Here is a 72,089-nt window from a genome sequence, read left to right on the forward strand (position 1 = left end):
TCAGCTAGAGAACAGCGATAGTAAATCAGAACTACTTGCAGAATTGAGTGATAATGATTCGTGGAGAAATTCGTCATCAGACACTGAAAACAATTTTGCGACTTTGCTCAGTGATGTGCGAACTTGGCGTTATATTTCCAATTTCAGTGTTTTTGGTTTGATTATATTATTGAATTAAATGTATTATTATTATATTATTATTTTTTATGATTATTTATTAAATTATAATTTATGATTTTGTGTTTCAAATTTTATCATACCCGGGATGTTTAATAGACTCTTGTTCGAACAGATTTCAGTGAGTTATTCCTAAATATTACAGCCTACAATAAAAAAAACTACATATTTCCATACAAAATAATGGTACCGCTTTCAGCACCACAAATCTGAAATAATCATACCGCCAGGGAGGTTAATAAACACAGAGAACTGCTAGAAATGTTTGATCACAAAGACAAAAAGGCGAAAACATATTGGGGCATGGAAGTGCATGGTATTGAAGTATCACTACATTATGATCATGATGGGGAAATCACAAATAAAAGCAAGCAGGAAAAATTAACATGAATGATTATATTATATTGAAAAAAGCAATACCAGCCTTGATAGATGTACACTAGGTATTATTGTATAGAATGTCACTTGTGAGTTACACATTGGTTTGCTACTATGGCAACTTGAATTGAAAGAGCTTCTGTTTTGATAAAGTTTACATAGTTATCCATAAATATTATTTATGTTTTCCTTATAAATTATATAATATATCTTGATATTGATGCTTGGCCAGATTTTCATATTTTATCTAAAAAAAAAATGTTGTTCTTTTACTGCTATGCCTACAGATAAAAAGCAGTCTGACCACACACGATCCATGTAAATTCCCATGTCTGAGAAGTGAAATTACACTGTCTAACTTGTTTTCTTGTGCATTGTGACTGTTACACACAGGCTAGCCATCAGCCCACACACCTCATCAAGTACTTAAAATGTCTGACTTCACTTGACGTATCATGTTGGTATTATCATATAAACATCAAAGCACGCCCGTGTCTTGTTATTAAATATGCAGACATCACTTTAGAGCAACTGCTGTTGGCTGCAAAAAAAAGGAAAAAAAACAGAGGTAAAATCATTGCAGGGAAATATTCAAAACATGTTTGCTTCTTAGCCTTAGATCACACACAGTAACTTGACAATCTGACAATTTGTTTATGGTTTTGTTTTTATTTGAAACCACAAAATACTTAAAGCAGACTGTCAGCAAAAAAAAAAAAAACCTTGTTAAAAATATATATTAATAGCCTATTTAAAAATAAAGTAAAAAGCAGTCTTTATTGCTCACCCATTGTATTATGTTTCTTCTGCTACTAGATGGCCTTCGTGTGCCAGGTTTATTGACGACTGTCATCTATCAACCCACTTCCTCTGAGCCCAGGCCACCACGGGACCCTTGGCCCCCTGCCTGTGACCGGACAGTGAAAGGGAAGCTGCACAGTGATGAGTTCATCTCTTTTCTTACTCTGCTTCCTCCTTCCATCAGCTTCTTGTGAGTATGTGTTACTTCTTCTAACAAAGGAGCACTTGTATGCAGTGGCATACCTAGCACATCTGGCTCTCAGTGCTTCTCAATTGTGCATCCCCCCCCCAAAAATGTGAAGAATGTTATAGTAGCATGTGCACCATGCTGTGCCACATGATGGGCATGTTCAAATTATGGCAGTGGGAGGGGCTTAAAGGGTTGATGCTTGAATGACTGTGCCACAAGCAAGTGTGTGACAAACACCTACAAACCTACAAATTTGTAATAAAATGAAACTGTTCCATTACATATGTGTAGCCCTCTTTTTTTTGGGGGGGGGGTAATGAGAAATGTTCCTCCCCAAACTGGGCATTATGCTAAGCCTGCAGGTAAATAAGAGAACCATTTGCTAAGTGGAGGTATGAGTTTGATTATAAAGTTGGCAGTGCCACCCCCAGGACAGGGCCTTTATGAACAGAGGGGGTTCTCTTCCTGGGAAATTAACCAGTAATCTAGTCATAGTAATTGGGAAAAGAATAAATACTTTAACCAGCATATAACATTGAACATAAGTATATAGATGTACACCAGTATGGAAATAATACAAGCTTTATATAAAAAAAGATTAATAATAGTACAAAGAGGTATTATCAGCACAGGGCCCAGTAAGAGTCCGGGCGGAATTGTGCAAATTCCCTCCTGATCCCCTAAGAGGCAATTGGATATTCCCTGGATCAACTTTACCTATACATATTAGTATCCAGTTATATTCTGTGTAGCAGTTATACAGTTATTGTGTCAGGATCCAGGTCTAAACCTGCGAACTATCTTGTGTCTGTCAATGTCTCATCCTGCTGAGCCTCCTGGGATGCTGGACAGCTTCCTGGACAATTCCTTGAATGATCTTGCTTTGAACCCTGTTTTTCTACCTTGAACTCTTTGCTCCTCCTATGAACTTCCTGGTTTACGCCATACGGACCTGATAGGAAACTAGGTTCAGTGAAGGGGATAATGGACCTGATGAGGAACTAGGTTCGGTGAAGGGGAGAATGTACCTGATGGGGAACTAGGTTCGGTGAAGGGGAGAGCAGACCTGATGGGGAACGAGGTTTGGTGTAGGGGAGAGCGGACCTGATGGGGAACTAGGTTCGGTGAAGGGGAGTGCAGACCTGATGGGGAACTAGGTTCGGTGAAGGAGAGCGCAGACCTGATGGGGAACTAGGTTCGGTGAAGGAGAGCGCAGACCCAGAGGGGAACTAGGTTTGGTGAAGGGGAGAGCGGACCCAATGGGGAACTAGGTTTGGTGAAGGGGAGAGTGCACTTGATGGGGAGCTAGGTTTGGTGGAGGGGAGAGCAGACCTGATGGGAAACTAGGGTTGGTGAAGGGAAGAGCGGACCTAATAAGGAACTAGGTTCAGTGAAGGTAGGAGTGGACCTAATTGGGAACTAGGTTAAGCAAAAGGGAGAGCGGACCTGATAGGAAACTAGGTTTGGTGAACGGCAAAGTGGACCTAATGGAGAACTAGGTTCGGTGAAGGGGAAAGCGGAACTGAGGGGGAACTAAGTTTGGTGAAGGGAAGGGAAGAGAAGAGCGGACCTGATGGGGAACTAGGTTTAGTGAAGGGGAGAGCGGACCTGATAGGAAACTAGGCTTGGTGAAGGGGGGAATGGACCTGATGGGGAACTAGGTTCGGTGAAGGGGAGAACAGACCTGATGGGAAACTAGGTTCCGTGAAGGGGAGTGCAGACCTGATGGGAAACTAGGTCCGGAGAAGGGGAGAGCAGACCTGATGGGAAATTAGGTTCGGTGAGGGGGACAGCAGACTTGATGGGGAACAAGGTTTGGTAAAGGGGATAACGGACCTGATGGGAAACTAGGTTTGGTGAAGGAAGCACATATCAAATGCAGAACTAGGTTTGTTGAAGTGGAGAGCACACTTGATGGGGAGCTAGGTTCGGTGAAGGGGAGAGGAAACCTGATGGGGAACTAGGTTTAGTGGAGAGTGGAGGTTATAGGAAACTAGGGAGAGCAGATCTGATGGGGTACTAGGTTCAGGGAAGGGGAGAGCGGACCTGCTGGGGAACTATATGTTTGGTGAATGGAAGAGCGGGCCTGATGGGGAACGAAGTTCAGTGAAGAGGAGAGCAGACCCGATGTGGAACTAGGTTCAGTGAAAGGGAGAGGGGACCTGATAGGGAACTAGGTTCGGTGACAGGAACAGTGGAACTGATGGGGATCTAAGTTCTGTGAAGGGAAGAGCAGACCTGATGGGGAACTAGGTTCAATAAAGGGGAAAGCGGACCTGATAGGAAACTAGGTTTAGTGAAGGGGATAGCGGACTTGATGAGGAACTAGGTTTGGTGAAGGGGACAGGGAACCTGATGGGAACTAGGATCAGTGGAGAGTGGAAGTTATAGGAAACTAGATTTAATGAAAGGGAGAGCAAAACTGATGGGGTACTAGGTTCGGTGACGGAGAGAGCAGACCTGATGGGGAACTACATTTGGTGAAGGGAAGAGCAGGCCTGATGGGGAACTAAGTTAATTGAAAGGGAGAGCAGTCCTGATGGGGAACTAGGTTTGGTGAAGTAAACAGTGGACCTGATGGGGAACTAGGTTCAGTGATAGGAAGAGCGGACCCAATGGGGAACTAGGTGAAGGGGAGAATGGACCTGATAGGAAACTAGGTTCAGTAACAGGGAGAGCGGAACTGATAGGGATCTAAGTTCGGTGAAGGGGAGGGTGAACCTCATGGGGAACTTGGGTTGGTGAAGGGGAGAGCAGACCTGATGGGGAACTAAGTTCATTGAAGGGGAGAGTGGACTTAATAGGGGACTAGATCTAGTGAAGGGGAGAGGGAACCTGATGGGGAACTACTGTAAGTTCAGTGAAGGAGATAGCGAACCTGATGAAAAACTAGATTTGGTGAAGGGGAAGAGCGTACCTGATGGGGAACTAGGTTTGGTGAAGGGGAGAGCGGACCTGATGGAGAACTAAGTTCGCTGAAGGGGAAAGCAGATCTGATGGGGTAATAGGTTCAGTAAAGGGGAGAGTGGACCTGATGAAAAACTAAATTCAGTGAAGGGCAGAGTGGACCTGATGTGGAGCTAGGTTCAGTGAAGGGGAGAGGGAACCTGATGGGGAACTAGGTTCAGCCAAGGGGAGAGTGGACCTCATGCGGAAATAGGTTTGGTGAAGAGAAGAGAGGACCTGATGGGGAACTAAGTTCAGTTGAAGGGGAGAGCAATCCTGATGGGGAACTAGGTTCGGTGAAGGGGAGAGCAGACCTGATAGGGAACTAGGTTCGTTGGTGGGCAGAGTGGACCTGATGGGGAACTAGGTTTGGTAAAGGGGAGAGCGGATCTGATGGGGAACTAGGTTCAGTGAAGGGGAGAGTGAATTTGATAGGGAACAAGGTTCGATGAAGGGTAGAGTGGACCTGATGAGGAACTAGGTTCGGTGAAGGGGAGAGAGAACCTGATGGGGAACTAGGTTCAGTGAAGGGAAGAGCAGATCTGATGGGGAAGTAGGTTCGGTGAAGGGGAGAGGGAACTTGATGGGGAACTAGGTTTAGTGGAGAGTGGAGGTTATAGGAAACTAGGTTTGATGAAAGGAAGAGCAGATCTGATGGGGAACTAGGTTCGGTGAAGGGGAGAGTGAACCTGATGGGGGACTAGGTTCAGTGAAGGAAAGAGCAGACCTGATGGAGAACTAGGTTTGGTAAAGGGGAGACTGAACCTGATGGGGAACTAGGTGTGGTGAAGGACACAGTGGACCTGATGGGGCTCTATTGTCAGTGAATCCCCATCAGGCTCGGTGAAGGGGAGAGCGAACCTGATGGGGAACTAGGTTTGTTGTAGGGATGAGCGGACCTGAAGGAGAACTAGGTTCAGTGAAGGGGAGAGGGAACCTGATGGGTAACTAGGTTTAGTTGAGAGTGGAGGTTATAGGAAACTAGGTTTGGTGAAAGGGAGAGCAGAACTGATGAGGAACTATATTTGGTGAAGGGAAGAGCGGGACTGATGGGGAACTAAGTTCAATGAAGAGGAGAGTGAACTTTATGGGGAACTAGGTGTGGTGAAGGGCAGAGTGGATCTAATGGGGCTTTATTGTCAGTGAATCTCCATCAGGCTCGATGAAGGGGAGAGCAGACCTGATAGGGAACTAGGTTTGTTGAAGGGAAGAGCAGACCTGATGGGGAACTAGGTTCAGTGAAGGGGAGAGGGAATCTGATGGGGAACTATGTTTGGTGAAGGGCAGAGCGGGCCTGATGGGGAACTAGGTTCGGTGAAGGGGAGAGTGAACCTGATGGGGAACTAGGTGCGGTGAAGGGCAGAGTTGACCTAATGGGGCTCTATTGTCAGTGAATCTCCATCAGGCTCGGTGAAGGGGAGTGCGGACCTGATGGGGAACTAGATTTGTTGAAGGGATGAGCAGACCTGATAGGGAACTAGGTTCAGTGAAAGGGAGAGCGTACCTAATAGGGAACTAGGTTTAGTGGAGGGTGTAGGTTATAGGAAACTAGGTTTGGTGAAAGGGAAAGCAGAACTGATGGGGAAGTAGGTTCGGTGAAGGAGAGAGTGAATTTGATGGGGAACTATGTTCAGTGAAGGAAAGAGCGAATCTGATAGGGAACTAGGTTCGGTGAAGGGGAGAGTGAACCTGATGGGGAACTAGGTGTGGTGAAGGGCAGAGCGGTCCTGATGGGGCTCTATTGTCAGTAAATCCCCATCAAGCTTGGTGAAGGGATGAGCGTACCTGATGGGGAACTAGGTTCAGTGAGGGGAGAGGGAACCTGATGGAGAACTAGGCTTAGTGGAGAGTGGAGATTATAGGAAACTAGGTTTAATGAAAGAGAGAGCAGAACTAATGTTGTACTAGATTCAGTGAAGGGGAGATCAGACCTGATGGGGAACTATGTTTGGTGAAGGGAAGAGAGTGCCTGATGGGGAACTAGGTTCATTGAAGAGGAGAGTGAACCTGATGGGGAACTAGGTTTGGTGTAGGGGAGAGCAGACCCAATGGGGAACTAGATTCGGTGGAGAGTGGACCTGATAGGTAACTAGATTTGGTGACAGGGAGAGTGGAACTGATGGGGATCTAAGTTCTGCAAACCTTATGGGGAACTAGGTTCAGTGAAGGGGAGAGCGTACCTGATGTGGAACTAAGTTCAGTAAAGGGGAGAGAGTACCTGATGGGGAACTAGGTTCAGTGAAGAGGAGAGCATATCTGATGGAGAAATAGGTTCAGTAAAGGGGAGAGTGGACCTGATGGGGAGCTAAGTTCAGTGAAGCGAAGAAAGAACCTGAAGGGGAACAAGGTTCAGTGAACGGGAGAGTGGAGCTTATAGGAAACTAGATTTGGTGAAGGGGCGAGCAGACCTGATGGGGAACTAGGGTCAGTGAAGGGGAGAGTGGACCTGATGGGGAACTAGGTTTGCTGAAGGGAAGAGCGGACATGATGGGGAACTAGGTTCAGTGAAGGGAAGAGCGGACCCAATGGGGAACTAGGTTTGGTGAAGGGGAGAGCGGACCTGATAGGAAACTAGGTTCAGTGACAGGGAGAGCAGAACTGATGAGGATCTAAGTTCGGGGAAGGGGAGAGCAGGCCTCACGGGGAACTAGGTTCAGTGAAGGCAAGAGCAGACCTGATGGGGAACTAGGTTCGGTGAAGGGGAGAGTGGATCTGATGGGGAATTAGGTTCGGTGAAGGGGAGAGTGATCTGATGGGGAACTAGGTTCAGTGAAGGGGAGAGTGAACCTGATGGGGAACTAGGTTCAGTGAAGGGAAGAGCGGACCTGATTATTATTATTATTATTATACAGTATTTATAAAGCGCCAATAGTTCGCTCAGCGCTGTACATTACAAAAGGGAGACAGAACATGTGACAGAACAATACCAATACAATGCAAAACATGAGGGGATCAAGGGCCCTGCTCTTTCGAGCTTACAATCTAGGAGGGAGGGGGTGGTGGCACAGGAGGAGATAGCTGTGGGGGATGGAGTGGTAGGAAGAGTGGAGGAGGTCAGCAAGTTAGCAGGGGGTGGGGTAGGCTTCCCTGAAGAGATGGGTTTTCAGGGTGCGCCTAAAGGAGAGGAGAGTAGGTGATAATCTGATGGGTTGGGGCAGGGAGTTCCAGAGGATGGGTGACACCCTGGAGAAGTCCTGGAGGCGGGCATGGGAGGAGGAGACCAGGGAACTAGAGAGAAGGAGGTCTTGTGAGGAGCGGAGTGTGCTTGCTGGGCGGTACTTGGATATTAGGTCAGTGATGTAGTTCGGGGCAGTATGGTGGACAGCTTTGTACGTCAGCGTTAGGATTTTGAATTTGATCCGTTGCGCAATCGGAAGCCAGTGGAGGGATTGGCAGAGGGGGGTGGCGGAGACAGTGCGGTTGGAAAGGTGAATGAGTCTGGCAGCCGTGTTCAGGATGGACTGAAGAGGGGATAGCCAGCGGCGAGGCAGGCCAGTGAGGAGGGAGTTGCAGTAGTCGAGTCGTGATATGATGAGGGAGTGGATGAGCTGTTTAGTGGTTTCTGGGGTTAGGAACGTGCGGATTTTGGCGATGTTGCGGAGGTGGAGTCTGCACGAGTTTGTTAAAGATTGGACTTGGGGCTGGAAGGATAGGTTGGAGTCCAGAATGACACCCAGTACTCTGGCCTGCAGGGCGGGTTTGATGGTAGCGTTGTTGGATGTGATGGAGAAATCAATAAGGGGTGGTGTCCGGGCTGGGGGGAAGACAAGAAACTCGGTTTTGGAGAGGTTCAATTTAAGGAAGTGGAGCGACATCCAGTCTGATATGTCGCTCAGTAGGTGTGTGATTCGGGCTGAGACCAAGGGGGTGAGGTGGGGGGTTGAGAGATAGATTTGTGTGTCGTCGGCATAGAGGTGGTAGTTGAAGCCGTGAGAGTGTATGAGTTGGCCAAGGGAGGAGGTATAGATGGAGAAGAGAAGGGGCCCGAGGACAGAGCCTTGAGGGACCCCAACAGAGAGGGGGAGTGAGGGGGAGGTGGTAGCATTATAGGTAACGCTGAAGGAGCGTTGTGACAGGTAGGATGAGAGCCAGGAGAGAGCAGAATCTCTGAGGCCGAGGGAGTGTAGTTTTTTGAGGAGAAGGGGGTGGTCGACTGTGTCGAAGGCCGCAGAGAGGTCAGGGAGTAGGAGCACTGAATAGTGGCCATTAGCTTTGGCGGTTAGCAGGTCGTTGGAGAGTTTGAGTAGGTTCGGTTAAGGGAAGAGGGAACCTGATGGGAAACTAATTGTGGTGAAGGGCAGAGTGGTCCTGATGGGGCTCTATTGTCAGTATATCCCCATTAAGCTCAATGAAGGGGAGAGTGGACCTGATGGGGAACTAGGTTTATTGAAGGGATGACCTGATGGGGAATTAGGTTCAGTGAAGGGGAGAGGGAACCTGATGGGGAACTAGGTTTAATGGAGAGTGGAGGTTATAGGAAACTAGATTTGGTGAAAGGGAGAGCAGAACTGATGGGGTACTAGGTTCAGTGAAGGGGAAAGTGGACCTGATGGGGAACTAGGTTTGGTGTAGGGGAGAGCGGACCCGATGGGGAACTAGATTCGGTGACAGGGAGAGTGGAACTGATGGGGATCTAAGTTCTGTGAAGGGGAGAGCAAACCTTATGGGGAACTAGGTTCAGCGAAGGTGAGAGCGTACCTGATGTGGAACTACATTTGGTGAAGGGGAGAGCATACCTGATAGGGAACTAGGTTCAGTGAAGGGTAGAGCGGACCTGATGGGGAACTAGGTTCAGTGAAGCGGAGAGTGGACCTGATGGGGAAATAGGTTCAGTAAAGGGGAGAGTGGACCTGATGAAGAACTATGTTCAGTGAAGGGTAGAGTGGACCTGATGGGGAGTTAGGTTCGGTGAAGGGGAGAGCAAACCTGATGGGGAACTAGGTTCAGTGAAGCGAAGAATGAACCTGATGGGGAACTAGGTTCAGTGAACGGGAGAGTGGAGCTTATAGGAAACTAAATTTGGTGAAGGGGTGAGCAGACCTGATGGGGAACTAGTTTTGCTGAAGGGAAGAGCGGACATGATGGGGAACTAAGTTCAGTGAAGGGTAGAGCAGTCCTGATGGGAAACTAGGTTTAGTGAAGGGAACAGTCAAACTGATGGGAAACTAGGCTCAGTGAAGGGAAGAGTGGATCCAATGGGGAACTAAATTCAGTGAAGGGGAGAATGGACTTGATGGGGAACTAGATTCAGTGACAGGGAGAGAGGAAGTGATGAGGATCTAAGTTCGGGGAAGGGGAGAGCAGGCCTCACAGGGAACTAGGTTCGATGAAGGGGAGAGCAGACCTGATGGGGAACTAGGTTCGGTGAAGGGGAGAGTGGATCTGATGGGGAACTAGGTTCAGTGAAGGGGAGAGTGAACTTGATGGGGAACTAGGTTCAGTGAACAGGAGAGTGGAGCTTATAGAAAACTAAATTTGGTGAAGGGGCGAGCAGACCTGATGGGGAACTAGTTTTGCTGAAGGGAAGAGCGGACATGATGGGGAACTAAGTTCAGTGAAGGGTAGAGCAGTCCTGATGGGAAACTAGGTTTAGTGAAGGGAACAGTCAAACTGATGGGAAACTAGGCTCAGTGAAGGGAAGAGTGGATCCAATGGGGAACTAAGTTCAGTGAAGGGGAGAATGGACTTGATGGGGAACTAGATTCAGTGACAGGGAGAGAGGAAGTGATGAGGATCTAAGTTCGGGGAAGGGGAGAGCAGGCCTCACAGGGAACTAGGTTCGATGAAGGGGAGAGCAGACCTGATGGGGAACTAGTTTTGCTGAAGGGAAGAGTGAATCCAATGGGGAACTAAGTTCAGTGAAGGGGAGAATGGACCTGATGGGGAAGTAGGTTCGGTGAAGGGGAGAGTGATCTGATGGGGAACTATGTTCAGTGAAGGGGAGAGTGAACCTGATGGGGAACTAGGTTCAGTGAAGGGGAGAGCAGGCCTCACGGGGAACTAGGCCCGGTGAAGGGGAGAGCAGACCTTATGGGGAACTAGGTTTGGTGAAGGGGAGAGTGGATCTGATGGGGAATTAGGTTCGGTGAAGGGGAGAGTGATCTGATGGGGAACTATGTTCGGTGAAGGGGAGAGTGAACCTGATGGGGAACTAGGTTCAGTGGAGAGCAGGCCTCACGGGGAACTGGCCCGGTGAAGGGGAGAGCAGACCTGATGGGGAACTAGGTTTGGAGAAGGGAGAGCAGATCTGATGGGGAGATAGGTTTGGTGAAGGGGAGAGTGGATCTGGTGAGGAACTAAGTTTGGTGAAGTGGAGAGTAAACTTGATGGGGAACTAGGTTCAGTGAAGGAAAGAGCAGACCTGATGGGGAACTAGGTTCGGTGAAGGGGAGAGTGCATTTAATGGGAAACTAGGTTTGGTGAAGGGCAGAGTGGACCTGATGTGGCACTATTGTCAGTGAATCCCCATAAGGTTCATTGTGACAGTTGCATTGGAGAGAGCACATGCATGCATGAGCAACTGCACTGAGGGCTGGTTCACATCGGAATGCAGCCCTAGGGTTGCCACCTCATTAGTTACACAGGTTAATAAATAAAACACATTAATTACACAGGTCCTGAGGCTAATTTAATTCAGATAAGGCACTAGGTCTAATCACCGCCTTAATCAGCCACAGAACCTGTGTAATTAATGTCTTTGATTTTAAAGAGAAGAGGTGGCAACTCTATGCAGCACTGTTCCTGTGCGATTCTTGCGCGATGTTATTTTGCAGCCGTTTCCTTTGAGTGGGCTCAAATCACGCTGAACCAGAGAAAGTAGTGTATGCACTACTTTTAAAATAGGTGCTGCACCAAATCACAATGTACTGCAATACCATGTGATTTGGTGCCCACAAGTGCACTGAAAACCAGCCCTGAAGACGCAGTGACCACATGGACACTTTGGTCTAAGCCTCTGTATGCGATGTGTGCCCCAAAATCAGGGAGCTGTTTACAATAGGTACCTGAACCTGTCGCCCTCATTACTGTAGAATTTATCCTGGAATTCTGAAGAATGTTAGTGCTCATGTACACTGCAGAGGATAAACTGACGTTCAGGAGCTGTTCTGTGTTTTTTTCAGCAACCCCTGAACTCTCCCTAATGTTTTCCTATGTGTCCATGTACACATCGTCGTTTACAGTCATTTACAGGCAGTTGAGTTTACAGTCGTTTTTTTGAACGCAACAAACTTGCGTTCAGGAGTAATTTTACCGGCATTTGAAATGCCAAACGCTTGTAAATGCGGTTATAAGCATTTGCATTTAGAAGTGTTTTTTAACTGTTCCATGTCCAGATGCTGTCCAGAGCCTTTTTTCATCATCAGAAATGCATGCAAAGCATTTTCCATGTATTCAAATGGATCAAGTACACCAGCGCAGTCAGTTCCAGGTTTTGTGTGAAGGAATTATGCTCATGATGGGATCCAGTGAATACAACCAGAAAAGATAGGTAATCTCAACCAGAGGCATCCCTAGGGTTGGTGTCACCCGGAGCGGTAACACCTATTGACACCCCCTCCGACGATCCCCACAGAATGGATTGGATCTGCGGATTGAGCATAATGGATTGGACTCCGATCCATTATGCTCAATCTGCAGATCCGATCCAGCTTGCGGGGATCGTCGGCTTGCTTTACAACTTACCTTCTCTTGGAGCGGGTCCAGTGTCACCCCGTATAGGTTGCATGCTGATGATCCCCACAGGATCGTCGGCACGTTACGGGGTGACACCGGACCCGCTCCAAGAAAAGGTAAGTTGTAAAGCAAGCCGACGATCCCCACAGGATGGATCAACTTACCTTTTTGTTGAGCGGGTCCAGTGTCACCACATGCGGCCGGTGTCACCCCGTGCGGTCGGTGTCACCCCATGCGGACCGCACCCCCGCACCTGCCTCGGGACGCCACTGATCTCAACACATACTGCTCTCTCTGCTTCTGCTCTATTTATCTCAAAATGTCTGAAATATTGTTTACAAGTTTTCAGTGTATTCTGGGCATTTGGGAAGGTCTCCTGAGGTAATCTTTTAAAAACGCTTCTAAATGCAAACGCACATAAACACGGTATGCAAATGCGGCTAAACTGATGTTTTTTAACCTACATTTTCCAGCATTCAGAGGAGTTTTCCCTATGTACAAGCCCTTACAGACACTGACGGGCGGACTGACCATTTGGAAACTCGGGCACTGCCCGAAGGCCCGGGGTCAGTAGGGGGCCCCATGAAATGCCCGATACCTTTTTCATAGGCTTTTTTGAGCTTGGGCAAGGACACAGGGGCCCCATGATCCCCTATTACCCAGGGGCCCCATGAGTTGTCAGTCCGCCCCTGGACACTGTTTATGAATTCTCTGATACCTGTCGCACAGTGCTGGCTAAAGTCAGTTCTCACTCAGCTCTACTGAAGTAAAAAGAACACATTGCCTGCCACTAACCACGATGTTCAGCAGAGGGCGCTGGTTGCACGTGGAAGCCCAAGCATGCGCAGATGGAGTCTCCCGCCTTGCCTGGACTGCTGTTCACGTAGAGCTGACGGCGCCGAGTCTCCTTCCTATGACGTCCTAACTGCGGAGGAAGAGGGGCGGCTTCGCGAAAATATGGCGGCGTGTGTCAGGCAAGATCTCACCCAGCTGATGAGCTCGAGTGGCTCTCACAAGGATCTGGCTGGGAAGTGAGTGGTGGCGTTGTGTGCATGGGGCAGTGTGGAGGATCGGGGGGTGCTCTCTCGATGATGAGTGCACTGTGGATGTGGGTGAATGCATCGAAAGCCGCCGAACACTGTGACTTTAGAGCAGTCATGGTGGATCTGTTATGTTATAGTAGATCTGTTTCTAGGCTTTCATACGCTGGATCACCTACAGTGGCTCAGCTACACATGGTGGTCCCAGGCCATCAGATCCAGCCTGTGAGTGATGGTAGCAGCTATGGACAAACCCTTATTATTATTGTTCTTTTGTGTTTTGATGTTTCACTTCCTGTTCCAAAGACACAACCAGAAGATAGAAGAAATCTCCCAAAGTGAGGGACGTATGTTGGTAGGCTTCATTCCCACACGGGCGTTTTAAATCTTGGGGAGAATCGCCGCAATTTTGCCAGAGATTTCCAAACTCGTTGCTAAAATGACTAATTGCAGATCCGTGTGTTCAGGTGCCATTCGTTTTAATAGCACCTGAAAGTGCGGTTCTGCCGCAATTGTCCTGCTGCAAACGAGGCAAACTGCAACAGCCAAAGACATTCTTGAACTCCTATGGGCGACGCTCTTTGTGCAATGCGGGACAATCTTGGGCAGAACCGCGCTGTGTTTTCATGTGCCATTAAAATGAATGGCATCTGAGCACGCCGTTCTGTGATTTGTCATTGTAGCAAAGTGTTTTAAAATCCTGCCCGCAATTAAAAATGCTCGCGTGTGAATGCAGCCTTAGGGCCCAATCACCCTTCTGTAGTTTAATGCCCCGAAGTATGAGTACAGCCTCCCCATAATAAACGTAGTGGGGGGAATATATTCATGCAGTATTAAACTGAAATGCAAACATTTAATATATTGCAGTTTACTATGTCTTAAATCTGGTGGTCTGCATTAGTTTTTTTTGGCTTTTTGTCTTCTGTTTTCACCTGGTATCCTGCCAGTAAGCCTGATCTTTTTTTAGAAAAAGTACAAGCTCTCCAGCAGAATGGATCAGTTACAGAGATGAGACAAGGCATTTAACACTGGCAGGGGTGCTTATAATGATCAGCTTTTATTTATGGAAAACCTTTATCCCTAAAGGAAGAAATGGAATACTGTAACTGCTTAAAATGGTTTATGCACACTGGTTTATTGTGAACACTGTTCCTCCTGACTGGAAAACACAACACATAAGCCATGTTCTTTAAATTGTTACAAAACCCAGGACCCTGCATTCACTACATCTGTTCTCCCACAGTACACACAACATGGAAGTGCAATTATTTTAGTAAGTATAAACTGCTAAATACTTTTTATCAGCAGCAGTTAGAGCAGTCTTGTGACTTCTATCGGTGTTCAGCAGAGCACTAGTTAAATCTTGTAGGAGTTTTCATTTTGCTCTAGGAGGATGCAGAACCCCTGACTTCTGTCCAAACAGTGCTGATTGGCCTTGTGCTGATCACATGCACTCTCCCAAGAAAAAACTCTAGCAATACACAGCAAATTGAGCATGTGTAGAGTGACTCCACAGGATATGTCTTACCAGAAGATAAAAGGGGGACACTAAGAAGGGGAGGATCAGAGAAGTCAGTTACGTTTTTACACATTGTGGAGGATTAACCCCTTAGGTTCCACAGTGAGTATAACGAGCATGCTTTACTGCATATACAGACTGATTTTACTGTTGTGAGTTTAGTAACACTTTAATCATGCCCTTATTACAGTAGCTAGGATTTTAATTTATTCTTTTCTGGACATTGAAACAAATAAATGCTCAAACACTGAACATAACATGTTTGATGTTTTTTATGTCTGAAAGGTCTTCTCCTGAATGCGATTCTTCTGCATTCAGGACAGGAGCTTTGAGCGCCTCTAAACTCTGCTCCTAAACTCCTCTAAAAGTCTGTAGGTACATGGACACTTGGGGGTTGGTTTACTAAAACCAGAGAATGCTAAACCTGGTGCAGCTCTGCACAGAAACCAATCAGCTTCTATTATTATTATTATTATACAGTATTTATAAAGCGCCAATAGTTCGCTCAGCGCTGTACATTACAAAAGGGAGACAGAACATGTGACAGAACAATACCAATACAATGCAAAACATGAGGGGATCAAGGGCCCTGCTCTTTCGAGCTTACAATCTAGGAAGCTTCTAGGTTTTGTTTCCACAGCTTAACCTCCCGAGTGTAGCTCGGGGTAAAGTTTCAGCACCACAAGCGGTAACCCGGAGCTACACTCGGGAATACCTTGCAGTGCTGCTTTGGGATCTCTTCTTTACTCACCTTGTCCTTAGCTCCCGCGATGTCCCTCCTGCAGTGTCCCCGGCCATGTCCTCCAGCCAATGCCAGCATCTGTCGTCTGGGTTCCGTCCTCTGCGAGCGTCAGGACGTATGGGGAAGGAACGGCGGGCAATTTAAAAATGTGAAAAAGTGACATTTACTAAATACACTAAAATCACATAGTAAAACATTACTGTATCAAAGCATTTCACATACATTTTGTCCCTAGTGCTTTGTCCTGTGCCCTGTCTGCATTTTTACTGTTCTTTCTGCCTGGAAACTGAGAAACGTCCATGGCGTCCAAAAAGCGTCCCTTTAGGTCAAAAGCGGTTTTAGACCAGCTAGAGAACAGCGATAGTAAATTAGAACTACTTGTAGAATTGAGTGATGATTCGTGGGGAAATTCGTCATCAGACACTGAAAACGATTTTGCGACTTTGCTCAGCGATGTGCGAACTTGGCGCTATATTTCAAATTTCAGTGTTTTTGGTTTGATTATTTTATTTAATTAAATTTATTGTTATATTATTATTTTTATGATTATTTATTAAATTATAATTTATGATTTTGTGTTTCAAATTTTAACATACCCGGGATGTTTACTAGACTCTTGTTCGGACAGATTTCAGTGAGTTATTCCTAAAAATTACAGGCCTACAATAAAAAAACTACATTTTTCCATGCAAAAAATATGTACCGCTTTGAGCACAGAAATATGGACATAATCAGACCACTAGGGAGGTTAAAGGATAAGTTCACTTACAAATAATGTTAACTGTGTGCTGTTTTACACTGTGCTTTGTCCGTGTGCTTCACTGTAATCGCACTGCTTTGGATGGCTGTGCTGTACTTTACCCACTTGAAATCTTTTCTGACACTTTTTGTTTACATGTAAAAATCAATCAAAATTTAAAAGATAATGTTATGTCAAGTAAATAGATACCAAACACGTCACACTTAAAAAATGCGCACGTCCCTGCAACAGTGACAAACAATGTAAACGTTATTATCCATCTGCGACGCTTTAAAAGCCTTTACATGTTACCACTTTAGATTTACACAGGAGGTCTAGTGCTAGAATTATTGCCCTCGATCTGATGTACAGGGTGATATCCCACATGTGTGAGACAGTCACTGTTTGCGCTTATGCAGTACCGATGTGGGCCTTTGCGTGTGATCACAGTTGTATTTTAAACATTTTTTAATTTTATTTTTGTTACACTGTCACTTTAAAAAAAAATTTTCATCTTTTTTATTGTCATCATAGGGCAGCGCTCGAAATTTCCACTCGCCCTCTCGCATTGGGCGAGTGGAAATAAGGTGGGGGCAGGCAGCACCAGGACTAGAGGTGTGTGGGAGGACGGCAGTGACAAGCAGCGAACTCCTGTATGGATTTCAATGAAGCAGCTGAAAGCTGCAGGAGGGAGAGGAGGAGAATTGGCTTCCAGCTGCTTCATTGAAAGCCACACAGGAGATCGCTGCTTGTCACCGCTGCACAGATCATACCTGATTGTTCCGTTTCTTTCCTGCCCCCGTTCGCCCCCCCCCCCTTCCTCCCCTGCAGTGTACTCCTCAGTGCCCAGCCCCTCCCCCTATCCACCACACCAATAGGAGACTGAACACACAGAGGGGGACAGGAAAGAAACGGATCGATCAGGCATGATCTATGCAGCGGTAACGAGCAGTGATCTCCTGTATGGCTTTCAATGGAGCAGCTGGAAGCCACATCTCCCCCCCCCCCCCCCCCTCCTCCTCCGGCTTTCAGCCAGCTGCTTCATTGAAGGAGAGAGAGGCTGGATTTGCTTTACCTCCCCCTATGCCCGCCCACACTCCAGTCCGTGCAGCTTCAGAGGTAGTGTAGGCGGGAAATTGAACACAGAGCAGCCAACAGATCTGCTTCTGAATGAGCATGAGTCCGACTTACCTTCCTTCCACCCACCCACCCCTCCCTTCCTTCCTTGCACCCACCCACCCACCCCTCCCTTCCTTCCTTGCACCCACCCACCCACCCCTCCCTTCCTTCCTTGCACCCACCCACCCACCCCTCCCTTCCTTCCTTGCACCCACCCACCCACCCCTCCCTTCCTTCCTTGCACCCACCCACCCACCCCTCCCTTCCTTCCTTGCACCCACCCACCCACCCCTCCCTTCCTTCCTTGCACCCACCCACCCACCCCTCCCTTCCTTCCTTGCACCCACCCACCCACCCCTCCCTTCCTTCCTTGCACCCACCCACCCACCCCTCCCTTCCTTCCTTGCACCCACCCACCCACCCCTCCCTTCCTTCCTTGCACCCACCCACCCACCCCTCCCTTCCTTCCTTGCACCCACCCACCCACCCCTCCCTTCCTTCCTTGCACCCACCCACCCACCCCTCCCTTCCTTCCTTGCACCCACCCACCCACCCCTCCCTTCCTTCCTTGCACCCACCCACCCACCCCTCCCTTCCTTCCTTGCACCCACCCACCCCTCCCTTCCTTCCTTGCACCCACCCACCCCTCCCTTCCTTCCTTGCACCCACCCACCCACCCCTCCCTTCCTTCCTTCCTTGCACCCACCCACCCACCCCTCCCTTCCTTCCTTCCTTGCACCCACCCACCCACCCCTCCCTTCCTTCCTTCCTTGCACCCACCCACCCACCCCTCCCTTCCTTCCTTCCTTGCACCCACCCACCCACCCCTCCCTTCCTTCCTTCCTTGCACCCACCCACCCACCCCTCCCTTCCTTCCTTCCTTGCACCCACCCACCCACCCCTCCCTTCCTTCCTTCCTTGCACCCACCCACCCACCCCTCCCTTCCTTCCTTCCTTGCACCCACCCACCCACCCCTCCCTTCCTTCCTTCCTTGCACCCACCCACCCACCCCTCCCTTCCTTCCTTCCTTGCACCCACCCACCCACCCACCCCTTCCTTCCTTCCTTGCACCCACCCACCCCTCCCTTCCTTCCTTCCTTGCACCCACCCACCCCTCCCTTCCTTCCTTCCTTGCACCCACCCACCCCTCCCTTCCTTCCTTCCTTGCACCCACCCACCCCTCCCTTCCTTCCTTGCACCCACCCACCCACCCCTCCCTTCCTTCCTTGCACCCACCCACCCACCCCTCCCTTCCTTCCTTGCACCCACCCACCCACCCCTCCCTTCCTTCCTTGCACCCACCCACCCACCCCTCCCTTCCTTCCTTGCACCCACCCACCCACCCCTCCCTTCCTTCCTTGCACCCACCCACCCACCCCTCCCTTCCTTCCTTGCACCCACCCACCCACCCCTCCCTTCCTTCCTTGCACCCACCCACCCACCCCTCCCTTCCTTCCTTGCACCCACCCACCCACCCCTCCCTTCCTTCCTTGCACCCACCCACCCACCCCTCCCTTCCTTCCTTGCACCCACCCACCCCTCCCTTCCTTCCTTGCACCCACCCACCCCTCCCTTCCTTCCTTGCACCCACCCACCCCTCCCTTCCTTCCTTGCACCCACCCACCCCTCCCTTCCTTCCTTGCACCCACCCACCCCTCCCTTCCTTCCTTGCACCCACCCACCCCTCCCTTCCTTCCTTGCACCCACCCACCCACCCACCCCTCCCTTCCTTCCTTCCACCCACCCACCCACCCCTCCCTTCCTTGCACCCACCCACCCACCCCTCCCTTCCTTCCTTGCACCCACCCACCCCTCCCTTCCTTCCTTGCACCCACCCACCCACCCCTCCCTTCCTTCCTTGCACCCACCCACCCACCCCTCCCTTCCTTCCTTGCACCCACCCACCCACCCCTCCCTTCCTTCCTTGCACCCACCCACCCACCCCTCCCTTCCTTCCTTGCACCCACCCACCCACCCCTCCCTTCCTTCCTTGCACCCACCCACCCACCCCTCCCTTCCTTCCTTGCACCCACCCACCCACCCCTCCCTTCCTTCCTTGCACCCACCCACCCACCCCTCCCTTCCTTCCTTGCACCCACCCACCCACCCCTCCCTTCCTTCCTTGCACCCACCCACCCACCCCTCCCTTCCTTCCTTGCACCCACCCACCCACCCCTCCCTTCCTTCCTTGCACCCACCCACCCACCCCTCCCTTCCTTCCTTGCACCCACCCACCCACCCCTCCCTTCCTTCCTTGCACCCACCCACCCACCCCTCCCTTCCTTCCTTGCACCCACCCACCCACCCCTCCCTTCCTTCCTTGCACCCACCCACCCACCCCTCCCTTCCTTCCTTGCACCCACCCACCCCTCCCTTCCTTCCTTGCACCCACCCACCCACCCCTCCCTTCCTTCCTTGCACCCAACCACCCCTCCCTTCCTTCCTTGCACCCACCCACCCCTCCTTCCTTCCTTGCACCCACCCACCCACCCCTCCCTTCCTTCCTTGCACCCACCCACCCACCCCTCCCTTCCTTCCTTGCACCCACCCACCCACCCCTCCCTTCCTTCCTTGCACCCACCCACCCACCCCTCCCTTCCTTCCTTGCACCCACCCACCCACCCCTCCCTTCCTTCCTTGCACCCACCCACCCACCCCTCCCTTCCTTCCTTCCTTCCACCCACCCCTCCCTTCCTTCCTTCCTTCCACCCACCCACCCCTCCCTTCCTTCCTTCCTTCCACCCACCCACCCACCCCTCCCTTCCTTCCTTCCACCCACCCCTCCCTTCCTTCCTTCCACCCACCCACCCCTCCCTTCCTTCCTTCCTTCCACCCACCCACCCCTCCCTTCCTTCCTTCCACCCACCCACCCACCCACCCCTCCCTTCCTTCCTTCCACCCACCCACCCACCCCTCCCTTCCTTCCTTCCACCCACCCACCCACCCCTCCCTTCCTTCCACCCACCCACCCACCCCTCCCTTCCTTCCACCCACCCACCCACCCCTCCCTTCCACCCACCCACCCACCCCTCCCTTCCTTCCTTCCACCCACCCCTCCCTTCCTTCCTTCCACCCACCCCTCCCTTCCTTCCTTCCACCCACCCCTCCCTTCCTTCCTTCCACCCACCCCTCCCTTCCTTCCTTCCACCCACCCACCCACCCCTCCCTTCCTTCCACCCACCCACCCCTCCCTTCCTTCCTTCCACCCACCCACCCCTCCCTTCCTTCCACCCACCCACCCCTCCCTTCCTTCCTTCCACCCACCCACCCCTCCCTTCCTTCCTTCCACCCACCCACCCCTCCCTTCCTTCCTTCCACCCACCCACCCCTCCCTTCCTTCCTTCCACCCACCCACCCCTCCCTTCCTTCCTTCCACCCACCCCTCCCTTCCTTCCACCCACCCACCCCTCCCTTCCTTCCTTCCTTCCTTCCACCCACCCACCCCTCCCTTCCTTCCTTCCACCCACCCCTCCCTTCCTTCCTTCCACCCACCCCTCCCTTCCTTCCTTCCACCCACCCACCCCTCCCTTCCTTCCTTCCACCCACCCACCCCTTCCTTCCTTCCACCCACCCACCCACCCCTCCCTCCTTCCTTCCACCCACCCACCCACCCACCCCTTCCTTCCTTCCTTCATTCCACCCACCCCTCCCTTCCTTCCTTCCTTCCACCCACCCACCCACCCACCCCTCCCTTCCTTCCACCCACCCACCCCTCCCTTCCTTCCACCCACCCACCCACCCCTCCCTTCCTTCCTTCCACCCACCCCTCCCTCCCTTCCTTCCACCCACCCACCCCTCCCTTCCTTCCTTCCACCCACCCCTCCCTTCCTTCCACCCACCCACCCCTCCCTTCCTTCCTTCCACCCACCCCTCCCTTCCTTCCTTCCACCCACCCACCCACCCCTCCCTTCCTTCCTTCCACCCACCCACCCACCCCTCCTTTCCTTCCTTCCACCCACCCCTCCTTTCCTTCCTTCCACCCACCCACCCACCCCTCCTTTCCTTCCTTCCACCCACCCACCCACCCACCCCTCCTTTCCTTCCTTCCACCCACCCCTCCTTTCCTTCCTTCCACCCACCCACCCACCCACCCCTCCTTTCCTTCCTTCCACCCACCCACCCACCCACCCCTCCTTTCCTTCCTTCCACCCACCCACCCACCCACCCCTCCTTTCCTTCCTTCCACCCACCCCTCCCTTCCTAAAAACCCACCCACCCACCCCTCCCTTCCTTCCACCCACCCACCCCTCCCTTCCTTCCACCCACCCACCCCTCCCTTCCACCCACCCAGCCACCCCTCCCTCCCTTCCTTCCTTCCACCCACCCACCCACCCACCCCTCCCTTCCTTCCTTCCTTCCACCCACCCACCCACCCCTCCCTTCCTTCCTTCCACCCCTCCCTTCCTTCCTTCCTTCCACCCCTCCCTTCCTTCCTTCCTTCCACCCCTCCCTTCCTTCCTTCCACCCACCCACCCACCCCTCCCTTCCTTCCTTCCTTCCACCCACCCACCCACCCCTCCCTTCCTTCCTTCCACCCACCCACCCCTCCCTTCCTTCCACCCACCCCTCCCTTCCTTCCACCCACCCACCCCTCCCTTCCTTCCTTCCACCCACCCACCCACCCACCCCTCCCTTCCTTCCTTCCACCCACCCACCCACCCCTCCCTTCCTTCCTTCCACCCACCCCTCCCTTCCTTCCTTCCACCCACCCACCCACCCACCCACCCCTCCCTTCCTTCCACCCACCCACCCACCCACCCACCCACCCACCCCTCCCTTCCTTCCACCCACCCACCCACCCACCCCTCCCTTCCTTCCTTCCACCCACCCCTCCTCCTTCCTGCAGGCTTTCTTGTGCATCATCTTTAGAAGTGGCTTCCTTCTGGGACGACAGCCATGCAGACCAATTTGATGCAGTGTGCGCCGTATGGTCTGAATACTGACAGGCTGACCCCTCACCCCTTCATCCTCTGCAGCAATGCTGGCAGCACTCATATGTCTATTTCCCAAAGACAACCTCTGGATATGATGCTGAGCACGTGCACTCAACTGCTTTGGTCGTCCATGGCGAGGCCTGTTCTGAGTGGAACCTGCCCTGTTAAACCGCTGTATGGTCTTGGCCACCGTGCTGCAGCTCAGTTTCAGGGTCTTGCAATCTTCTTATAGCCTAGGACATCTTTATGTAGAACAACAACTCTTTTTTTTTTTTTTGCCCAGATCCTCAGAGAGTTCTTTGCCATGAGGTGCCATGTTGAACTTCCAGTGACCAGTATGAGAGAGAGAGAGCGATAACACCAAATTTAACACACCTGCTCCCCATTCACACCTGAGACCTTGTAACACTAACGAGTCACATGACACCGTGGAGGGAAAATGGCTAATTGGGCCCAATGTGGACATTTTCACTTAGGGGTATACTCACTTTTGTTGCAAGCGGTTTAGACATTAATGGCTGTGTGTTGAGTTATTTTGAGGGGACAGCAAATTTACACTGTTATACAAGCTGTACACTCACTACTTTACATTGTAGCAAAGTGTCATTTCTTCAGTGTTGTCACATGAAAAGATAAAATATTTACAAAAATGTGAGGGGTGTACTCACTTTCGTGAGATACTGTATATTTGCACAAAATGTGTACCATAAGCTATTATAAGGCCCCTTTCACTCGGGCAATCAGATCTGCCTGTCAGGTTTTTTAACTAACTTAATCGGAAGGTCCATTTATCCCTATAGACAGGCGAATGTGAACGGACTTGTGTCCATTTACACCCACCTACCATCGGGTGCATTATAAAACCAGAAGGGTATCTGTGCTCTTTCGTTTAGGTGGCGTCGATCAGACGTAGTCGGGTGTAAATGGACAGTGGAGTCCGCTTACACCCAGCCACCCATAGAGCAGAGCAGACTCTGTTCATGTCCGCTCTATATAAACTGTGCAGACATGGATGATTCTTCTCCCAGCTCTGCTCCGACCACCATGGGGTCTGTGAGCTGATCCCCCTGCTGATTGGAACAGAATCCGCCCCGTGTGAACAGGGCCTAAATTGAAGCAAAATACAGATATATTTTTTTTATAATGCTAAAAGGGTTTCAGAGAAACTGTTAAATGTTGACTAGAGGGGGGAGTGTTTTTAGAATTAATTTATGATCTAAAATGAAGCAATGCTCGTGTTTAAAATGGTATTAAACCCAAAAGTAACCTTTTTTTCTTTTTTTTTTTTTATATTGCAGCTTACCAATTCTTAGTTTAGATGGCTGCATTCATTTTCAATTTTAAGGCTCTTTTATTTTCACCTGGTGATCCTGCCAGGAAGTCTGTTGTTTTTCAACAGAACAAGCTTTCCTGCAGATATAGAAGTTAGAGGAATGAGACCCTTTACCACTGATATGAGTGCTTACAGCTTTTATTCATTCTAAATCTTCTAGTCCATCTAACACTCCCTACCTTCTGCATTAATGGTCAGCTGGGCCCCTGTGCTCATTCATCCAGAGTGGAGGCACGCTTATACAAGAGGTGTGTTACTGGCCAGATCATCAGGTGAAAACAGGGGAAAAGGCTAAGAAAAGAAAACTGATGCAGCCACCATATCTAAGGCATATTTGGTTTTGGGTTTAATACCGCTTTAGATCTTCTGGAATCCCCTATTGGCCATCAATCCTGGAGCCCCTCATCATTTTGTAGGTGAAAATCCTAGGTGAGACATATACACCATCCACATCCTGCCAACCAGTGCCTCACAATGAACACATTCTTTAACCTTCTCTGAATTCTGGATGTAATGTCAGTATAGTGCATCTAGCAATATGTATTTTATTGATAGGTATGCAATATCTACATTTAGCTGCAGTATGTTTTCATATTTGTCATAGTAATAAAGGTTAAACTTTTTTCTTGTAGGTACCGCCAAATATTGGAGAAGGCCCTTCAGCTTCCTGGACCAGAACAGCTTGAGGCACTTAAAGCATTTGTTGAAGCAAGTAAGATTTATAGTGTCTATTTACATATCTGCCTATTTCCTATCAATATACAGTATTTATTGCAGGTTTAGGTAAATATTTAATATGTTTAGCCCATTAAATATGTCATTTTATTTTCTCTAATTTTCCTGTGTGCATACTTTTTCATCTCCAGTGGTGAATGAGAATGTCAGCCTAGTGATTTCCCGACAGTTGCTCACTGACTTCTGCACACATCTTCCAAGTCTACCTGATGGTATTGCCAAGGAGATTTATCACTTCACCCTGGAAAAGATCCAGCCACGTGTCATCTCTTTTGAAGAACAGGTAGAAGAACAATTGCTATACACTCCCCTATTTTTTTCAAATACATGCAATTCTGTTTAGCCTACTTTTTTGGATGCAGTGGGCACTCTCTATACAATGTCTCAGATTTTTACTTTTTCCATTTCAATGGAAGCAGTACAGTTTGGTCAGTACTATGAGTACACATTAATGCAACATTCTTCAAGAAAACATCTCTAGGATGGAGGATTTTATACACTTACCTTTCCCCTGGCTTCTGTAGGGGCTGATGCCATCTAGTTGGCGAGATCAAGGGGAAAGCTTTATACTCGAAATCTCTTGAGAAGGTGCTGCAGCACAGTACAGGATCATCTTCTCGTAAGATTTGGCCTATTCAGCATTCTCTGCAATCTTCTTGGAAGGAGGATGATGTCGCTGTTGCCTAGGCACCATGTGCGGACAATATGGGGGGGCGGCACATACTAAATAGAGTATTTTGGTGCAAAGTTCACATTACGTCCGGTTGGTGCAGTGTTGGCCTTTTCTCTCCCAGTCTGGATACTAATATGCAAGAGATTAAAAGAGGCGGGTGCAAAGACAGATTGAGGTACTATGAAAAACACATCTATAACTGTTTTATTCAGTACTTATTTTGTCCAAGTAGGCTTCATTACATTCATGATTTAAAACTGGAATGGGAATTCTATTGATTACTTCAAGGGCTTGTGATTGTTTCCTCTTTGTTACACCAGTGAGGGTTCTGCTTTCCTCTAAATGTTCAAATGCTCTGCCCAGGGCAAAATGCTTTGGCACCCTGCATCTAAATGTATGTTGTAATAGAAGAATTTAATTGCAGTGTTTAATTCATCATATCTTGCCTGCAGGTTGCATCAATTAGGCAGCACTTAGCAACCATCTATGAAAAAGAAGAAGACTGGAGGAATGCAGCTCAGGTGCTGGTTGGGATACCTTTGGAAACAGGACAGAAGTAAGAATTGGGGAAGAGGGTGTTGTTAATTAAAAAGAAAAAAATCTATAGAGAAACAAAGTTGTTGGCATTGGAGGTCAATCAGTTTGTTTAGTTTGCCCAGACAACAGATGGATAACATACAACACTACGGTCACATTTATCCTCTTTAATTAATACATTATAAAAATTATGGCTGAATTTGTTTATTTCCAGCTAAATTTATTCCTTAGTTTTCTTTTAGGTATTGACTGTGTATATGTTTTATATTTTCTTGCTGCCCAACAGACAGTATAATGTGGACTATAAATTGGAAACCTATCTGAAAATTGCCCGGCTCTACCTGGAAGATGATGATCCTGTGCAAGCAGAAGCATACATAAACAGAGCCTCTCTGTTGCAAAACGAGTCCACCAATGAGCAGCTACAAATCCACTACAAGGTGCTTATTCCTTTCAAATAACCTTCTTTTTTTTTTTTTTTTTTTTTTTTTTTAATATTTTACGGCGTAGCTAACCCAGAAACAAATATAATGTATTGCTTACCAATCCTTAAATTTGGCATCTGTATTAGTTTTTTTTTTTTTCCTTTGTTTTCACCTAGTGATCTTGCCATTAACACACTTCTGTTTTTGGGGTGTCTCCACTTTAGATGGAGGAGCAACTCTGGACAGCAGTATTGTCAGCCTGGGGAGAGTGTAGTGCTAGATACAGTAGCAGATTTCGATGGACTCCAGCTAACATGTTATGTAGTTACAGCAACAGGTTTTTGTTTTTTTCCTTTTCTTCCTTTTGGAATAATGGTTTTACATAAATGAATAAAAGCTGACCATTGTAAACACACCTTTCTTGTGTGAAATGGTTGGTCCCAACCCTCCAATTGCCACTTTTGCTGAACAGCTTGGTCTGTTAAAGGAAGTTGAAAAATAACAAATACACTGTCAGGATCTGTTGGTGGAAAAATAAGGGGGAAAAGCTGAAAAAAAAACCCAATGCATATACCACATCTACAATATTGGTAAGCTGCAGTATAAGACATTTTTGTTAGTAGCTTATAGCCGTGAGTAATGTAAAATTGGTCATCACAGTGGAGAGATTACCATGTGCTGTTCACATAATTAGTTGTCTATTTACCGTCTGATAGATTACCTGTATTAACAGTGTGACTCTTTTAGGGCCCATTCACTTACCTGCAGGTTAAGATGCACAGTTTTGGCAAGCAGGTTGCGGGTTTTTCACTTTGAAAGTCTACAAATAAACACTTTATTCATGTCTCTGCTTTGCATTGCACATTTGCATGTCTGCATTTTTCTGCACCACAGATAACTCCACCTGTTGAACCTGTGGCTATGCACAATAAAGTATTTCCATATTCTAAACAAGCAGTAAAAACACTCTACATCAGCACTCATTCACCTACAGTATGTTTCGTTGTGAGGAAAATACATTTTAGATGACACGTGGAATGTTTATCTGCTAAAAAACAGTAATTTGACTTGAGAGTCTTTGTTGGGATCTTTGAGGATGCATTACTGCACATTACAAGCAGCAGGGGTCTAGGATGGTTTGTTTTAAAGAGTAACTCCACTTTTGTTGAGAAAAGACATCTGTGATGAGAAATCTTAAAATGCAGTTTCTTAACCTGTTCCCGCTGGCCGTGCTCATATATGCAATGACTGGGTGGGTAGGCTTTAATGCAGAGCAGCTGCACATATACGTCTCTGGGGAGCCGCATTTCTGTGCAGAGCGTACACTCACTGCACGCTCTCAACACAGTAACCGAGCTGTCATGGGCAACTAGCAATGCATAGTTGCGACCAATAGTTTCCAGTAATGTGACAGGCAGTCACTGCGGTCACGCAATCAAAATGCCCCGCCTCCAGGCATTTAGAACCTCTTAAAAGGATGGGGGGTTTTAATTGACCAAATATACAGAAATCATTACAGAATCCTAAAGCTCTAACATGCCCAATGCCTCCCTAACTGCAATGCAGTGGAAAATACGAAACGCCTAAAATCAAATCGTGTCTAATTAATCCTATCACAAAACACACACACACTTGTGTGAAATAATACAATTTTCTCTATTTAAAAATAGAACAATAATTCATAGGAAAAACAGTCTCTCAGTCCAATTTTTCATACAGGTATTTTTCATTCTTGAATATCCATATAACTCTTCTTGTTACTATACAAGTGATTCACATGTAAGAGTGCCAAGATCAATCAAAAATTGTCTTGTGCCAATCACCTCTGCAAAGCTCACTCGCCAGTTCCAAACTGACCTGTTTGCAAGGATAGCTCAATAAATGTTTGTTTATTAACACCCTGGTCACACTGATTCCAGTGAAGTCGCACGATTTCAAAGTGGGATGGTATTTCAACTTAATGTGTGACTTGCAAGACATCTAGATTGTAAGCTCCAAGGAACAGGGCCCTCCTTTCCCTCTTGTATTGAACTGTATTGTTGCTGTATTGTCTCCCGTTATATTGTAAAGCGCTGTGCAAACTGGCGCTATATAAATCCTGTATAGTAATAATAATCTGTGGCTTGCAAAACAGATATTTATGCAACTCCTGAAGTAGTGCATGCTCTACATTAGAAACTATAGAGACTAAGTCAGACTCCCACTGATATGACCGCTTTAATTGTGGACAATAGGGTGCGACTTGCCATGCGATTTGCAACTTGCATGGCACGTTGCACCCTGTGTAAATCTCTGTTTCGAGGTCTCTGACAATACACCCATTTTTTTTTTCCACCTTCACATTATCTAGTGCTACATACCACAAAAAAAAACAAGGCGAAAAAGGAGAACCCACACAGTATAAAAATCCTTTACCAGTTTATTTGAACAAACAAACAATAGACACTCACATCATTTGTTATTCCAGAATTAGTGTATGCACATGTCTCACTTGCTTTACAGATCTCCTTATGGCAAATACACGATTTCATCTTGGCGCATACTGACATTACTAGCTCTGGTTGACACATTTCTCCACTACTAATTTGTTACACTCCCACAGTGAGTATAACAAGCATGCTTTACTGCATATACAGACTGATTTTACTGTTGTGGGTTTATTAACACTTTATAACATTATAAAGATAAAAAATACAGAGGTTATATGTAATTTAGAACACAGGCTTGTTAGAGCGGAGTATTAGGCTGGCCATACATGGGTCGAAATTTGACCGATTTTTTTTCATCAGAAAAATCAGACCTAAGAATTGGCCGATTTTCGCTCTGTTAGTAGGTCAATGGCACCGGGCGATTTTCGTGGTTCCTCCCCTTTTCGGTGATTGGGCATGTTGGAAAATTCGCGAAAAACTACCGATTTTCAACTCAATGGTCAAATCGTACGATCATTTTTCAGAAAAGAAGATGTGCATGAGCCGTGACCTGGAAGGGACATAAGTTGCGCCTGTTGTACGGGGTGAACTTTATGACTTGGTCGGCCGATTTTCGAAATCATTGATGGCACCATCAGATTACCGAGCGAATGACGTTTTAGATTTTTGGACGAAAAATCGTTCGGAATTCGAACCATGTATGGCCTGTATTAGTACTATATTTAATTACAGAATCACAGTAAGTGGACTATACCCATTTTAAATACAGATAGAGATGTGGATGGTAAATGCTCATTTTGAAGACATGTACATTGTCTCTTAATCTGTTGATGGGACTATGTTAAAACAGATTTTTGAGCTTAAAGCTGAATATTGAATCTGTCCTTTCCAGGTTTGCTATGCACGTGTTTTAGACTACAGACGGAAGTTTATTGAAGCTGCTCAGAGGTACAATGAGCTTTCATACAAAACTATAGTACATGAATCTGAGAGAATGGAAGCACTTAAACATGCACTTCACTGCACCATCTTGGCATCTGCAGGTATGTTGTAATATTATTCACATATACTAAAAGATGAGCTTGTCTGTTTTCCTAACATAAATCTGTTATTTTAACCATTTCCATACCGGGCACTTTTACCCCCTTCCTGCCCAGGCCAATATTAAGGTTTCAGCGCTCTCACACTTTGAATGACAATTACGCGGTCATACAACATTGTACACAAACTAAAATTTTATCCTTTTCTTCTCGCAACTAGAGCTTTCTTTTGGTGGTATTTAATCACCACCGGGGGTTTTATTTTTTGCTAAATTAACAAAAAAAGACCAAAAAGTTTGAAAAAAAAAACGTTTTTCTTTGTTTCTGTTATAAAAGTTTGCAAATAAATAATTGTTCTTCATAAATTTAGGCCGAGATGTATTCTGCTACGTCTTTGGTGAAAATAACCCAAATTAGGATGTATTATTTAGTTTGTAGCAAAGTGATAGAGTTCACAAACTATGGCATATCTATTGATCAATCCTGAAGTACTGACAGCCAGTCTAATTTCTTGAGGTCCAAGAATGTCAGAACAGTACAGATATCCCCCAAATGACCCCTTTTTGTAAAGTAGACAGTCCGACGTACTTCATAAGAGGCATGGCGAGTTTTTTGAAGTTGTAATTTTTTGTTATAATTTTTCGGAAATGAAGAAATAAAAAAAATGATTTTCACTTTTTTTTTTTTACATACAGTCACCAGTGCAGTACAGCGTCATCATATAACTGGCATGGTGGTGATCAGGGACACTGACTGGTGACAGTATGAAAAACATTTTTTTGATAATTTTAAAAAAAATATTTAATTTTTTTTTTTTTAAGATTTTTTTTTCTTCATATTTCACTGTGACCAAAGTAGTATAATGTTACCATAGTAACATTGTACTACTTTAAGGAAGTGATCAGAATTTTTTTTTTTTTTTTACACAATTTGCTTATAGCAAAGAATTACTTTGCTCTAAGCAAGCATTTACCTGAATGAAATCGATTCATATGATCACTGTGACCATTCACAGCTAGCCACACTTGTATACAATGGATGGCATGAAAGGAAGCCATCCATTGTATACAACTGTCATGTGACCTGCTGTGATTGGTCACAGCAGGTCACATGGTACTGGCAACGGGGCCGGTACACAGATCTGTCATTGGCCGTGTCCAAGGTACACGGCCAGTGACAGATCGCGCCTGTGCGTGGCTCTGCGGGTCGCAAACTGGGCATGCCTGAAAGGACACCATACAGCGTCCACCCGGAGGGACAAGCTGCTCGCCTGGCCGCCATCTGGCTATAGGCCGGGCGGGAAGTGGTTAAAGTATATATCTTGTCCACCAGATATGTACAATATGAGTATTTGTAGCTTATATACTTACAGCTCACTGTCTCTGTTTTTTTTTTTTTTGTATATATGTAGGACAACAACGTTCCCGTATGTTGGCTACACTATTTAAAGATGAACGGTGCCAGCAGCTTTCAGCTTATGGTATTCTGGAAAAGATGTACCTAGACAGAATCATCAGAGGAAACCAGCTGCAGGAGTTTGCTGCTATGCTCATGCCTCATCAGAAGGCAACTACTGGAGATGGTAGGCCTATAGTGAAAGTTTTTTTTTTCCCTCCTCCTAGCCAATTACAGTGCGATCATTATCGACTTACAGGGGGGGACCTTGCACCAGATATATTTCTTCATGTTAATTGCATGCATGTTACACTTACAGGTGTTTATTATTTCCCTCAGAGACCACAGTGCTCCCTATGCCAGTCTTTGTTCAGGCATCATCGAGGGACAGAATACAGTGAAGGAAATTAAGTATTTGATCCCTTGCTGATTTTGAATGTTTGCCCACTCACAAAGAAATGATCGGTCTAAAAATCGAATGGTAGGTGTATTGTAACACTGAGAGACAGAATAGCAACAAAAAATTCAAAAGAAATGCATGCCTAACAAATTATGCACTGATTTGCATGTTCATGAGGGAAATAAGTATTTGATGCCCTATCATTCAGCAGGATTTCTGGCTACCAGGTGTCTTTCATACAGGTAACAAGCTGAGATTAGAAGCAGTCTATTAAAGGGAGTGCTGCTAATCTCATTTTGTTACCTTTATAAAAGACACCTGTCCACAGGAGCAATGAAACAATCAGATTCCAAACTCTCCACCATGGCAAAGGCCAAAGAGCTGTCCAAGGATGTCAGGGACAAGATTGTCGACCTACACAAGGCTGGACTGGGCTACCAAAATATCACCAAGCAGCTTTGTGAGAAGGTGACAACAGTTGGTGCAATCATTCGGAAGAAACACAAAACAACTGTCAGTCTCCCTAGGTCTGGTGCACCATGCAAGATCTCACCTCGTGGAGTGTCAATGATCATGTGAACAGTGAGAAATCATCCCAGAACTACACGTGAGGATCTTGTCAATGATCTCCAGGCAGCTGGGACCAAAGTCACCAAGAAAACAATAGATAACACACTACGCCAACAAGGATTGAAATCCTGCAGTGGCCGCAAGATCCCTCTGTTCAAGAAAGCACATGTCCAGGCCCGTCTGAAGTTTACCACTGAGCATCTGAATGATGCAGAGGGGAACTGGTTGAAAGTGTTGTGGTCAGATGAGACCAAAATCGAGCTCTTTGGCATCAACTCAACTCGCCGTGTTTGGAGGAGGAGGAATGCTGCCTATGACCCCAAGAACACCATCTCAACTGTCAAACGTGGTGGAAACATTCTGCTTTGGGGGTGTTTTTCTGCTAAGGGGACAGGGCAACTGCACCGCATCAAAGGGACGATGGACAGGGCAATGCACTGTCAAATCTTGGGTGAGAACCTTCTTCCCTTAGCCAGGGCATTGAAAATGGGTCGTGGATGGGTGTTCCAGCATGACAATGACCCAAAACACACGGCCAAGGCAGCAAAGGAGTGGCTCAAGAAGAAGCACCTTAAGGTCCTGGAGTGGCCTAGCCAGTCTCCAGACCTTAATCCAATTGAAAATCTGTGGAGGGAGCTGAAAGTTCAAGTTGCCAAATGTCAGCCACCAAACCTTAATGACTTGGAGAGGATCTGCCAAGAGGAGTGGGCCAAAATCCCTCCTGAGATGTGTGCAAACCTGGTGGCCAACTACAGGAAACGTCTGACCTCTGTGACTGCCAACAAGGGATTTACCACCAAGTACTAAGTCATGTTTTGTGAAGGGGATCAAATACTTATTTCCCTCATGAACATGCAAATCAGTGCATCATTTGTTAGACATGCATTTGTTTTGAATTTTTTGTTGCTATCCTGTCTCTCTGTGTTACAATACACCTACCATTCGATTTTTAGACTGATCATTTCTTTGTGAGTGGGCAAACATTCAAAATCAGCAGGGGATCAAATACTTATTTCCTTCACTGTATACATTTATGGACTAAGACAATCAAATTCTGGTGCCTTTGCAGTTCTTGGATATGTTTATGAACTCCCAACAGAGATAAGCCCTAGGCAGCACCATTTGAATCATGAGTTTTTTTAATTATAAAAGTGAAGCTTTTTGAAAAACAATAAGGTGTCTGTATATTGTGACATGTCAGTAATTCATAGAAACTTGTAAAGTTACTGAAGGGTCTACTTTTAAAGCTTGTTTAGAGTTACAGCTAATTAAGATCAGAACTGAACACGTGGTGCCTTAGGTATTTCCAGAAATCTACTCCTGCAAAAACTGACCTAAAAATAACATTACATGCTTGCGCGTCACAATATTCAGCAACAATATCATGTTAAAACCTTTATTTTTATTAACCAAAGCAGTCCTTTTAGCTTCATTCAGTCAAGTGACAATTTCTAGGGACAATCTTTCAAGGCCTGCCTGAGAGATGTGTTTATGGGGAATGTGTCCTAAATTTATGCTGACAGTGTCCAGTGTGCTCAGTGTAGTGTATGTTACAGGACAAGGTGTAACAGGATAGTGAATCTTTGTAAAACTAGAGTAGCAATTTATGCTCTCTTGTCATAGAATGAAGAGTAACTGGCCTGTGTGAGCAATAACACAGCCAAGCACCAGAATTTATATACTTGTATCATGCATGGGTTAATCCAGGAAGCAGATTGTGATCCTGAATGAATATAGATGGTGCTGACCTTGTCGGTAAAGGAAGATCAAATTCATTTTGTAACCCTAGGACAGGACGTGTGTTCCTTGCAGGATCACCAGGTGAAAATAAAGGGGGATAAAAGCCTGAAAATAAAAAGTCACCACAACGAAGGGCTAATGAGATTCATTTTATTCTATAATTAGGATATAATATTCTTTTCAGGTTCCAGTATTTTGGACAGAGCTGTGATAGAGCACAACCTGTTGTCAGCTAGCAAACTTTACAACAATATCACTTTTGAGGAACTCGGAGCTTTGCTAGAAATCCCTGCTGCCAAGGTACCAGTTAATCCTCTTTCTTTGTTTTCAGGGTTTTTTTTTTTCTTCTGGATTTAACATTCCATGATGTGACATGTAAATATATTTCTCTCTTTATTTCTTTTTTTCATGTACAGGCTGAGAAGATAGCTTCTCAGATGATTACAGAGGGCCGTATGAATGGCTTCATTGACCAAATCGATGGCATTGTCCATTTTGAAAGTGAGTTAAATAATTATGATAGATGTTTATTACTACAGGTTTAAAAAACATTACAAAGAGTGATATTTGTTCTGTAATCTTTGCTAAGTGCATTAAGGGGTAGGAGTGTCTGGCAGTGTTTTTTCAGATTATTGCATGACTTTGGTGTTCTTGAGCATATATAGATCTTGGCAAAGGAGAGGGATCAGCAAATGCCTGCAGCTGATCTGTCTGATTTTCTGTTGGTTAATATCCCATTCCACCTTCTTCAGCCTAGGCTAGAATCCTATGCTACATGGCTTTGAGCATGTGGGTTTCCTGCAGTGCTGACACTTGCCCTTAGAGCGACTGTGTTAGGGGATGGAAAAAATTGAACCAGCATTAGCCTGTGAAAGAAAGTTTATACTTACCTGGACGGAGTGCTGAAACTCTGCTCATATGAAAATCACCCAGCATCAGTACTATCCGAAATCTCCGGTATGTCTAATAGTATATTCTCTGCTGGCTTCTGAGGTTCCTCTCTTAATTCTATACATCACTGCAGAATGCAGTAGTGATGGAGTCAGCAGCAGGATGAGAGTGGCCAGAAGCAGACTTGCAATATCACACCATCCATCACCACAGTGTGATATAGCAATAGTGGACTGAACTCTGCAAGTAAATTATCCACTGGGCAGCTAAGTATAACGCTTCTCTCACAGACTATTGCTGAACTAATTTTATTAACCCCCAGACAGGGATACATTAAGCAGTTGATGGTTGTTTCAGAAGTGGTTCCCAAAATGGAGATCCTCTAAAGACACTTGGCCCCTCATCAGCTTTTTAGCACTGCTTGTACCCCAGGAGTTGTGGGGTTATGCTCTCAAATTTTGTGAAAATGGATTAATCTGGTAAGTTTACAAATGTCTTTCGTATCACTGACCTCTGTAGCTGCAGGCACCATAGAGCAGTTCATCTTCAAATTTCACATTAGAAGCAGTGAAGTCTTTTTCAGCAGCTGTGCTCCTCTCTCCCAGCAGTGATCTAGAAGCCGATTTATAATGTAAACACAGAGTGGGTGCTCTGTAACGGGGGCTGGGTTGCTAAAAGAATTTTAGTGCTGCTGCTGTGAACTTTGAGTGAACGTGTGTATTTATTGCCTAAGCATATGTAAAAAATTGAATGTCCATAGCTACAGGTTTGCTTTAACCATTTCACTGTCAGAACTGTTTATATTTTTTACACACTTTAAAACATTCTAGGCTTGAAGATTAGTTAAAACCCCAAAACAGTATTTTTTCTGAAAGCTGTGATTCTGGAGAGTAAAATGGTGATAGGTCCAATTTTCCAACTCGCACAATATTAACACAACGGTTTATGAACAAGATATCAGATTTTTAGTTAAAAAAATTTCATGTTCATTTTAGTGCACACAAATGCACCATATTGCACATTTTTGGTAAGAGATAAAAGATTAGATGTAAATGGATACCCAGCATGTCAAGCCTTAAAATTGCGTGCGCCTGTAAAATGACAAAATTCGGTACCCAACGTTTTCCATAGATGGTGCTTTAAAAGCCCCTACAGGTCATCAGTTTAAAGTCAACCGTGAATAATGGCCCTCGAATTATAGCCCACACACCTGCGTGCGCGATTACAGTGAAGGAAATAAATATTTGATCCCCTGCTGATTTTGAATGTTCGCCTACTCGCAAAGAAATCCGTCTAAAAATTGAATGGTAGGTGTATTGTAACACTGAGAGACAAAATTCAAAAGAAATGCATGTCTAACAAAGTATGCACTGATTTGCATGTTCATGAGGGAAATAAGTATTTGATCCCCTTCACAAAACATGACTTAGTACTTGGTGGCAAATCCCTTGTCGGCAGTCACAGAGGTCAGACGTTTCCTGTAGTTGGCCACCTGGTTTACACACATCTCAGGAGGGATTTTGGCCCACTCCTCTTGGCAGATCCTCTCCAACTCATTAAGGTTTGGTGGCTGACGTTTGGCAACTCCAAATTTCAGCTCCCTCCACAGATTTTCAATCTGATTAAGGTCTGGAGACCAGCTAGGCCACTCCAGTACCTTAATGTGCTTCTTCTTGAGCCACTCCTTTTGTCCAGCCTTGTGTAGGTCTACAGTCTTGTCCCTGACATCCTTGGACAGCTCTTTGGTCTTGGTCCTTGCCATGGTGGAGAGTTTGGAATCTGATTGTTTGATTGCTCCTGTGGACAGGTGTCTTTTATACAGGTAACAAAATGAGATTAGCAGCACTCCCTTTAAGAGACTGCTTCTAATCTCAGCTTGTTACCTGTATGAAAGACACCTGGTAGCCAGAAATCCTGCTGAATGATAGGGGATCAAATACTCATTTCCCTCATGAACATGCAAATCAGTGCATAATTTGTTAGACATGCATTTCTTTTTAATTTTTTGTTGCTATTGTTTCTCTGTGTTACAAGACACCTACCATTCGATTTTTAGACTGACCATTTCTTTGTGAGTGGGCAAACATTCAAAATTAGCAGGGGATCAAATACTTATTTCCTTCACTGTATATGCAATATGTAGCACAATCAATGTTTTTGTACATAGGCACCCCCAGACGTGTGCATTTACATACTAATGTATAACAGCAGAGCAGTTTCAACATTTTTTGGAGTGCTTGGGTGTAACTTTTTTAATTTTTTACACATTTTTTTTTCTTTCAGCCGCTCGCAATAAAGTTATCAGATGGGTGACCAATAGCCCCCTATATGATACATTTTTTTTTTCTTTAATTAGACATTAGGGGGTTTATTTACTAAAGCTGGAGAGTCCAAAATCAGACTCACTTCTGCATAGAAACCAGTCAGCTTCCAGGTTTCATTGCCAAAGCTTCATTGAACAAGCTGAGGTTAGAAGCTGATTGGTTTCTATGCAGAAGGGAGTCTGATTTTGGACTCTCCAGCTTTAGTAAATAAACCCCTAGGGGTCTGTTGAGTTAACATACCAAAGTTCCGTAGAAGCAATCTGGGTGGCTGTGCAGCCGCTGAATCAATACCATCTGAAAGTTGATAGTCAGCTTTCAGATTTATAGGCTCTCCTGACTGCTTTTAAGGGTTTAATGAAGTTTTAAGAACATTTATACTGTACATTAAATTAGGTTTTTTTTTATTTTGACACAATAAATTGTCCACATATTCCATTTCAGACACCAAAATTTAAGTAAAGATGAGCAAGTGGGTGGTTTAGGAATGTTTTGTGGACTCCCCATTGTTCTCTTTTGGGAATGCATGTATGAACTAGTGGTGCTTTAATAACCAAAGGAAGGACAAGTGTACCTGTGTGTTAAGTAAAACAGATGAGTGTCCATGAACCCATGTTTATGGGTATGTTTTAAAGTAAATTACATGATATGTTAAAGTGAGACCAGTTTGTAAAAGAAGACCTTTTCAAACTCTTTTCTTCAGCTCGGGAAGCTTTGCCTACATGGGATAAACAGATTCAGTCTTTGTGCTTCCAAGTCAACAACCTCCTGGAAAAGATCAGTCAGACTGCACCAGAATGGACAGCACAGGCCATGGAGGCTCAGATGGCTCAGTAACATGCCTGCTACTGTTACAAAATCTTTCTTCATGCTTCAATTTTTTTGGGACATTTTACTGCACTCTCCACACGTCTGTGAACTTTGCTGTGTACATATGATGTAGTGCTTGTATAATACACAACTTAAATATATTTCTAGTTCCAGCCATTCTTAGTTTGCAGTGGGATTTATAGCTGTTTGCTTTTGTAAATTATTTCCATCCTGCAGTCCACTCCTTTTTGCTTTGCCCTGCCCATGAAATACTTGTGGTAGGCACGTGTGGTTGCAGTTCTCGCTTTTTCTTTTTTTTGTTTTTGTTTTTTTTTTAAATTCTCATGGCCTTTTCAGCTCATGGTGAAAACTTAGGAATGCTTACATGTTTTTTTTCATAACGATGACCTGGATCCCTGAAAGTGTACATATAAGTAAGAGCCCCCAATACAAGCCGAACCATGTATAGCATATATAAGTATGCTTAATGGAAAGAAATAAAAGAACAGCTTCTAAAGGTATTGTGTGCTGGTTATGTCTGTCTTCCACCACTGTTTGGGTGAATCGTTATGGCATTGATACTACTATGTATCAGTGTTGTAAGAAAAGTTGAAGCACAACACCACTGTTAAGAGGTCCAGATACAACTTTATTCCATTAAAGGTCAAGTATAATTTGAGAAGTAGCCAATGCATTTCGGGGGTCCAAGTGCCCCCTTCATAAGGGCTAAAAAAAAACAAACACCCAGAAACCAGATAATTTACACAATAATACCTTATGATAACAATACCAGTGGAATGTACCTGTGGGCCCAGGTCTGTCTTTCCACTTTTCTCAAATGTATCAATATTGGTCAGCCATGGAGCGGCTTTCCTTTTTTATAGTAAATCTACTGTTTTATGCATTCTTTATTTATGGTTTTTATCATATTCAAAAGTAAGGAGAAAAAAAATTGAAGAGAACAGTGTAGGGCTCCTTGGTCATCACACCCAGTAGTAATAACAGTATATAGTCCATTCACATGAAAAATTCACATTCTGTGGTGGAAATACGAGAACCCGAGAACAGGATATTTTTGGAGGTCACATATCTAGCAGAGGAGAGGTCTCAAGGCCTTCCAAAGTAATAGGCCTAGAGTGAGTCACTATATCCAGATGCAAGTGGTTGATGGTTTATATTTATGTGTGCCTGAATTTAGTGCCCTATGAAAAACCAGATGGAATAATGGTAGAGGAAAAAAAAAAGGGGTAGGAAGATCATGCCGGGTACAAGGAATGGGAGGGGGAAAGTTGTTACACTTTGAATAGAAGGTGAGAAAATAAATTGAGAGCAGGGCACGGGACATGGAACATTCCAGGGATTGGGGGCTCCGTGTCACACAAGCAGGACAAAATTTTAGCTGAGCTATTTGGGCTTTTTCTGAGTCCAGTGTCCTTTTACTCATCAGATCCATTGCTGTAAAGTTGAAGGTGAAGAGGATTTTCACTAAAATGGAATACACGAGTGAGCCACAGTTACTAAATGTCTGACCGTGGAGTTCTTGTAATCTCTCATGGCCACTGAGTTATAGTGAAGGAGAGAACACTAGCACTTTCGATACCTTCTAGTCAGTAATTTCTTGAACTATGTCTTGAACTTGTCACTAGGCTTCCTGTAAGGCTGTACAGGACCAGAAAATATGTAGCATGTCATCTGTCGCCTGCCCTCATCTCTCTGGAAAGGTGTGAGAGACAGTAGTGATGCACAGATATATCGGGCAAAAATAGGGTTATCGGCGTTTTGCCAATAACAAAAAAAAGTGTCAATAATGCCAATATTTTGGTTAAGTTCACCCTTCATAACATGTTAAACCCATATTCAGGGTGTAACATGTTATGGAAGGACTGGCCCCTCTTTCTCCCCGCTCCCCCACTTTGACAGCTCCTCCCGTTAGCTGTCAAATTTGTAAAAGACGTGTCTGTGCATGGCTCTGCCCACCCAGCCGCATCACTTATTCACAATATTCTGTGAATGGAAAAATATAAGTCCCAACAACCTTTGTGGTTCTCAATGAACTGTGATTCTTCCTGTCAGTGTGTATTGGCTTGTTTGTACGGGATGTACAGGCAAGCAGATACAATGACAGGTCTTCAGGAGTCCTGCATGGCACCAATGATGCAATGCTTTCCAGGCTCATGCAACAAAAAATAATAAATGCACTTTTTTTTTTCCCTGCAAACATAATGCATGTATTATTGTTTGTCAAAAGGTGAACTCATCCTTTTTTTACATTACTGGAGATAGATAGAGATATATATTTCTTTTAAACTGTCCATTTTGGTTTAGGTTTTTGACCAAGTGCATCCTGAATTTTCGGTTTCAGTCCAGATTTTTAATTTTGGTGCACCACTAATAGGTAGTGTGGAGAGTTTTCAGGATGGAGTACCAGCAGGAAACTATTTTGTAGCCTGGTTTTCAGTATTTGTTACTCATGGAAAATTTAAAAGACAGAGTTAATGTTTTCATTTTTATTCTTGAGTGAGAGGGTGATATGGAGGTCCTTCTCCCAGGAAGAAAGATGGGGTTTGTTAAATCTCCATAAAACCTACTTGTAGAAGAGTGCATGCTCTTCTTGCCTGACATTCACTGTCAAATTGGGTGAGACCGTGTGAAAACAATGTTGCCACTAGTAAAGATTGATAAAGTGGGTAACCTGCAAAATATGTAAACATCTGAGAGGTGAAGATCATGTGATAACTGAGATGACAACCAGGATAAATGTTTGAGAAAATGGCTTGCACAATGTGTTTCCCTAGTGAAGTGCTTTGTCTTGGAGGTTTAGATCCATGTTGAGGAGTGAGATTGGGTTATACTTAAGGCAATGTTGTGGGTCCTTCCACACTTTAGTGATGACCAAGATATGTGCTGCAAGAGCCGTTGGGTGCAGGACTGGTGTTGGAGTGAGATAAAAGCTGATATAGAGATCAATAGGAAGAAGGGTCAGCACACCGGAGGATAGATGAATATAGTGTGTATTTATTGATCCATAGGACACACAAAACACCAGAACATGAATACAGGACCTGTCAACGCGTTTCACACGATCTCGTGCTTAATCATAACCAAATATAGAGATCAGGGATAGGAGGGATTGGAACAACTTTGTAAAAAGTTAAGGAGAGCCCAACTGGCCCGAGGGTCTTGCTGATCTTTGTGAACTTAAAGTTGATCTTCATGTTTCAATGAATATTAAATAGTTTGTCAGGACCAAGCTGGTCGAAACAAACTATTTACTTCACTAACAGATTCATCAGCTGTGTACGCTGTATAAACTGTCTATACTATCAGCTACATAGAGTAAACAGCGCTGTGTTCTGGTAGCGAGATTGGAGACTTCTTTCCCGCTCCCTAAGCAATATCTGTCAGACTGAACACTGCACTGCTTTGTATTCTATGATTGAGTACAGGGCTTCCTCTGACTGGCTGAGGCAGAGGGACAAGCAGATGACATGATCTCCACCTTAATAAATTAATTCAAAGCCTAGTCTGATTGGCTGAGTACAAATCTTTTTGTCAATGGCTGAGCAATGCTCGTTCTGACTTGATTTTGTTCTAGGAGCGGGACAGGAAGTTCCACTGGAACACAGTGCTGTATACTGTATGTAGCTGAGTCTACAAAAGGTTTATCGGGCACACACAGATGCTACATCTGTTAGTGAAGTAAATAGTTAATTTGTACCAGCTTGGTCCAAGAAAACTAAAGTTCACGAAAACATGGAGATCATCTTTAATGGCTAAGATAAATTCTGATGGATCAATACGTTTCTCCAGCAGTTGTATGAGCTCTGTGTATCCAGGGACATTAAGTCTGATCTCATAAGGTAGCCTCTGACTGCACCACCTGGTGAGGGAGTGTGGTCAGTCAAGGTGGAGATTGTAGAGTTTAGTGTGTGTACAATTCCATTAATGAGGTTGTAATCTCCTGCGGGATTTAGGTTTTGGAGTTGTTAGAGTGAATAGTGCTAACAAAAGTTTTTGTTCTCTGCTGGTGGAAGATGTTGTCCAGGGACCTACAACACTGATTTCCTTGTAGAAGTTACATCAACACTTAGGATTGCCTTAGCACTCTCAAGACAGTTTAGGTTGAAGTCTGCAGCTGGGCAATTTTGTGCAAGTGTCTGCAGTTTGATTTTTTTTTTAAGTCTCTAGATGGTTCATCTGTGTTAGCAGTTCAGTAATGCTCTGTCCCCATTGTTTTTTGAGGTGGTGATGTTTGTTTAGTATGCCTCCCAAGTAAAGTTTGTGGGCCCCTTATATGAAGGAGGGTATGTTAGGGGTGACATCAGTGAAGAAGTACATCTCCAGTTCCCTCTAGAGGTTCATCTCAAATGTGGGGTCTATGTTTCTAATGTCTGAATTAGAGGCGAGTCGCAGATAACAATGTTTATTCAGGTTCATATCAATACAGGAATGAGACGTACTGGGGAGTGATAGGGTGTAGGCTTTGACAGTGGGGTGATGGATTTACCAGATGTCTATAAATTGGTGAAAACTTTTTAATACATTTACGTGGTGGCCATTGAAGATATGTGGGAGGTTCAACCCGTGGCATCGATATGTGGATCCAACACCAAGTTAAAGTACCTGCCCAGAATCGCAATCCCCTCTGAAATGGCTGCTATGGCTTCCAATAATCAAATTCCAAAGAAATGGAATTTGATTATAATTTGGCATATAGACTGTAGCAATTTATTTTTTTGTTTGAACGGAGCCTTTTATGAAAAGATAGCAGCCCTCATTGTCTTTGTGCTCAGCCAAGTTAGTCCATTGAATTGTGCATGAGATGTAAGCTACCAACCCCCAACCCCCCCCCCCCCTGGAAATTCCTATCTGTGGAGCAGGAATTAACTGATTTTGCCATTGGGGAAAGGCTAGGCGGGCTTTATGCTTATGGAGGTCAGTTAATATCCTACATTTTTCCAGGGTATTAAAGCCTTGGACAGTTAGTGCTCAGATATAGGTAGAGGTTAGACATAGTCTCTCACAGAAGTGAGAACCCCCCTCACATTTTTGTAAATATTTTATTCTATCTTTTCATGTGACAACACTGAAGAAATGACACTTTACATTGTAGCAAAGTAGTGAGTGTACAGCTTGTATAACAGTGTAAATTTGCTGTCAGCACAACACACAGCCATTAATGTCTAAACCGCTGGCAACAAAAGTGAGTACACCCCTAAGTGAAAATGTCCAAACTGGGCACAATTAGCCATTTTCCCTCCCCGGTGTCGTGACTCGTTAGTGTTACAAGATCTCAAGTGTGAATAGGGGAGCAAGTGTGTTAAATCTGGTGTTATTGCTCTCACTCATACTGGTCACTGGAAGTTCAACATGGCATCTCATGTCAAAGATCTCTCTGAGGATATGAAAAAAAAATAATTGTTGCTCTACATAAAGATGGCCTAGGCTATAAGAAGATGGCCAAGACCCTGACACTGAGCTGCAGCGTGGTGGCCAAGACCATACAGCGGTTTAAAAGGACAGGTTCCATGGTCGACCAAAGAAGCTGAGTGCATATGCGCAATGTCATATCCAGAGGTTGTCTTTGGGAAATAGACGTATGAGTGCTGCCAGCATTGCTGTAGAGGTTGTGGGGGCGGGGGGTCACCCTGTCAGTGCTCAGTCCATATGCCGCACACTGCATCTGTCTGCAGAGTCAATAGTTAACGACCTCCAGACTTCGTGTGGCCTGCACAACACCAAGTTCAATGCAAAGCATTGGATGCAGTGGCATAAAGCACGCCGCCACTGGACTCTAGAGCAGTGGAGACCTGTTCTCTGAAGTGACTAATCACGCTTCTCTGTCTGGCAAGCCGATGGATGTGTTTAGGGTTTGGTGGTTGCTTGACTACATTCTGCCAAGTGTAAAGTTTGGTGGAGGGAGGATTATGGTGTGGGGTTGTTTTTCAGGGGTTGGGCTTGGCCCCTTAGTTCCAGTGAAGGGAATTCTTAAGGTGTAAGCATACCAAGACATTTTGGACAATTTCATGCTCCCAACTTTGTGGGAACAGTTTGTGGCTCAAGAAAGCGAAAAACTACCATTCGAATGGATAGAAGAATAGCCAAAATGGCAAGGACTCAGCCAACAATCAGCTCCAGGAAGATCAAAGAAGGTCTAAAGTTACCTGTGAGTACTGTTACAATTAGAAGACGCCTATGTGAAGCCAAGCTATCTGCAAGAAGCCCCCGCAAAGTCCCGCTGTTGAAAAAAAGACGTGCTGAAGAGGTTACAATTTGCCAAAGAGCACATTGACTGGCCTAAAGAGAAATGGAGCAACATTTTGTGGACTGATGAAAGTAAGATTGTTCTTTTTGGGTCTAGTGGCTGGAGACAGTTTGTCAGACGACCCCCAAACACTAAATTCAAGCCACAGTACACTGTGAAGACAGTGAAGCATGGTTGAGCAAGCATCATGATATGGGGATGTTTCTCATACTACGGTGTTGGGCCTATTTATCGCATACCAGGGATCATGGATCAGTTTAAATACATCAGAATACTTGAAGAGGTTATGCTGAAGAGGAAATACCCTTTAAATGGGTGTTCCAACAAGACAACGACCCCAAACACACCAGTAAACGTGCAACATGTTGGTTCCAGGCCAACAAGATTGACGTTATGGAGTGGCCACCCCGGATCTTAATCCATTAGAAAACTTGTGGGGTGACATCAAAAATGCAGTTTCTGAGGCAAAACCAAGAAATAGAGAAGAACTGTGGAATGTAGTCCAATCATCCTGGGCTGGAATACCTGTTCACAGGTGCCAGAGGTTGGTTGACTCCATGTAACACAGATGTACAGCAGTTCTCAGAAACAGTGCCTATACAACTAAATATTAAGTGATTAAAAAAGGAAAGCAAAATAGTCAAACATTTTTCAGTTTATATAGTGAATGTTTGAGTTTGTAAAGAAGAATACAAACACTGCTATTTTTTTGAACAGTCTAATATTCACTTTTCTTCAATTTTTTGAGAGGAACAACACAAATTTGATATTTTTTTTTTCATGTTTTGATTTGGAATAGAATGTGTAGTGTTCCCAATGCATTTGTGTGTATGGAAATAAAAACTATTATAAGGATTTTGAGCTTTATTCACTTTTTTCAACACACTGCTATTATTTTGAACACAACTGTATATGTCAGTTCATCACAAGCCCTATAGTGTGTATGCCTTCTTCCTACTATTCAATTCTGTGTATTATATACTGTATACATTAGTATCTTGCTCAGCAAATGTACTGTATATGACCACCTATCTCTAGGATGATTGCATAATGCCTGATAATTATAAGGCAAAAAATCAACTTTTGGCACCCCGCTTGGGTCACACAAGCACCCTTCAATAGGTTATCCAGTCCACTCTAACACCCCTCTTGGTTAAGGCACCTCCAGTTCCCTACCACTGTTAATTTGCACTCTGATGGACTCCAACAAACCAGTTCTCTGCTCAGTATATAAAATACAAAAGAGCAAACACCATTGTGCAGCACAAAAGAAATCCTTTATTATAATGTAAAAGATAACACTCAGATTTAGGTCAAGAGAGACATGACCAAAATGGCCATCCCCCAACATTTGGGTACCCACAGCATCAGGCGTCTCTTCCACCAACAATGTGTTTCGTCACAAGGACTTCTTCAGGAAGGTAGCATACTCAACTGAATACACAATACCCTGATGCTTTGCTGTGTGGCAGTTTATTCTCAGGTTGCTGAGCTTGAGAGGCAGCACTGCTTGTCAAAGTCATCCATTGAAGCCAATGGGACCGTGCTTGACTATTCATTACAGCATAGTATTTCAATGTACATTTTCCCTTCCACTTGACAAAAACAGCCCAAAAAGGCATTCAAGAGGTGACCTGAATGTCTATAAACTGGTGGATCACTTTTCAGAAGAGCGGTAGATACTGCCGTCTGTGTGAACAAGATGTAAAGGAGCAGCAGTACCATGATGAGGTCATACCTCAAGTACATTTTTTGGATATATAACTGCATGAAATGTATTTTTAATATCTTTCTTGTATTGAGAGTTAAAGGGTCAGATCACCCAAACCAATTTTTAAGTGAAGCTCGTTGGCCTGCCCATGATTTCTTACAACAGCAAAACCTTCATGCCATAATTCCTGACTCTATTCCTGCCCTATTGGGAGTTTTGGTGTTGGTTACTGCACCTCTATTTGCATTTGTTAAAGGTCTCCTCTTCTCAGTTTAACAGCTCACAATTAACTGCTTTAAGGGTTAAGTTAAATCTGCAACACAAGTGCTTGGCAAATTTTTGACCCTTTTCCTGGGTTATAGATCTCTCTTTTTCCTATTTTCGATCATAAATCTGGTAGACCTCACTATGTATTATCATTGCTGCCTGCACATCTTCACTTTGATTAATAAACATATCTTTTATCCCCATTTCATTAGAAAGGCAAGCGGTCATTTTTTTCCCCTACAGTACTATCTGTTGGTAAAATCTGGCATCACAGCTTGACCGTTGCTCCATTATAAACCCATTTATATTTCAAAGACTATCCATAGATATATGGGAGAGTTTGCCGGATTTGTGAAAGATGTTTAATGTTTACTTTGAATAAACAGTACTGAACTTATCTATTGAAAACTGCTCAGTTCCTAAATTGCACGTGCAGCAAGTCCAGATAAATTATTTCTCCTGGTGCAGGAAATGGGCATGATGATTACTGTGTACAAATGTTTGAATATCTAAGTAAGGAAGATCGGAAAACGGTTTAGAAAGATCATCAGTCTGAATGAAAAGACCTGAAAACAATCAAATTTTATAGATTTTTCAGGAGAATTTATCTGAGGGAGCTCTGTCTTTCAAATTTTCTTTAATCTTCCTTAGATAAAGTAAAAAATGTTTACGGTCCTATTCACACCTTTTTGGGATTGTGCTTAGACACACGCATCGCACTTGTGGTGCCGTTATTTCTTGATGATACCCCAAGTGCAGCTAGTGGATACATGTTTCTTTTGTTGTGTGACAAGAAGTGAAGGATTATGACACCCACGCTGGGGGTTTTGAAAAATACTTTTGGATGTTGGACTTCTACATGATGTCTGCTGGATTGGAAGGCTTCTGTAGTAATGGAGGCAGTGGGTGGGTTTAACTTCTTAGTGTTTGGTTTCCCTACACTGGAGGACTGACTGCCTGACCAGATAGCATAGATGCCAAACACGTCTGCCAATTCTCACTGCAAACTTGGGAGACAGCCAGTTTTGAAGGTCCTCTTAAAGGCCTTCTGGTGGTTAAAGCAAATATTTCAGGTCGCTGGTGGATGATCTGTATCTACAGGCTGCACTGGGGAGGAGATAACGTCACCAAAGGGAAGAAAAAGTGGGCAGAGATCAGAAATCCTAGGCTCAGCCTACATATCCCTGCAAAAGTTGCAAGGGGAACGGTGGAGTATGCAGTGGAAGTAATACCAGGAGATAGGAAGGTCCAGAGTCATGGGTGCAGTGGTAGCAGTACTAGGTAGCAGGGAAATGCAATATTAGGGTGCAGAGTGTCATGGGTACTGGGTTCCTCATAGACCAGAATGCAAATACTTAATTCACAAAAGTAATTCTCCAAATGAGCGCCTCTGGTTTAGGCTCCTGGATCACCCTTACATAAAATACAATCAGGTTCAGTTAGCATGGTGAGGGACTCATTACAATTTTGTAAGAAATTATAGTTTGCCTTTTAGGCCCTTTGGATCTGTGTTGTGGTAATGTCTACTTATTATGCACTATCTTAACACATGGTAACACATTTAGCATAGAACTCTCATAGTGCTAGTCTAAGTTAGCCTCCTCCTGCTCCAGTGGAATTCCGACCATAATGTCTACCTGTTGCCAGCCCATTCTCTCTTCTGCTGTCTGCTTGTGTGCAGTAAAACCCCTTAGAAGTATATGGTAGTGGTGGTGGGAATTGGTCTACTGCTACTGCTTGGGTAGCAGGACCAAGTATTCACTGACAGTGCTGCTGATCTCCTCTATCTTGCAGTGACCCCTGCTTATACCAGCAATCAGCTCCCAGCACACAAAGTATACCGTCACTAATAACTTATTTGCAGCTCTCTTCAGTAGATTAAGTGTCACGCCTAATCTGTCAATACAATAGTGACAGGACTATTTTTGTGTCTGGAGCAGATTGCTGGTATGGGCAGGGATCACTGCAGGTTAGAATAGGTCCACAGACCAGCTACTAAATGCCAGGTTCACTTTAGACGTAGTGTAGCGGTTTTAACATTATGTTGTTACCACACATGCACTAGATATTGGCACCATTTTCACTTTATCCCAAAAACACTCCTGCACATGCATGTTAGCATCAACATTTAAATGTAGACCACTGTCATCCACAACAGCAATACCGAGCGAGAATCACATCCAGAGTGTTCCCTGCAGCCTGCGAGGTTATGGCAAAATGCGATTCCAATCACCATTGCTCCTTATCCCAAACCACAGCCACTACCTTTTAACACCTACTTCACTCACTACTGCACCGATACCTACTTCTGCACTTGCTGACACTGTACCACTGCTCACATCCATGCTCACCACTACTTCAGTAATGTTTCCATCCATATTTAGACTATTCAACAAACAGGCACAATTGTGTCAGTCAAAATTAGATTTGAAAATCCAACAAGGACAGAAGGACTCCCTGATCATCGTTACAGCAGGTGTGCAGGACCAGAAAGTCAAGAGCAGAGGTCTCATCAAAAGGGTCTTCAAGGAATTGTCAGGTAATTTAAAGCTAATATCTGGGAGTTGGCAAAGGGTTTATTACTTTTTTATGTCTATGTGGGATATGGAGAGGCTGTAATACTTATCTTACCCCCAACTCTGGTAGTGGTAGGCTCTAGCGCTCTCCTTCTCCCTGAAGCCTCACTCTTGAGCAATGCAGGGCTATTGTATGTGAAGGCTGGAATGAAACCGTGGTCAGAGCACCTTAGAGAAGAGGCAGCACCAGACCAGCAGCACAGATCTAGGGAGCCTGCCAGAGTGGGGAATAAGGTAAATATTACTCCTCATTCTTGCACCCATAGACCTAACAAGTAGTTAACCCTTGAAGTGTAGCACAATTCTGGGTGGCCTGGACTTAAAATGGATTCAACATGCAGAAAACTCCAGGCCAAAAATGTGTTGCAAGCACATTTATGTTTACTCATGACAAATATGGTACTTTTTAGTTATTTGGGTATTTCTCAGTCTTTATTTTTCAGTCAACAATGTAAATAAAAAAAAAGGATTAGTTACATACAGAAAAAAAATGAAACATAAACCACAAATCCTTTATTCAAGCTAAACATGGCTTTTTCACATTTTTGTTATCATTTGGTATTAACAGTATCAAGCAATACAGTAACCTTAATAATGTTAAAGTTTTCATGCTGATTGTCTGCACTCATGCTGAGAGCAGACAATTTGGAGCTGATTTACTAAGACCTTGCCGTGGTGAACAGAAAAACTTCACATAGGTAAATGTCGAATTGGAATTGTCGTGTTTACAAAATAGGCAATTCTAAACTTGGTCCCTAGAGGGTGTAGGAGCCTGGATCTCATTTCCCATTTCTTTCTAGAAACATTTGGCAGGTGTGATTTGTTGTTTGCTTTCTTTTAATGTAATTCTATTATTAATTCTTCTTCTTGCTTTGTAGTGTTTTTTTACATTATGTTCTGCAATTAAATGCATTTTTAATGAATGTTGCAGAGTAATGCATACTATTTTCTAATGTTAAATATATATCCAACCATTACAGTTATATCTCTGTTACATGAGAAATCATTTTTAATGTTGAATTTTAAATTTCTTATAATATTTACTTAAAAGTATGTATCTTAATTCTTGAATCGTGGTACTACTATATATGCTAGAAATTAAGAAATGTAATCTCCAAACACGGAAAGGTTTCTTCACAGTGAGAGCTGTGAAAATGTGGAATAGACTCCCTCAAGAGTTGGTTCTGGCCAGCTCAGTGGATTGCTTCAAAAAAGGCCTGGATTCTTTCTTAGATACACAGAATATAACTGGATACTAACATTTATAGGTAAAGTTGATCCAGGGAATATGCGATTGCCTCTCAGGGGATCTGGAAGGAATTTTTTCCCCTGCAGGAGCAAATTGGATCATGCTTTGCTGTTTTTTTTGCCTTCATCTGGATCAACTGTGGGTATAGGATTATAACTTTTTTTTTTAATGGTTGAACTGGATGGACTTTTGTCTTTTTTCAGCCAGACTAACTATGTAACTAGTCTGCCTAGCATCACTAGGGTTGCCAGTTTAATTCCCAACCATGGCACTAAAGGCAAGAAGTTTGCATGTTCTGCCGGTTTGGGTTTCCTCACATGCTATTTGTTTTGGCTCCTGTCTAAATTATCCCTAGTATATGAATGGGAGTTAGGGACTTTAGATTGTGAGCTCCTTGAAGGCAGGGCCTGATGTGAATGTACAATATGTATGTAAAGTGTTGTTTAAATTGACGGGGCTATAAAAGTACCTGAACTAATAAAAATGCATGTTTATGTGTGTTTTTGGTACATTTTAGAAAGTTTTACATAATGTAGACAAAAGAGCTGACATTATAAATAAAAAGTGTGTATGTGGGGGGGTTTGCTCCTTCTACCCCCCTTTTCTAGCCTGCAGGACTGTATGCTCCAATAAGAGTGTGTTAATGATTTTGGGGGAAGCCACACTTTTTTTTGGTTAAGGGGTTCCCCTTCAAATCCATGGCAGTTATATCTCTGTTATATGACAATTTTTAATGTCTAATTCTTATAATATCTACTTATAACTATATATCTTAATTCTTGAATCATGGTACTACTATATATTCTGATTAATGTTATTGGCAACACAGTGGTTAGCACTGGTTCAAATCCCAGCCATGGCACCATGTGCTAGGAGTTTGCATGTTCTTGCTGTTCCTGTTTGGGTTTCCTCTCACACTCCAAAGACATTCTGCTAGGTGAATTATCACTAGTATGAATATAAGCGCCTTCAGGGTAGGATGAGCTCATAGAGATGTATAATTGCTTCTTGCCCTAAGCAAAACCTGCAAAAGGACATCCTGCAAGTATGCACATGGTCCAAAAAAATCTATGCCATGTGCATCCCTCCTCTCTGCTCTGCAGAAGGCTCTGGCAAACATAGCCAGCAGCGGTGCCTCCTTCTCTTCAGTAGTGAGGCAAAAGTGGTCAGTGGAACAAATAAATATACACAATTGACAACTGTCTGGTGTTTTTGAGTTTGGTAAGTGTCACCTGCCTCCAGCTGCTGTTTACTTTTGGCCAAGGAACTGAACTTTTGTTCTGATGTCTCTAGAGCATGCAAATGTCCTTCCACAAATGTGATGGTGCAATTCCGGTCCAGTCTGGGAGCTGGTCCTGACACCATTTGTGTGTGATAACCAATTTGTATGCATAATCATGGCTCCCACCTATACAAATAGATTATTTTATGTGCAATATATTTATTATGAAAACTATTTGACTTTAGTTTCTCAGAACGAAACAAGGAAACTTGGGAAAAAAAACCCCACAAAGGCCCATGTTGACATGTTAAATACTCTATCCCCCAGCTGAATTAAATTTTCCATGAAATTCAGCTTTGGAGGGAGGGGTATACAATACCTTGCATGTGTGCAGAATGAAATGTTTATTTTGTTGATTTGTATGGCTGTTAATACATTGCACTTGAAGGGGAAAAAAAAAGGTTTGATTCAACAAATACATAAATAGTTAATATTCTACATTTATTTTGACATCAGCAACACAGTTAGGTACATCCATTTACTTGTGTGCAAATCTCACCACCCTACCCAACCACCCCATCAATTTGTTGTTTGGTGCAAGAGACTCAAAAACAAAGCAGGGTATAAAAAAAATCCCCCAACCCCCCTCCCCTCCAAAAAAAACCAAAAACCACACACAACAAAAAAGAAAACATAGCACCAATGCCCCCCCATTCCCACACACATACATTTTTGATTATGTTAAGCAGGAAGCTGCATTTCTGTCTACACGATTAAGCAAATTATATCAAAGTTAGGAGTAGAACAATCGACATTTGTTAGTAACAACAAAGGTTAGCAGATGCTCACAAACGCATGGTCAGACAGGAAAAATACACACAAACGTGAAACCATACCCAGGAAAACCCACTTTTGAGAGACAAATGCACAACAATTACAGCAATCATGGGGTGTTGGTCATCATGCACAATAAACCCCACCAAGGACTGCCAGTAAATAATCTGGCCTCTTCACCGGCCAGACAAAACCCTACTACTGCAGTCCTTTATATAACATAGGTTGTATTGTTGGCAGGCCCAATGAAGGACGCCCACAATCAATCTGTCTCTTCATGAATGCCTCAAGTAATTGCACCTGATTAGCAGGCAAATACTCCTCCCAAATGTGTTAGCCCTTGGCTATGTGCATCAATTCACAGACTACAGGCCAAAGATCTAAGTCCATTAGCATGCATAGAAAGAAAGCAAGTTATCTAAGCATGTGTACCTGTGCAGTGTAACAGAAAATGTGAAATGTCCAAGTCCCTGGGCATGCTCAGTGCACGTTGTAAGTCGTTGGGCATGTGCAGGGTACAGAGCAGGGAATCTCACATTTGTGATGGCTGTTTCACCCAAATTGCTGACAAGCATCATCCAAACACATCCAGTATTCCCATCTATTCCAGTGGCTCTACTTCACGCCAGTGCAGCATGTTCTTGTGTAGCCCACCAAATGAGAACATGATGAATGTTCTGCGTGGACCTACACTGGGACATGGTCAAGCACCTCCTAAATGCACTGACTTGCATTACTGCCTGCAAATTATGTGGGTTGTTAGGAGACTCATCCCCAATGACAGCAGAATGAAAACAGAATAGCCAAAATGTACCAAAGAGCATGGGCCCTTCAGTCTGTCATAGATCTGAAGGGGAACCCCATGGCCAAAAAGTGAAAAAAAAAGTATGGCTTCCCCCAAAATCACTAACACACCCTTATCTAAGCATACAGTCCTGCAAGTGAAAGGAGGTGGAAGAGCGAGACCACACACTTTTTATCTGTAATGTCAGCTCTTGTTTCCATTACGTGAAACCCTTCTAAAATGTACCAGATTGCAGAAAACACATAAAAACATGCATTATTATTAGTTCAGGTACTTATATAGCACCATCAATTTGCACAGCCCTTTACATGCATGTTGTACATTCACATCAGGCCCTGCCTTCAAGGAGCTTATAATGTAAAGCCCCTAACTCACATTCATATACTAGGGAGAATATAGACAGGAGCCAAAACAAATACCAGCATGGGAGGAAACCCACACAGTCAGAGCATGCAAACTCCATGCAGGTAGTGCCATGGTTGGGATCTGAACCAGCAACCCTAGTGCCGCTGGACAGCAGTACTAACCAGTAAGCCACTGTGTTGACACATGCCTGTAGATTGCAACTCTGTGGTGTGATGATTCCTAAGTCCTTGGGCATGCTCATTGTAACTAACAATTTATTTCAAATGGAATGGAATTACAAATATGGCGCTGAATAAGCAGATTTCACAAGGCTGCTTGTCATTCACAAGTAAAAACATATGGCAAGATTTGCAATGATGGTGGAACCCTCCTACATATAACTACCTATTTTATTTGGACATTTACAGATAGGTGGTGGAATTGCATCCAGATCTATGTTTATTGATTTATGAATTGATATTTTTCTTTATTGGTGTGTCACTGTGGAACAGTGGTGTCACCCTCTGAAATTTTCTTTCATCATTTTTATGTGTAGTATGATGTTGGGACACATATCACATTTTTTAGAATACTATTATGATCCTTTGTATTGGGATACATATAACCAACACACATCAAATTTAGTAACACAACACAGCATTTGGATTCCTTTTAATTTTGCTTCAGCACTGGTATTGTGTGTGGTTGGTGAAGTTATCTGTGGGAGTTTGGATTTGGATTTTTGTTAGATGCTGAGTACCAAGTGCAGTTTTCCTACCATTAAGTGAATATATTTCAAAAGTCTAAGTCCCTGGACATGATCAATGCACATGGCAGTACATACTGTACATAAGTATGCAGAGAATAAATGCTTAAAAAAAAAAAAAGACTAAAACACAGCACTAGCATTATTTAAAAAAAAGAGAAAAAAAAGAATATTGTATAAGAAGCAAAAAAAAAAACTAAATAAAATTACAAAGGAAATGAAAATTTTCTTAGAATGTCTATGTTGCTGTTTCTGTGTATAGTGACAGTCCTATAGTTCCAAGTATTGATGTATTAAATAAAGGGGGTGGACTCATGCGCTGCCAAAGATATAAAAACGAAGAAGCTGCTGACACGTAACTAGACTCCTTGAGGGTCAAAGATTGGAGGTAAGCGTGCACGCTAGACGGTGACAGATAGTCTGTCACACTTGAGCTCGTATTATATTCACGATTGAAGATTGATTCATCACAGTTATACATTTGGGACTTTGTGCTATATGATTTATGAATATTGTTCATTTATGATCACATGTATTTATATTTGGTTAATATTTGTTTCACTTATATCACCTATCACTTATATTTAGTCACATTCTTGATGGTATGTTTTTGGGCTACACATTAGGTGTACCACTGTACACCTATATATTTATTCATATAATTTATGTATTCACCCATTTAACCACTTGCCGTCCGCCTGCTGTTTTTAAACGGCAGGGCGGTGGCACTCCAGGGGCGGGTTGCCATTCATAAACGGCACCCGCTATTTCTAGTTGTGCACGCTCCCTGGGAGCGCGCAGCACCGTGATCCGGTGCCCGCTGTGTCCTCCGGACACAGCGAAACACTGATCGTTGGACGGGACCTCTGTACGAGGTCCCGATCATGTGATAACTGATTGGCCAATCAGTGATCACATGCAAGGTAGTAAGCAAGATGTCACTTGTGACATCATTGCTTACTACGTGTGAAATCTGTGAATGATCACAGAGGTCACATGGTACAAGGCTATTCACAACAGCCTTGTACCATGTGACAAGCTGTGACCAATCACAGCTCACTCAGTACTTCTCAATGGCTGCAAGAATGCAGATAGAGAGAAAGAGAAATGATTGCTTTTACATCCTATATGGGTGTAAAAGCAATCACTGTAAAAAAAAAAAAAAAAAAAAAAAAATCTTCATCACCCCCCACAAGTAGTACAGTGTCACCATGGTGACACTGTACTGCTAGGGTGATGGTATGTAAAAAACAAAAAAAACAAATAATAAAAAAATAAAATAAAAATGTGAAAAAAAAAAGTTAAAAAATTTTAATTTATGGTTATAAACTAATTTGGCGTATTTTGGCCAAGATTTATGATGAAATATTATTTATTTGCAAAATTTTATAAGAAAAACACTTTTTTCAAAATTTGTGGACTTTCATTTATATTGCAAAAAAAAATAAAAATCCCAGCGGTGAATAAATACCACCAAAATAAAGCTTTATCTGTCTCAAAAAAATTGTAAAAAATTCATATGTTGCATGACCGCGCAATTGTCACTCAAAGTGTGATACTGCTGAAAGCTGAAAATTGCCCTGGACAGGAAGGGGGTAAAAGTGTCCGGACAGGAAGTGGTTAATATAGAGTCCTTTATTGATTTTTTTATGTCAAGTATCACATGGTATTAGCGCTACACCACCTAATCTACATAAGTATTGATGTATACCGTTAAGCATATATATAAATATTAGTCTGTTTAATAATCACGTTTTACATGAACATGTTCATTTTTTTTTCCAGAAACAGGTTGACTCTTTTCAATGACATTTCCAGGCTTGCCAACAAAGGCATTTACTATAGCACTTTAAAAAAAACAACAGGGTGAAGGCAGTTTTCAGTTTTCCTGGTCTGGGCATGCTCAGTCATGTCACTACTGATATGTCTGAACTAGGTGAAGTCAAAGCCTGTTTGGATTTTTGGAAATATATCACTTTAAACAGACAAATCTACAATTCTTTTAAAGCAGTTATTCTTAAAAATGTCCAAAAATGTATAGGAAGTATAAATTGCTTGAGATCATGTCATTAAAAAGATTTTTCTCTGCTGTTCACCTGGTTCTAAGGGGTGAACACATTTAGATGGTCTCTAAGTTTTGTGACCATTAGTAAATTCTGATTGTGTCTATTTTGGACCGAATCCTTTAGTAAAGCTCTTCTCCAACTAAAAATAGTCGATCATGCAAGGAACTGCAACAAACCAGTAAATCAACCCCTTTGTGTACACCGTGTATACTTTTATGAAGTGAAATCCTCCAAAATGTGTTTTTATTATGCACAACTGTTGTAACAAATAGCACATTTTTTTTTGGAAAAAGCAAAATGATTTCATTTTTGAGCCAAGTCAAGTTTAATAAATGTTTGTCACACTATATGATGTAATATGAACATTGATTTGTAGTAGTAAAACATGTAGCAGCACAAATTAATATACTTAAAAGATGAACATGAAGTACCGAATGTCAGCCAAAACCAATGGGTTAGTAAACAGCCTGAATTAGCACAAACCTTCTCAAGCTTTTTAACATGAAGGATCCCTTGAAATAACTTTCCGGTCTCAGGGAACCCCTACTAATAATGACTATATCTACAGTTCATGGTACATTAGTGTGATGGTCTTTGGAAAGAATGCTCATTACACTTGTAGTCATTGGGAAGGATCCCCCAGTGGTGTCAATGGGAACTTATCTGAGAGGTAAAAATTGTTTATTACTCAGGGAACCCCAAGCAACCTCTGGAGGAACCTTAGGGTTTCAAGGAACCCTGATTGGGAAAGGCTGCATTATTACAACCAGCCTGTGCAATGGAATGATGGCCACATTGGCACACAGAGTATGGTTGCACCTCGCATTTGAGCTGTCATAAGTTAAAGCAATACTTTTTCTTGAAACAAAGACATAACATGCTTGTGCAGTCATTCTGTACAAGTATATTTTGCCTTCTTAACACGGCTTTGTTCTTCCAATGCTAAAGGGACAGTTGAGATGAAAGGGCTTCTACACCACAGCGACTTACAGGCTCCTGTAGAAAATATTGCTTTCATAAGAGACACACCAAGTATGGATCCACCTTCAAGGATGCGGCTTATGTTAAATCACTAAGACCTCATTTTCAAGTGATTGATTTGAATCAGTGCATTTTCTGAAGCACTTCAATGCTCAAGATTCCTATTATACTTCATTCCCTTTATATTATTACACCTGAGTGATGTATTGCTTGAAGTATGTTGCTTGGAAAAAAAAGTACATGAGCCTACTTGGGGCAGAGTCATTCTTTTTTTGATCCTTATAGATTTTAATAGGGGTGCCTAAAAAAATGTGTGTAATACATGACGTTTGGTAATTTCTTGCCTCTCCTCCTTATAACTAGCTGTCCAATGGCTACAACAAAAACACTTAATCCCGAAAAAGCCAGAGAAACTTGTCCAAATGTGCACCCAGCCTTACACTATGGGGGTTATTTACTACAGCTGAAGAGTGCACAACGGGGACAGCTCTGCAGAGAAACCAATCAGCTTCCAGGTTTTATTGCCAACGCTTTATTGAACAAGTTGAAATTAGAAGCTGATTGGCTACTATGCACAGCTGCACCAGATTCTGAGTGCTTCAGTTTTAGTAAATTCCCCCCTTATGTATGTTAGGAAGTTAGTGTTTTTCAGAATTGATTTGTGTTGAACTACGACAGTGCAGTGTAAGCAGCCACAGTTGGTCTGATCTATTAAAACTAGGGAAACCGTGATAAGCAATCAGAAGGCTTTTTTTGATTTTGAATCAGAATGTGGCATTTACCTTAAAAAATTCTATGAATAATGTTTCTGTTTGACAGTGAATATGAGAACTAGGAATACACACAGTTGTAGATTTCTAGTTCTCGGGTGCAAGTTTAATTTACAGTCATTTTACAGTTGGACTTAAAAAGGCATATTGTGTATATGAAGGGGTTATTCCAGAAGCTCAGTTGCTGCAACTTGCATTAGCTACAAGCCCAAAGCCCAAGACAAATCCATCTTTAATTAAAAAAAAAAGTTTAACACCCCCCCTTTTTTTTTTTTCCCTCCTCTTCCTTTCTTCCCTTTTCTCTTTCTACATGACTATAAAATAGCAGCTTTCCCTGTCAAATTCCTCTCATCCCTATATTTTTTGTATGTATACAATATGTACAACTGTTTTTTTTTTTTTTGTGCTGACTTATCTATTTGCAAAACCTAATAATTTCTTGTGGAAAAAGGAAAAAAAGGTCACTCTCACTGGCCTATACCAACCTAGAACCCACCCAGCTGCATTTTAGCAATACCAGGACTCATTGCATTGCTCAGTATACACAAATTTGAACAATGATTTACAATGACTGTCATACAAACCAAAATTTGAATGGTCGTGGTCAAGCGAACGACATTCACAGCCACTGACACCTCAGGTGAAATATCTAATCAAAACATCTTTAACCGGTAAAGCCAAGCTGTAAGTGGATCATGTCAATTATAACATGGACGAGTTGCAAGCAAGAAAAGTAATTTCCATTTTAAATTGGATATTTTATTGAAAGTAAACCTGCCATAGGAGATCTACAGGAGCTACAATTCCTGGCCCCTGCCATAGGAGACCTACAGGAGCTACAATTCCTTGCCCCTGCCATAGGAGACCTACAGGAGCTACAATTCCTTGCCCCTGCCATAGGAGACCTACAGGAGCTACAATTCCTGGCCCCTCTTCTGATCCACTGGCAACATTTTCAGAGTTGCTTTCATACTTTTCCACTGGCAGCAATACTTTCAAAGCCAACCAACTTATTGCAGGTGAGTGACACGAAATGTTTAAACAAGAGGGGTCAGCATGACAGCCAGGCAACTAACATTTTTTGAAGGTCAGCTATGGCAGATTGCATGTGATTCTCATGACTAGTTACTTTTAATAAAACACCATTTCATTTGTTCTAGCTCAGCATTTCTCAATCCTTTTAACACAGAGGAACCCTTGAAATGACTTTGTGGTCTCAGGGAACCCCTGCTAAAAATTACTATATCTACAACTGAGTATACTAGGGATGCACCAAAATTTCAGTGGCCGAAACGCTTCGGCTGAAAACACCCCTTTCAACCGTTGGCCGAAATGAAAAAAAAAAAGCACCGATACATGTGCCAAAAAAACCCCGCCGCCGCTCAGTAGTTCTCAGCCTTACCTGAGAAACCATTGATCCTGGCGCTGGGCATAGAGATGAGTGATGGAAAGATGGCTGCCACTCATCTCTATGCCCTTGGAGGAACGGCGCTATGTCACTTCCCGTTCTGCCATTTTTTTTTCTTAAACCACTAGATCAATGCTTTTTTTTTTTTATCGAATGGTTTACATTGGAGAGGAGAGATGGGGGGTCTTATTGACCCCATATCTCTCCATAAAGAGGACCTGTCACTAATTATTTCTATCACAAGGGATGCATACATTCCTAGTGATAAGAATAAAAGTGATAAAAATTTTTTTTAAAAGGGACAGTGCAAAAAACCCCAAAAAAACCCCTATAAATAAATAATAATAAAAAAAAGTTTAAAGTGCCCCCGTGCTCGCACGTAGTGATGAACGCATACATAGGCCATGCCCACATATATAAACGGTGTTCAAACCACACACGTGAGGTATCACCATGAACATCAGAGCAAGAGCAATAATTCTAGCACTAGACCTCCTCTGTAACTTTACACTGCTAACCATTGAAATTTTTAAAGCATCACCCATGGAGATTTTTAAGTACCGCAGTTTCATGTCATGCCACGAGCGTGTACAATTTTAAAGCATGACATGTTGGGTATCTATTTACTTGCCGTAACATCCTCTTTTATATTTTACAAATAAAATTGGGGTATGTATTGGGTTCTTTTGGTTTTTTTTCATCAGTGTATTTTTTTCCAAAAAATATATATTCATTTTTAAAAACTGCACATTTCGGTTTTCGGCCAAGTGCATTTTGAATTTTCGGTTTCGGCACCAGAATTTTTATTTCAGCGCACCACTAGAGGATACATTAGTGCGATGGTCAGTGGGAAGAATGCTTCCAACACTTGTGGTCATTGGAAAGAATTACCCCTTTACAGATAGCTGAAAAGATCAATGGTGTTTGAGGGAACTTATCTGAGAGGCTGAAATTTCTCATTGCTCAAGGAACCCCTAGCAACAGCTGTAGGAACCCTAGCATTCCATGGAACCCTGATTGAGAAACCCTGTTCTAGCTTGTCTGAAATGACAAACGCAACATTTTTATTAAGCTATACAACAATGCTGTGACAGATTTTCAACCATCTTGGGTAGTTGTAGAATATTATGTACAAGAGGTTATTTTATGTTGCATTTTGATTCACTCTAAAAGGGACAGTTTGGGAGACATTCACTGAAATCAGAAGCGGTAAATTGCAAAGTTATATGTACCAAATAGGTAAACTAGTTTGAGAACCAACAGTCATTATACAGTTACAGAAAATTTCATACTCAGTCGTATTAACATGATGTGTACTATGGAACTCATATATAAAAGAAAAACAAAGTGCAAAGTATACTAAACATTCTATACCCATTACAACCAGTCACATATTTTGTAATATAAAAATGACAGTTAAGATCTGATTGGATGCTAAGGGTAACACTAAGTGAGGCTTTATGCAGCAATAGGCTTTTCAACTGTTCTTTACAGTATGTAAGACAATCTCTGACATCCTTGTAATAACAGTCATAAGGTACGCAGCATAAATGGAAATACTCCATGGGGCTGTAAATTGCTGTCCGAGTCCCTGAGTTTTTACCTGGAGCTCTAATCACAGCTTTTGCCTACAGTGCCACCTGCTGTAGAAATCTGAAATTGCAATGCAACTATGCAAAGAAAATGCTGATGAATATGCCTCATTGTATCTAAATGCTAAAACCAGTCCAATCAGCAATGAAAACAATTGTAGGATAGTTGTACCAGTATTGCATAATGGTGGGTTCTGGAAAAGTTGACCCTATAATTACACACAAGGATCTCAAGCAATTACATTTAAAATAGATCTAAACCCTATCTGGATTACATCTAGGCAGGCCATAGATGATGCATTTTTCTTTCCTGCAACCAAGGGTTGCAGGTAAGAAAGTCACCCAATTTCCCCATCAACACAGTCAGTGTTGATGGCAGAATCCCTCCTGCAAAGCTATTGTGTTCTCCCAGGTGGAGGAAGAGGAGGGGGGGGGGCATCCCTGTTGGGAGAACACAGTGATTATTGCTGGCGGCTATTGCCACTGGCAGTAATCACAAATAGAAATCCGACATGCTGGTTGTACCCAAGTCAATGGATCTACTCGGGCATAATCAGCCTTCCCATAGATGGTTCTAATCTCGTCTGGTCCCTGCTGAACCAGCTGAGAATCAAAACATCAATGGCCGGCTTTAAAATATTGACACTCTTTGAGTCCCCCCTGTCAGAATACAATAGTTCAGAAAGAGAGATCACTATATCAAACATTGTTGTGTTGATGAAGGGATCTGTCAGTTATTTTTGGTTTAACCTGCTGGTGTGTATACCCAGCTTAACTCTCCTATATGCCCCATACTCTACCTGATAGACCAAAAACAATGTGCTTATGGGAATAGCGCATGCTACCTAGCAAGTCTTATACGTGCTTTATATGTTTATAGACTAAAGGTCAAGATAATCTCACAATTTACCAAAGAAGAAGAATATATAATGTAATAAAACAACATATTTAGATAAGGCAATGTAAAGTGCAGTAACCCATACAAACATGATTTCATTTTATTGTAGTCGTAAAGGGAAAAGTTATTTTTTGATTGGATGTCATGAATTATTTTGGATGCAGTCACTGCTCATGTTCACAAGTATTATTCTGTTGGAGATCACACTATTCTTTTGATATGAGCCTCCTTGTTACAAGCAGTATGCACATATTGGAAACAAGGCCCTGCTGTTAACGGAAGTCAAAACAAAGTGTAAATCCATCCTTCTGAAAATACATGGCACGTGATCAGCAAGGCTGCGGTCCTTTACCATTGTAATTAGTTGCATCCGTAATGTCATTGCTCTAATTAGACACAAAAGGTTATAGCAAATTAAGTAGTCCATAATGGTAAACGACAGAGGTGAATTAGTGTAAAATGTGCTTGTTATTTCACCGTAATGGTAAAACTATGCTGCTTCATGTCTACTGCGCAGCATATTCTGGCTTGTCTTTGCTCTGCTTCTTCCAAATGTCTCCAACTCACAATCTGAGCAGTTAGTAAGCATTTTGCATAGTTTATTTTTTTATATGAAAATATTCTTGAATTAGGTTCTGATAAGACTTGCTGTTTCCTCTTCTGACCCCTAAACAAACAAAGGCAGATATGTTAAAACAAATCCGTTACATAGCAATATGAGGATATATGGGCAATCATATGACCAGGGGCAGACTGACCACTCGGGCACTGCCCGAGGGCCCAGAGTCAGTAAGGGGCCCCATAAGATGCCCCTTGTACCTTTCATAGGCTTTTTTGGGTGTGGTTTGAGTGTGGGCGAGGACCCAGGGGCCCCATGATCCCCTATTGCCCGGGGGCCCCATGAGTTGTCAGTCCACCCCTACATATGACATATAGCGGGTTATTTACTAAAATTGCACGGTGCAAAATCTGGTGCAGCTCTGCAAAGAAACCAGTCAGCTTAAGCCTGGGTTCACAATGATGCAGTGCGGAATTCATAGTGTTTTCTGTGCTAATTCCGCACCACATCAGAATCGCATGCAAACCAAGCCAGGTGCGTATGTTAAGTTAACAACACCCTGAAATCGGTCCGCAAAATGCGGTGCGATGTGCAGAATCGGATTGCATAAGTGTGAATACCCATGCGATCCTATTCTAGTGCGAACTCAAAAAAGGGTCCTGCACCTTTTTGGTGTGGTGAGATTTGAGCCATACAAAAATGTATGGCTCCGATCGCATCGTACACAGATTGCATGTGATTTGCACAGGAATGCAGTGCAATTCCTGTGCGAATCACATGCAATGTACCGCACCAATGTGATCCTAGGCTAAGTTAGAAGCTGACTGGCTACCATGCACAGCTGCACCGGATTCTGAGTTTTAGTAGTGTAAATCTCTCCCACAGACTGAAGTTTTATGATAAATTTGTACAAATGTTTGTGTGCATTAGAAAATGTTGATAATCAGATGTTAGCTTTAAACAGAAATGTTGAGAATGACATTATAAGACATTTAAAGCTAACTTCCGGGATAAGCAAACATTGTCTAACTACAAGAGGTATGTGTATTCTTACTTGCATCATGGTGTGCTTTATGTATTTCTTCCAGATCTGTGCAGTAATACAGTGTCAATCCTTGCCTCTGTGCAGGGGGTTCCCACTCTATTAACCTCCCTAGCGGTATTCCCGAGTGTAGCTCGGGGTAAAATTTCAGTACTGAAAGCGGTAACCCAGAGCTACACTCGGGCTTACCATGCAGCGTTGCATAGGGAGTCCCTGCAGCACTTACCTTGTCCTTCGCTCCCGCGATGCATCCCCTGCAGCGTCCCCGGCCATCTCCTCCGGCCGATGCCGGCATCCGGCTTCCGTGTTCCGGTCCCTGTGACGTCGGGACGTACGGGCGGCAAATTTGAAATTTTTAAAAAAATGTCATTTTTTTAAAAATGATTATTACATAGTAAAACATTGCTGTTTCAAAACATTTCACATACATTTTGTCCCTACTGATTTGTCCTGTCCCCTGCTTGCATTTTGACTGTTCTTTCTGCCTGGAAACTTAGAAAAGTCCATGGCGTCCAAAAAGCGTCCCTTTATGTCAAAAGCGGTTTTAGACCGGCTAGAGAACAGTGATAGTAAATCAGAACCACTTGCAGAATTGAGTGATGATTCGTGGGGAAATTCGTCATCAGACACTGAAAACGATTCTGAGACTTTGCTCAGTGATGTGCGAACTTGGCGCTCGATTTCAAATTTCAGTGTTTTCGGTTTGATTATATTATTTAATTAAATTTATTATTATTATATTATTATTTTTTATGATTATTAAATTATAATTTATGATTTTGTGTTTCTAGTTTTATCATATCCGGAATGTTTACTAGACTCTTGTTCGGACAGATTTCAGTGAGTTATTCCTAAATTACAGGCCTACAATAAAAAGAAATACATATTTCCATGCAAAAAAAATGGTACCGCTTTCAGCACCATAAATCTGAAATTATCAGACCGCCAGGGAGGTTAAGTCACTTCTGCTCTTTCCTTGAACAGGTATATTGTTGTATCCACCCTCCTGTAGAGCTTTCTGAAGCCTTTGGTATGTGGATCTGCTGGGCCTCTTCCACTGCTCTGCTTTCTACAGTCTTTGTGCAGCACAGTGATGATGTCACAACTACTGTTATAAAAAGGTAATATCTAGTTTTGCAAAGGCATTTGGTGCAAACAAAAAGGGAATTTGTAGCCTTTGTGGCTATTGAGGAAAATATTTAAATAAATACTTTTGTGCCTGGAGTTCAGCTTTAAAGCACCACTTTTACAACCTTGTTGTTATCAATTTATGCGGCATGTTTTAAGCCAGTAGAATAAATACAAAATTACGAATGGATAACTGGGCAGCTAGCGAGGAACCAATATATGTTAATTCCCAACAAAGCTAAGGAAAATGCTGTGCCAAAAACTAAATCAAATAAGACCATGTGATGAAAATAAACATATAATCAAAACTCTTAGGTGAAATAAATAAATAAGTGAAATCAATAAATAGGATAGGACACCATGTAATTAATATGGTGCAATGTGTCCTTTACAAGATTAAGAAGTGAAAATACACTGGCACCCAAGTGCTGGATCCACAGATTATAGGGAGGATGCACCCAACACCTAGGAGGTAAGTATTATGCTTACTAGAACCTTTACGTCCAAATAGAAGCAGACAGCATATGTGCTACTATCCTCAAGGTGGATGGATCTCTCTATGTCTCAATCATACTGCAACCCAATTCACAGTCCTTCAGTTGAACTTTCCTTGCTGGGAGTATGCCACACAATAACACGACCATGAAGGACAAGAAGAGGGCTCCCATAGTGCATTATTAAAAACTTTATTTCTAAAATCATAAACAAAGCATAAGAAATACTGAATACCTGTATCTCCATTTCTACTGTACCGTGCAGTTCTTATGCTTTGTATATGGTTTTAGAAATAAAGTTTCTAATAATGCACTATGGGAGCCCTCCTCTTCTCCTTCATGGTCATTCCTAGATTGTAAGCTCGTAAGAGTAGGGCCCTCTTACCCCTCGTACGTTGTTTGTTGTTGTTGTACTGTGCCATGTATTGTCCCCCCTATTGTACAGCGCTGAGCAAACCCTTTGGCGCTATATAAACTCGTAGTAATAATAATATTAATAATAGTGTTATCGTGTGGCATACTCCCAGCAAAGGAAGGGTTCAATTGAAGGATTGCAGAGTGTGCCACACGATAACACAATGACCATGAAGGACAAGAAGAGGGCTCCCATAGTGCATTATTAATTATATGGTTTTAGAAATCAAGTTTTTAATAATGCACTATGGGAGCCCTCTTCTTGTCCTTCATGGTCATTGTGTTATCGTGTGGCACACTCTGCAATCCTTCAATTGAACCCTTCCTTTGCTGGGAGTATGCCACACGATAACACTATTATTATTATTATTATTATTACTACAAGTTTATATAGCGCCAAAGGGTTTGCTCAGCGCTGTACAATAGGGGGGACAATACATGGCACAGTACAACAACAACAAACAACGTACGAGGGGTAAGAGGGCCCTACTCTTACGAGCTTACAATCTAGGAATGACCATGAAGGAGAAGAGGAGGGCTCCCATAGTGCATTATTAGAAACTTTATTTCTAAAACCATAAACAAAGCATAAAAAATACTGTATACTTGTATCTCCATTTCTACTGCACAGTGCAGTTCTTATGCTTTGTATATGGTTTTACTCTTTTTCTCATCCCCCACATCTCTTCTAACATTCTGCTAAAACTTTGTAATAGTACTGCTTGGACCTTGAAGAAGGGGACATACCCCGAAAGCTTGTCCTCAAAATTGTATGTTAGTGCAAATAAAAAAAGTATCACGTCAGTACTCAATTATATGGTTTTAGAAATCAAGTTTTTGAGTACTGACGTGATACTTTTTTTATTTGCACTAACATACAATTTTGAGGACAAGCTTTCGGAGTATGTCCCCTTCTTCAAGGTCCAAGCAGTACTATTACAAAGTTTTAGCAGAATGTTAGAAGAGATGTGGGGGATGAGAAAAAGAGTAAAACCATATACAAAGCATAAGAACTGCACTGTGCAGTAGAAATGGAGATACAAGTATACAGTATTTTTTATGCTTTGTTTATGGTTTTAGAAATAAAGTTTTTAATAATGCACTATGGGAGCCCTCTTCTTGTCCTTCATGGTCATTGTGTTATTAAAAACTACAGGTCATCTCCTGTACTGTGTCCGCAGTCTCTGGTCATCTCCTGTACTGTGTCCGCAGTCTCTGGTTAAACTTCTGTACTGTGTCCGCAGTCTCTGGTTAAACTTCTGTACTGTGTCCGCAGTCTCTGGTTAAACTTCTGTACTGTGTCTGCAGACACAGTACAGGAGATGACCAGAGACTGCAGACACAGTACAGAAGTTTAACCAGAGACTGCGGACACAGTACAGGAGATGACCAGAGACTGCGGAGATAGTACAGGGGATGACCAGAGACTGCGGACACAGTACAGGGGATGACCAGAGACTGCAGACACAGTACAGGAGATGACCAGAGACTGCAGTCTCTGGTCATCCCCTGTACTGTGTCCGCAGTCTCTGGTCATCCCCTGTACTGTGTCCGCAGTCTCTGGTCATCCCCTGTACTATCTCCGCAGTCTCTGGTCATCTCCTGTACTGTGTCCGCAGTCTCTGGTCATCTCCTGTACTGTGTCCGCAGTCTCTGGTCATCTCCTGTACTTTGTCCGCAGTCTCTGGTCATCCCCTGTACTATGCATGCAGACTCTGGTCATCTCCTGTACTGTATCCGCAGACTCTGGTCATCTCCTGTACTGTGTCCGCAGTCTCTGGTCATCTCCTGTGCGGTGTCCGCAGTCTCTGGTCATCTCCTGTATTATGTCTGCAGTCTCTGATCATCTCCTGTAGTATGTCCGCAGTCTCTGGTCATCTCCTGTACTAGGTCTGCAGTCTCTGGTCATCTCCTGTACTATGTCTGCAGTCCATTGGTTCAGAATATTTTTTTTCTTGTTTTCTGCCTCTAAAACCTAGGTGCGTCTTATGGTCAGGTGCGTCTTATGGAGCGAAAAATACGGTATTTAATGTTTTCACCTATTTTTTTTCCTTTATTTTACATATGAATTTTATGGATATTTAATTGATATGATTATTTTCATTACATATATATTATATTATTTGGGTTAATTTGTTGGCACTGCATTTTCTTTTGATATGGTTTAAACCATAACAACCACAATATGAAAATTACAATCAGCCTTATGTAAGGAAGTGTTTGGTATGTCAAACTTGACAATTAGTTTAACAAGCCAAACCAGGATGGCAAAACAACTTTCATTCAATATAGGAAGGAAAGATATCCAATTAAATTATAGAGAGAAATAAGTGGGGGTTTTTTGTAAAGTTGGAAATGGCTAGTACTCCCCTCATTGTTTGTTTCTGTCTGTGTCCCTGTTTCAGTTTCCTTGACTTATCTGCTGACTCGGTTGTCACTGTGACTATAAGCCTGGATATCAGTCAAAACCTGATAGGAGTTCTAATACTTTCTCACTCCTTCCAAAGTAAATTACAGTTAAATGTTTTGGTTGGACATGTACTTTAAATACACTGCAATTAAGTATTACATCTTTACCATTTTTAACACCATAAAATAAATAATAAATTGGCTGTAAAATTTAAGTGATACAAATGAAATTTAAAAATACACAGTATACTTCCCAATTTAAACATATACACACCTCTTCTCTTGTTCTTTGTGGACGGCATGCCGTAATAACAAATAATACACCAAACAATAGGCCTAGTCCCATAATGATGAAAGGAACATTGGCTACTACTTTGGCTTTCCATAGAATGATCCTAAGTTTTGCAGAAGACTTGTCATCAATGAGAGTGGTCTGTAATACAATTTCACACTGATGTAAGTACAGCAAAAAAAAACAAAAAAAACATTCAAGAATAAATTGTCATTTTTAGGGGCCAACACAACTTTTCAAAAGACATGAGCTATAAAAAACATGTATACAGTACCTATGGTGGTTCATGTAAATGAATAAACAAAAATGGTGCAAGCCTACATGGCCTTTGGTATTGTCAATGAACAGTCTGTTGGAAAAGCCTTCTTGGTCACAGCTACGTGGGAGATTTTTAGAAGGTCAAATCACACTAATAAAGTTAATAGCATGTAATTTCAAAGGGTAGCATAATGTGTTGCTTTTGACCAATTGTGTGCCAATGATCTCCACTGTAAAATATTTGTGAAGCCAACACCATTGGCAGCAATTTGTTCCATTTATTTAGCAATCGGCTGCTGATGGGAACTAATCTCTATTGAAGTGAAAATACCTGTTGATCTGCCCAGAATTGCAGTCAGTTTCTAACTCTCTGCAGAGGGCTGACAGCGCTGCCTTGCTGCACTGAAATTCCAAGCAGCACTGTCAACCTTGAATTCTCCTTTGATTGATTACATCATCACATCCCTCTCTCCTCCTCTCCATAATGCCCAACACTTGCTCCCTTCTTAAACAATCTGCCTGTAAATTCTCCCCTACTTAAGTGCAGCAGAGGAACAGTGTTTTTAGCTCAAACAGGGAGTTGGGAGTGGACTACATTTCTGGTAGGGTCAATGGATATGCAATTATTTTAGTAAAAATAAAAATACCTTTTCTCACCAGTAGTTAGAGCAGTCTTGTGACTTCTGTCAGTGTTCAGCAGAGCACTGGTTAAAGTTTTAAAGAGGAGTTATCTTTCTGCTCTAGGAGGATGCAAAACCCCTGACGTCTATCTGGACAGTGCTGATTGGCCTTGTGCTGATCACATGCACTCTTCCAAGAAAAAAAAAAAAAAACCCCTCTCTAGCAATACACACTAAACTGAGCATGTGCAGAAGGGCTACGGGTTCAGTCTGTCTGATCAGCGTGGACATTTGAACAAGAGGTGGGGCATGAAGCCAGGATCAAACGGCCTTTTTACACAATGCAGAGGATTAACCCCTTAGGTTCCACAGTGAGTATAACAAGCATGCTTTACCGCAGTTAAAGACTGATTTTACTGTTGTGTGTTTAGTAACACTTTAAGCTGAAGCACCCAGCCGGCTCTAGTACCTCCCCGCACACTGTAGGTGGCTCCTCCTCTCCTACTTGCAGGGAGATCATCCAGTTGGGGTGTCAGCATCTGCACTGCACTCTGGGCACCTACAGCTCCCTTGTCCCTATCCTGCCCTCAGTGGTAGCCGATCAGGAGTTCAGATCTGTGGGAGCCGTTGGGAGACAAGCTGTCATTTGTAAACACAGAAGCTGGACTTCTGTGCACAAGTGATAGTGGAGTCGTCTGGTTCAGGCCCTCTTTTCCCTGCTCACCACTAAGTTCTAGCTGAAAAAAGCCCTGGCTGAACACCTATGAACAGATAAACACATATAAAGTGAAGGTTCCCAAATCTTGCACAAGTTTCCCTAGGCATCATGATGGGACGGTGTCTAACTGATGCACATCTTGAATTTTTATGAAATGTCTGCTTTAATGTCTCTAGTAGGCTTTACAAACTCAAGTACAAAGATCATGTCACTGAAGTCCCTAAGCCCTTGTTCACACTGAATGTGACTTTGAAATCATGGTACTTCACTTGAAGTAGGGCGATTTCTGAGCAGCAGGTCAGTGCAATTTCAGGTGCGAATTGCCCGACATCTGTGCGACTTCATGCACACGTCTTATGTAAGTTGCACCTAAAATTGCCAAAAATAGTACAGGAACTGTTTCCAAAATCGGTGCAACTCCAACGGAGTCAGAGTCACACTACACCCTGTTCCAAATTATTATGCAAATTATATTTTTCTCATTTACCTAAATAATTGATGTAAATAACAGTCAGCATAATTCTCATGTTATCAACTATTAAGAGTACAATTCAAATTTTATTGAACAAACCTCCTAATAACAGGATTTTTGTTAAACATAAAAAACTTACAATGCACTGTTCCAAATTATTACACACAGTAAGTTTCAAAACACTTTATAGGTTGTAAAGAACTGAAAATTGTCATTTGTTGTGTTTGCAGCATATTTACTGAAATCAAAAGCTATTTCTATCAAACTTTTAACAACATTTTAACTTTTTAAACATTTTAACAGGTCACGTTACATTGTAACATAGGACCCCTTATTTGATCGCAGCTTCACAAGTCTTGCATCCATTGAACTTGTGAGTTTTTGGACAGTTTCTGCTTGAATTTGTTTGCAAGATATCAGAATAGCCTCCAAAAGCTGCTGTTTGGATGTAAACTGCCTCCCACCCTCATAGATCTTTTGCTTGAGGATGCTCCAAAGGATCTCAATAGGATTGAGGTCATGGGAGGATGGAGACCACACCATGACTTTCTTTCCTTTTATCCCCATAGCAGCCATTGATGCAGAGGTATTCTTTGCAGCATGAGATGGTGCATTGCCATGCATGAAGATGGTTTTATTACGGAAAGCATAGTTCTTCCTTCTGTACCAGGGAAGAAAGTGGTCAGTCATAAACTCCACATACTTTTCCGAGGTCATCTTTACACCTTTGGGGACCCTAAAGGGGCCGACCTGCTCTGTTCCCATGATTCCGGCCCAAAACATGACTCCACCACCGCCTTGCTGACGTCGCAGCCTTGTTGGAACAGCGTGGCCGTCCACCAACCATCCACTACTCCATCCATCTGGACCATCCAGGGTTGCACGGCACTCATCAGTGAACAGGACTGTTTGAAAATTAGTCTTCATGTATTTTTCTGCTCAATGCAGCAGTTTCTGCCTGTGAGCATTGGTTATTGGTAGCCGAATAGAAGGTTTATGCACAGTTGCAAGACTCTGGAGGACTCTACGCCTTGATGTCCGTGGGACTCCAGAGGCACCAGCAGCTTCAAATATCTGTTTGCTGCTATGTAATGGTATTTTAGCAGCTGCTCTCTTGATCCGATGCATGGATCTGGCAGAAATCTTCCTCAATGTGCCTTTATATGCACGAACCCGTCTGTGCTCTGAATCAGCCACAAATCTCTTAATAGTGCGATGATCACACTTAAGTTTTCGTGAAATATCTAATGTTTTCATACCTCGTCCAAGGCATTGAACTATTTCACTCTTTTCGGCAGCAGAGAGATCCTTTTTCTTCCCCATATTGCTTGAAAATGGTGCTCTGTTTAATAATGTGGAACACCCTCCATCCATGAGTTAAACTGAAAACAAAATATTTAATCTTTGTGACACCTAAATAAAATTTGCATAATAATTTGAAACAGGGTGTAATTGGAACGGTTCCACTGCCGACAAAAGGATGCGACTTGTCATGGGATTTGGAACTGTCAAATCGCAAGACAAGTCGTACCACTGTGAACCAGGGCTAAGTGAAATATCTGATGTGGGTGAACTGACCCTTTTACTTTGATAGCCGACCATTCAGCATAATGATGAATTAAGTCAGAAGTATTGATCAATGTTGGCAGAAAAACCTCTAATAAGAATGAAGCATAAAATAAAAGTAAATAGTATTAGTGAATAAAAGACATGCTCACCTCACTGAAGTGCATTACTGGGAAATAGAGAGTCCGTATATTTTTTGTAACACTAAAATAAAGAAAAAAAAAATCTATTAGTGTAGTTCGTGCCTATATTATGTCTACTGTTTGTGGACTTTACATGAAAGTGTGTATTTGCAGAAAAGGCTGTGTCTGAAAATAAGCGCTGATTGCTGCATTTTTTCTGCAGCACACTGGATGACACTGGAGGCACTGCACTGCTGTGCGGAAACCTGAATGGCGTGGACACTTTTAATAAAGTTTAAGAAAATTGCAAACAGTGCAATGCTCTGAATCAGCGTGTTTCCTCAACCGGCACACTGTATGATAGACTGACAGCAGCCCAAACACTAAAACAGAGTATACACAGCTGCCATATTGCCCCATGGCCAGTATAGAGAATGTAAAGCCAGCCTGTCAACCACAGCCCTACGTGTCCTGCATACTTTGGGAAAAGAATTACCTCTGAAAAAGTTAAATGAGTTGATTGTTCAGGTACTTTCATGTTTACAAGGCTGAAGAATGGGAAGGCTCATTCATTTACCTAATACATCCTAACATGCATGAAACATGATTACAGCTAGGGGTTTTTATTTGAGCATTTTTGGGCAGTACAGTGGCTAAGTGGTTAGCACTTCCACCTGGCAG

General features: G+C 43.4%; 2 protein-coding genes across 4 annotated transcripts in view; one reads left to right on the forward strand and one right to left on the reverse strand.

The window, feature by feature from the left end:
• The first annotated feature begins 13,041 nt into the window (after positions 1-13,041).
• COPS4 (COP9 signalosome subunit 4) lies at positions 13,042-38,080 on the forward strand. 2 transcript variants are annotated; one of them, XM_089663717.1, is made up of 10 exons: positions 13,042-13,197; positions 24,226-24,305; positions 24,460-24,611; positions 25,454-25,557; positions 25,825-25,978; positions 29,285-29,435; positions 30,844-31,014; positions 33,722-33,837; positions 33,954-34,038; positions 37,453-38,080. In XM_089663717.1, exons 1-10 carry the CDS (start codon positions 13,124-13,126, stop codon positions 37,584-37,586), a joined length of 1,221 nt encoding a protein of 406 aa, XP_089519843.1. In that variant the 5' UTR covers positions 13,042-13,123; the 3' UTR covers positions 37,587-38,080. The 2 variants fall into 2 exon arrangements, with proteins under 2 accessions (XP_089519843.1, XP_089519845.1); XM_089663719.1 differs by having other exon boundaries at positions 13,072-13,140.
• A 17,886-nt stretch (positions 38,081-55,966) lies between these two features.
• The window catches only part of SCARB2 (scavenger receptor class B member 2), a 93,366-nt gene continuing 77,243 nt past the window's right edge, over positions 55,967-72,089 (reverse strand). The window contains exons 10-13 of one of the 2 annotated variants that reach the window (XR_016308756.1): positions 71,439-71,490; positions 67,635-67,793; positions 58,283-61,981; positions 55,967-58,243 (exon numbers count right to left, since the gene is read on the reverse strand). Coding sequence is in view for 1 of the 2 variants with exons in the window: in XM_089663732.1 (XP_089519858.1) it covers positions 61,943-61,981; positions 67,635-67,793; positions 71,439-71,490 (250 nt within the window). In the remaining variant the exon portion in view is untranslated. Of the gene's footprint in view, positions 61,982-67,634; positions 67,794-71,438; positions 71,491-72,089 lie in introns of both variants that reach the window. The other variant, XM_089663732.1, reaches the window with a different exon arrangement.

The sequence above is a fragment of the Staurois parvus genome, unplaced genomic scaffold, assembly GCF_062004578.1.
Source record: "Staurois parvus isolate SC_StPar_1 unplaced genomic scaffold, SC_StPar_1.0 ptg000044l, whole genome shotgun sequence".
Lineage (NCBI taxonomy): Eukaryota > Metazoa > Chordata > Amphibia > Anura > Ranidae > Staurois > Staurois parvus.

Bases quoted from the DNA above. Each gene is read 5' to 3' on its own strand.
- COPS4 (XM_089663717.1), top strand. From the start codon at position 13,124: ATGGCGGCGTGTGTCAGGCAAGATCTCACCCAGCTGATGAGCTCGAGT. The intron at 24,306-24,459 runs GTAAGATTTATA...TTTCATCTCCAG, and splicing joins TAAAGCATTTGTTGAAGCAA to TGGTGAATGAGAATGTCAGC. The intron at 31,015-33,721 runs GTAGGCCTATAG...TATTCTTTTCAG, and splicing joins GAAGGCAACTACTGGAGATG to GTTCCAGTATTTTGGACAGA.